Genomic DNA, 72,089 nt, shown 5'->3' with positions numbered 1-72,089 from the left:
TGCATGAAGGCACTTCAAGGAGATGATGTACTCTTTTGGTGGGAAGAGAATAATGGAATCTTGGCCCTGATATTGACAGAATCTGTTTCTATTTTGTAGGGCTAGCATTCCAACATCTATTTCAGTATCTTTCACTATGAAAAAAATTAGTGGAAGTTTGAGACAATTATAATTTTTACCATGAAAATATAAATTCTCAGTGTCAATGATGTTCTTGGTTTTGTAGATTATTTGTGAAGGAGATGGGTGTGAATTGACCCAATTTTGCCACAATTTCTTAGATTAAATATTTGTCCTTTAAAAGTTATTTGTGTGAACAAAACTGATCTTTTTCTTCTTTAATGTGTACTGTCCTGCTAAGAGTTTTATATGATGCCCTGACAAAAGATTTACCTGAAATGCCTATCTCAATACATTTTATTACTGATGTGTATTAATTGTACAAAGGATATCACTGTGATAGTTCTATAAATTCATATAATGTACTTTGATCAAATCCACTCCTTCTGTTTCTATTTCTTATCTACCTTCCTCCTTTTAAAAATTTTTTAACAAACTTCAATTTTCAAACATGTGTATACAGTACTTGAATCATTTTCATTCCCCTTTCACCCTCCCTACTTCTACTGGTTCCCACTCTCAAGCAGTCCCTTTGTTTAATATTCAAGTAATTCAAATTTTTTTTAGGTAGAGATTCCACATATGAGAGAGAACATGTGATATTTGCCTTTCTCAGTGTGGTTTATTTCATAAAACATGATGATCTCCAGTTTCCTGCAAATGGCATGATTTCATTCTTTATGGCTGAATAATACTTCAATAATCATATTTTATGTATCAATTCATTGGTCTATGGGCACCTAGTCTGATTCTATAGATTGGCTATTGTGAACAGTGTTGCTGTATGCATGAGTGTTCAGGTATCCCTATTGAATACTGATTTACATTCCTTTTGATAGATGCCCAGGAGTGGTATAGCAGGGTCATATGATAGTTCTGTTTTTAGTTTCTTGAGGAATCTCAACACTGATGTTGATAGTGGCCACACTAATTTATATTCCCACAATAGTGTATAAACATTCCCTTTTCTGAATAAGCAAGGATGCATTTCACAGTAAAGAAATCACAGAATCAATTTGGAGAGATGGAAGAGAGCCTGGAAATTGTGCGTTTTTTTCCTTCTTTGTTCAGGGTAGAGAAGATAAAACACTCAACCAATACCTGATAGTGGCATAAACATGCTATTTTGGGATCACAAAAATACCAGATTGGTGAAATTCTCATCCATTATAATGGGAGACCTTAAAATTGTGTTAAATTTTTAGCATGTTAAAGTGATACTATCCACTTAAGATTTTAAATAGTAGTGATGAGAAGCACTTTGTCACTTACCCCTACACTCCCTTTAATAATAGAGAGAAATCAACCTGAGCTTCTGCTGCCTCATCAGTGATTTCTTGATCAAAGGAACTTTTATCAAGGAGATATTTAATTTTTTAAATGACTAACATGGACTGTGTAGCTAAAAGTGAAAAACAGAGCAAGCATCATTTCTTCTTTGAATTTTCTTAGCAAATGGAAGGGAATGTGGTATCTCTTTTCTACTTTCATTTATGTCAACTAATTCCAAATGTCACACATTCCAAAGTGGCTGGACCCTGACAAGGGCCACTGAGCACAATGCTATTTGAAGGATTGTAGATCCCTTATCTTCTCTCCATGTTTAGAAACACTACTCTAGGAAACATCTCTACAACACTTTCCAAACAGAGAATTATAGTGGTAATGTGATTCTTTCAATTATGTTTAAGAAAACAGTTTTATGTTAGCCCATGTTATTCTTCATATCGTCCATTTTTAATGAATAAAAATATTTTATACAGATAGTAAGTAGTTGCATCCCCATAAACAAAGTGAGTAATTTTTAGTAAATAATCACAAATATGTGTAAAGACACAATTATAATTCCAGAATGGTAAGTTAATTTTGTTAGTGTGGAAACTCTCCACTACTTATTAGTCTAATAAAACATAATTCTTATAATTTTTTTGCAGTGCTGGGGCTTGAATTCAGGGCCTACACCTTGAGCCACTCGACCAGCCCTTTATTGTGACGGTTTTCTTTTTTCTCGAGATGTGGTCTCACGAATTATTTGCCTGGGCTGGCTTTGAATTATGATCCTCTGCTTCCTGAGTAGCTAGGATTGCAGGTGTGAGCCACTGGTACTTGGATTAACACTTATAATTTTAAAGTAATCAGATGGTGAATAAATTTAGACTAAAAGATATTTATACAATAAGTTTAAAAACATTTCAAACAATAGGTATCATCTTTTTATGCCATCTTTTAAGTTTTAGATGCATTTAGATTCTTCTCTATCATATGTTTATATAAATATCTACATATGCTAATTTATAAGAACCATATATATGTACACATATATATGAACATACATAGGAAAATGACAAAAGTCAACCTCTAATTTTATATATAAGTTAATCACTGGTGTATTAATTATATATAAATTATATACAATAAATTTAATGCATACTTATATTACAAATATAATTAGTTGTGTGGACATATATGTGAAAGTGCATGTACAAATAAGTATGTACATACGTGTGCATATATGTAATTATTTGCATAATTTATGCAAAGATAAAATTATATATATATATATATGTATAATTGGTAGTGGGCTTTTGTTTTACTGATATACTCGGTTGGTAAGAAATGTTAGCAATACTTCTTCATCCCCTTGTCATTTTGCACATTCCTTAAGCATGATACACTTCACATTACTCTGCTCAGATCTCTCATATCCAATCAGCACAGAATATTTTCAGGTCCAAATGCTGTTGACAACCCAATCACTGTGTAAAACAGGGCACTTTATTCAACATTTTGCAAACAAAGTTTTAATACTCTAATATGAAATACATCTTGGACTCCTTAATCTAATTACCACCTACCCTTCCTACCCTGTATCTCTGTACAATGTTTCTCATCCTAGTACTAAATTGCCCAGCTTTCACCTAGTATTGCTTTGTGGAAACAACAGGTCGGGGAAACATGCATTTCTGTTTTAATGTCTGCCATGAGAAGTGCTTATTTCTACAGTTCATAAATGTTATGCAGCTCTGCTTGGTAAACATGATCACTTCCGGGTACAGCGTATACTCTTTAATAAAATAAAAAACATCAACTTTTATCTATTCTTCAAAAAACCTACTATGAAGTTGTAGTCTTTTGTGGCCATTATGTTCTGTTAGTGATAACATTTTACCAAGCTGTTAACAGATGCTATAATCACAGCAGCAAAAATCCACCTCTTTTTTTTAAATTCATTTATTCACATGTGCATGCATTGTTTGGGCCATTTCTCCCCTCCCCCACCCCCACCTCCTTCTTTCCCCCTCCCCCCTCACTTCCAGGCAGAATCTGTTCTGCCTTTATCTCTAATTTTGTTGAAGGAAAAACATAAGCAATAATAAGAAAGACAAAGAGTTTTTGCTAGTTGAGTTAAGGATAGCTTTACAGAGAGATTCCTAGCATTGCTTCCATGCACAAATATGTTACATTCCAAGTTGACTCATCTCTAACTGACCTTTTCTCTAGTTTCTGAGGTCTCATATTGACCTCTGTTGCCTTAAGGTTTCTGTATTAGTTCCTCTGCAGTGGGGACATCAAATACTTTTGGGTTTCTTACTTATCCCAATACCTCCCCGTATGTGCTCTCCTCTTGTCATGTGACCCAAGTCCAACCACATGGCTGTGTTTTCCCTAGATCTAAAGTCCGCATATGAGGGAGAACATACGATTTTTGGTCTTTTGAGCCTGGCTAACCTCACTCAGAATGATGTTCTCCAGTTCCATCCATTTACTTGCGAAAGATAACATTTCATTCTTCTTCATGGCTGCATAAAATTCCATTGTGTATAAGTACCATATTTTCTGAATCCATTTGTCAGTAGTGGAGCATCTTGGCTGTTTCCATAACTTGGCTATTGTGAATAGTGCTGCAATAAACATGGATGTGCAGGTGCCTCTGGAGTAACCTGTGTCACGTTCCTTTGTGTATATCCCTAGGAGTGGGATTGCAGTATCTTCTGGCAGATCTATGTTTAGATTTTTAAGAAGCCTCCATATTGTTTTCCAGAGTGGTTACACTAGCTAGCATTCCCACCAGTGGTGTACTAGGGTTCTTTTTCCCCACATCCTCCCCAATACCTGTTGTTAGTGGTGTTTTTGATGATGGCTATTCTAACAGGGGTGAGGTGGTTTTGATTTGCATTTCTTTTATGCCTAGAGATGGTGAGCATTTTTTCATGTGTTTTTTGGCCATTTGAATTTCTTCTTTTGAGAAAGTTCTGTTTAGTTTACTTGCCCATTTCTTTATTGGTTCATTGATTTTGGGAGAGTTTACTTTTTAAGTTTCCTGTATATTCTGGCTATCAGTCCTTTGTCTGATGTATAGCAGGCAAATATTTTCTCCCACTCTGTGGGTGGTCTCTTCAGTTTAGAGATTATTGCTTTTGTTGTGCAGAAGCTTTTTAGTTTTATGAACTGCCATTTGTCCATCCTTTCTCTTAGTTGCTGAGCTGCTGGGATTCTATTAAAGAAGTCCTTGCCTATACCTATTACTTCCAAAATGTTTCCTGCTCTTTCCTGTATCAACTTGAGTTTCGTGTCTGATATTAAGGTCCTTGATCCATTTTGAGTTGATACTAGTACAGGGTGATAAACATGGATATAGTTTCAGTTTTTTGCAGATGGATAACCACTTTTATCAACAACAGTTGTTGAAGAGGCTGTCTTTTCTCCATCGTATATTTTTAGTGCCTTTGTCAAAAATGAGGCAGGTATAGTTGTATGGATTCATATCTGGTTCCACTGGTCTTGTCTGTTTTTGTGCCAGAAAAAAATCCACTTCTGAAGAATGTTAATTTCTAATTTGAATACATTTAAACAGTGTCCACAGGCCAGGCATATTATGCTAGGCATGAAATCAGTGCAATAATCTTATACTATGTATGCACTTTGTCCTTTTTGTTTTTCAGTATTGCATTGGAAACTTTTAGGAATGTGAGATTATGTTTCTGTACCTTTAACGAATGCCCACTGAGATAAGGGGTTGAGCAATTAATCATGAAGGTAATAAGAAGTGAAAGACTCAGTGTGGTGTCTGCAGCCAGGATACCTGGATCCTGGGATCATGTCTGTCACTTAAACCTGTGTTTAAGTGACCCCAGGATGCTAATTGTCTTTCATATAAAAAAATGAATTTGTCTCTTTCTGCTGAATATTGTATAAAGTAGCTCAGAAGTTTCCAAACTTAGTATGTGGACCTGAAGAGACAGTAATCACCTTTTAAGGCGGGGAATTCAAGGTCATAAACTACATTTATAGCAATATGTAAATTGTATAATGTTTTCATTGAAGGTGCAAAAGCAATGGAGTGTAAAATGGATGATCACCTTGTCCTGAATCAAGGCAGTGGCACCAACCAAATCTCATCGTCACTGGATTCTTCAGGGCCACACATTCATAGTATTGCATTTTAAATGCTAATTTCACTTGAGAATGTCTTTGATGAAGCAGAAAAATGATCATTTTGTTAAATCTCTACTCTTGGCTTCCGTATATTTTTTTAACAGGGTCTTCCTATGTAGCCTAGGGTGGCCTCTAACTCCCTACCCTCCTGCTTCAGCTTCCTGAATGCTGGGATTACAGGCATTAACCACCATACTTGGCTAGCTCACCGTCTATTAATGTTCTAGTGATGATGCATGATAGTTTCTCCAGGAAAAAAAAATACGTGCATGTTTTTGAGTTGTGAAATGGACTGGTTGATTTTTCATTCTAATTTGAAGCATGATTGGCAGGTGAACTATGGTTTTCAGAACTACGTTTGACACGGACTTTTGTCAAAAGCGATTTGGAGCTGAGGGGGAGAGAAATGGGGACAAAGTAACTAGTGCACAATGTAAGTCTAATCGGAATTGTCACTTTGAACCCCCAGTCATGAATGTATACTAGTAAAATTTTACTTTAAAAAAACGTGAATTACGTGAGCTTGTCACCTTAAGGAAAACAAAGAACAGTGTTTTTGTCCAATGATAAGACTGGAAAAGTCAAGTGAAAATAATTGTCTTCACCCTCTACCAATAAGATGGCGATATTAGTGAATGCGACTTTTGATAATGCATACTAAAATAATTCAAAATTTGAAAGATCTGTATTTACTGCAGTATTTAAGAAGTATCAATCATCTGAAACAGCCAATAAGACATTCCATTCCTTTCCACATACACATCTGTGTGAAGCTCGTTGTGCCCTTTTTAAAATAGTTTTTAACCAAAGCAATGTACTGCAACAGATTGAATGCATAACTGTATGCAAATATGTCTTCTATTAAGTCAGACAATAAAGAGACTTACAAAAATGCACAAAACACTCTTCACTATAATTTTGCTTTGTAAAATATAATTATTTGCCACAATTTTCATCTTATTATATAATGGCATCATCATTATTATTCTTAAAGAATTTTATAAAACATTTAAAATATTTTTCAATTTCAGTTTCTGTGGTAAATATAACCCATAGAAGCAGAAGCTCTTTGACACCTTTAATCACTCTTAAGAATAGGAAGGAGTTCCAGGGTCTGTACATTTGAGAACTGCTGCACCAGCCGATGCTGGTAAGTTCACCTCCTCACTGACCTTGCACTCTGACCCCTTAGAGTCACTTGGGCTACACCTCATAGTGACCACTGCTGCCAGGATGAGCCTGAGTCCAGCATAAGAATTCAGCTCCTTGGGTGTCAAGGACGAGGTATGAGGCTTGGTTTAGTGATGTCCTTCCAAACGTTTGTATATAAAGGAAGACTGGCTCCCCTCATCCTCAGGTGGGTGACACCTGTGCAGAAGCACTGCATCTCAGGCAGCCATTGTGAAAACCACTCATGTGCTGTCAGACAGGAGCCTAGACAACTGAGCCTGGAACAGTTCTGGATTTTATACTCATCTTCTCAAGTTGGCTCCAAACAAAACCCAAACCAACAGAAGATAATAACACTCATCACGATGCTGGCTCCTTCGCCCATGGTTTAGCACATAAGCCCACTCTGTGTGAACAGCAGTTAAAGTTCAAACTGGTTGCCTTGACATTATAACCCTTTTAATGGTTGGATGTTACTATACAAAGAGAAACAAACTTTACCTTTTCTGCTATTAAAGTTGCAAGCCTAGACTGTGGGATAGATAGTTCTTTTCTTTCCCTTGGATGAGCTCTCAGGATTGCCTCAGAATTTTGTTCATTTATACTTAGATAATAAAGAGGTCAAAAGAACTCCAGAGAATGATTTCATTCCCACTACTAAAACATCCAGACCACAGTAGGAATCACATCAGAGATCAGAAACTAGTGCTTCCTTCTGCTTGGCTCTGACTTGGAAGGGCTGCTGGTTCAGACTCCTTTCTGTCACATTTTCTCTCTCTCTCTCTCTCTCTCTCTCTCTTGTTCTCTCCTTTCCACTTTCTGGTATTTGCTGAGATCCACATCAGGCATCCCCTTGATTTATTTTGCTGATGTAAATCAGGTGCTAGTCAAGGTTGCTGGTCAGTGACAGGAAATTACAAGTTGCTACAATATGGAGATACTCCCTAAATTAGGCAACTGAGTTTCCATGAGTTCCCTAATCAAGCAGACCCCCTTCCCCCTTTTCCTCCACGATTCTCTCATTTCTTCCCTCCAGCAGCTAAGAGGTCATTCTGGCACCATAGTGCTTTAGGATCCTGTTGTAGCAATTGTCAAGGTCAACACAGTAGCAGTTGTTAAACACACTGTCACCAGACCCACTGGGCAAGTATTCCTGCAGTCTTTCCTGGCTGACTTCACACTTCATGCTTCACAAGAACTATACCCAAATTGTTGTTCTCACTCTCCCTGTGGGCTGTGGTGGGATTCCCAGAGTTGATAGGACAGCCTGCTCTTGGGGAACACCTTGTCGGGTGACTTGGAAATTATTTAGCAGCTTGCTTTATAAAGGGGAGGATACTTACCTTTGGTTCTGTGCTTTTGTTTTTCAGCTAAGAAAATTAATTCTCATCTTTAGCAATCAGACACAAATGATTTAGTATGAACACATCTGTCTAGAAAATTTACATCATTAGCAGCTGCGTTTTTGTTTGGAAGCTAATATTAGTTTCTGCAGTACAGGACTAACACACAGATGTCAGAGGTTTTTTTTTCTTTTATTCATATATGCATACAATGTTTGGGTCATTTCTCCCCCCTTCATCTCGCCCCCTCCCTCAATCCTCCCCCTCCCCCCCACCCCCTTGCTATCAGGCAGAAACTATTTTGCTCTTATCTCTAATTTTGTTGAAGAGAGAGTATAAGCAATAATAGGAAGGAACAAGGGTTTTTACTAGTTGAGATAAGGATAGCTATACAGGGAGTTGACTTGCATTGCTTTTCTGTGCATGTGTGTTACCTTCTAAATTAATTCTTCTCCAACTACCCTTTTCTCTAGTTCCTGGTCCCCTTATGCTACTGGCCTCAGTTGCTTTAAAGTATCTGCTTTAGTTTCTCTGCGTTGAGGGCAACAAATGCTATCTAGTTTTTTGGGTGTCTTACCTATCCTCATACCTCCCTTGTGTGCTCTCGCTTTATCATTTGATCAAAGTCCAATCCCATTGTTGTGTTTGCCCTTGATCTAATGTCCACATATGAGGGAGAACATACGATTTTTGGTCTTTTGGGTCAGGCTAACCTCACTCAGAATGATGTTCTCCAATTCCATCCATTTATGAATGATAACATTTCATTCTTCTTCATGGCTGCATAAAATTCCATTGTGCATAAATACCATATTTTCTTAACCCATTTGTCAGTAGTGGGGCATCTTGCCTGTTTCCATAACTTGGCTATTGTGAATAGTGCTGCAATAAACATGGGTGTGCAGGTGCCTCTCGAGTAACCTGTGTCATAGTGTTTTGGGTATATCCCCAAGAGTGGTATTGCTGGATCAAATGGTAGATCAATGTTTAGCTTTTTAAGTAGCCTCCAAATTTTTTTCCAGAGTGGTTGTACTAGTTTACATTCCCACCAGCAGTGTAAGAGGGTTCCTTTTTCCCCACATCCTTGCAAACACCTGTTGTTTGTGGTGTTACTAATAATGGCTATTATAACAGGGGTGAGGTGGAATCTTAGTGTGGTTTTAATTTGTATTTCCTATATTGCTAGGGATGGTGAGCATTTTTTCAAGTGTTTTTTGGCCATTTGAATTTCTTCTTTTGAGAAAATTCTGTTGAGTTCACTTGCCCATTTCTTTATTGGTTCATTAATTTTTGGAGAATTTAGTTTTTTGAGTTCCCTGTATATTCTGGTTATCAGTCCTTTGTCTGATGTATAGCTGGCAAATATTTTCTCCCACTCTGTGAGTGGTCTCTTCAGTTTAGAGACCATTTCTTTTGATGAGCAGAAGCTGTTTAGTTTTATGAAGTCCCATCTATCTATGCTATCTCTTAGTTGCTGTGCTGCTGGGGTTCCATTGAGAAAGTTCTTACCTATACCTATTAATCCCAGAGTATTTCCTACTCTTTCCTGTACCAACTTTAAAGTTTGGGATCTGATATTAAGGTCCTTGATCCATTTTGAGTTAATATTGGTATAGGGTGATAAACTTGGATCTAGTTTCAGTTTTTTTGCAGATGGCTAACCAGTTTTCCCAGCAGTTTTTGTTGAAGAGGCTGTCTTTTCTGCATCGTATATTTTTAGCTCCTTTGTCAAAGACAAGTTGGTTATAGTTGTGTGGTTTCATATCTGGGTCCTCTATTCTGTTCCACTGGTCTTCATGTCTGTTTTTGTGCCAGTACCATGCTGTTTTTTATTGTTATTGTTTTTTAATATAGTTTGAAGTTGGGTATCGTGATATCTCCAGCTTTGTTCTTTTGACTGAGTATTGCCTTGGCTATTCATTGCTGCTTGTGTTTCCATATAAATTTAATGGTAGATTTTTCAATGTCTTTGATGACTATAATTGGGATATTGATGGGAATTGCATTAAACATGTAGATTGCTTTTGGGAGTATAAACATTTTTACTATGTTGATTCTACCAATCCATAAGCATGGGAGATCTCCACTTTCTGTAGTCTTCTTCAATCGCTTTCTTCAGAAGTTTATAGTTTTCCTTGTAGAAGTCATTCACATCCTTTGTTAGGTTTACACCTAGGTATTTGATTTTTTTTTGAGGCTATATTGTAAATGGTATTGTTTACATATATTCTTTCTCAGTTTGTTCATTATTAGTGCATAGAAATGCTAATGATTTTTCTATGTTGAATTATATCCTGCTACCTTGCTGTAGCTATTGATGGTGCCTAGGAGCTTTGGAGTAGAGTTTTTTGGGTCTTTAAGGTATAGGATCTTATCGTCTGCAAATAGGGATATTTTGACAGTTTCTTTACCTATTTGTATTCCTTTTATTCCTTCTTCTTGCCTAATTGCTCTGGCTAGGATTTCCATTACTATGTTGAATAGGAGTAGAGACAGTGGGCATCCTTGTCTAGTTCCTGATTTTAGAGGGAATGGTTTCAGTTTTTCACCGTTAAGTATAATGCTGGCTGTAGGTTTGTCATATATAGCTTTTATAATGTTGAGGTACTTTCCTTCTATTCCTAGTTTTCTTAGAGCTTTTATCATGAAATGGTGTTGGATCTTGTTGAAGGCTTTTTCTGCATCTATTGAGATGATCAAGTGGTTTTTGTCTTTGCTTCTGTTAATGTGGTTTATTACATTTATTGATTTTCGTATGTTGAACCACCCCTGCATTCCTGGGATGAAGCCTCCTTGGTCATGGTGACTGATCTTTTTGATGTGTTGTTGAATTTGGTTTGCTGTTATTTTATTGAGGATTTTTGCATCGATGTTCATTAAGGAAATTGGCTATACTTCTCCTGTTTGGAGCTGTCTTTGCCTGGTTTTGGGATAAGTGTATGAAGTGGCTTCATAAAATGTGTTAGGCAGTTTTCCTTCCCTTTCTATTTCATGGAGTAGTTTAAGGAGGGTTGGTATCAGTTCTTCTTTAAAGGTCTGATAGAATTCAACAGAGAATCCATCAGGTCCTGGACTTTTCTTTTTGGGGAGACTTTTGATTGCTGCTTCAATTTCATTTTGTGTGATAGGTCTATCCTGGTGATTAATGTCCTCTTGGTTTAGTTTTGGGATGATCATAAAGTATCTAGAAATCTGTCCATTTCTTCAAGATTTTCAAATTTATTTAATATAGGTTCTCAAAGTAGTCTCTGATGATTTCCTGGACTTCCATGGTGTTTGTTGTTATCTCCTCTTTTGCATTCCTGATTTTACTGATTTGATTTTTTTCTCACCTCATATAAGTCAGGTTTGCCAGGGGTCTATAGATCTTGTTTATTTTTTCAGAGAACCAACTTTTTGTTTCATTAATTCTGTGTATGGATTTTTTGGTTTCTATTTCATTGATTTCAGCTCTTATTTTTGTTATTTCTCTCCTATTTGTTTTGGGTTTGCTTGTTCTTATTTTTCTAGGAGTTTGAGATGTATCATTAAGTCACTGATTTGAGATCTTTCAGTCTTTTTAATATATGCACTCATGGCTATAAACTGTCCTCTCAGGACTGCCTTTCCTGTGTCCCATAGGTTCTGGTAGGTTGTGTTTTCAATTTCATTGGCTTCCAGGAACCTTTTAATTTCCTCTTTTATTTCATCAATGACTCATTGTTCATTAACAATGAGTTATTCAGTTTCCAGCTGTTTGCATGTTTTTTGTCTTTATTTTTGTTGTTGAGTTCTAGTTTTATTGCATTGTGATTAGATAGAATGCATGGTATAATTTCTATTTTCTTATATTTGCTGAGGCTTGCTTTGTGCCCTAGGATATGATCTATTTTGGAGAAGGTTCTGTGAGCAGCTGAGGAGAATGTATATTGTATAGAAGTTGGATGAAATGTTCTGTAGACATCAACTAGGTCCATTTGATCTATGGTATGTTTTTGATCTTGGATTTCTTTATCGATTTTTTGTTTAGATAACCTATTTATTGATGATAGTGGGGTGTTAAAGTCTCCCACAACCACTGTGTTGTAGTTAATATATGCTTTTAGGTCTTTCAGGGTATGTTTGATGAAATTTGGTGCATTGACATTGGGTGCATATAGGTTGATAATTGTTATTTCCTTTTGGTTTATTTCCCCTTTTTTTAGTATGGAATGTCCTTCTTTATCTCATTTGATCAATGTAGGTTTGAAGTCTACTTTGTCAGAGGTAAGTATTGCTACTCCTGCCTGTTTTTGGGGGCCATTGGCTTGGTAAATTTTCTTCAAGCCTTTCATTGTAAGCCTATACTTATTTTTATTAATGAGATGGGTCTCCTGTAAGCAACAAATTGTTGGATTGTGTCCTTTTTAATCCAGTTTGTCAAACGGTGCCTTTTGATGGGGAAATTAAGTCCATTAACATTAAGTGTTATTATTGACATGTATGTGGTGATTCCTGTCATTTAGCTGTCTTATTTGTTTGAGGGTTTGATTGTGTGTAGCTAAATTGATGTTATTATCTACTTTCTTGCTCTTTCTTTTCCTGTAGTTTCATACTCTCTGCCCTTTTTATGGTTATGTTGGGTTTCACTTTCTGTGTGCAGAATCCCTTGAAGAATCTTTTGTAGTGGTGGCTTTGTGGTCATATATTGTTTTAGTTTCTGCTTATCATGGAAGACTTTTCTTGCTCCATCTTTCTTGAATAATAGTTTTGCTGGGTAGAGTTTTTAGGGTTGAAGTTATTTTCATTCAGTGCCCAGAAGACTTCACCCCAAGCTCTTTTTGCTTTTAATGTTTCTGTTGAGAAGTCTGCTGTGATTTTGATGGGTTTACCTTTGTATGTTATTTGTTTTTTCTCTCTTACAGCCTTCAATATTCTTCCTCTAGTCTTTGTACTTGTTTTAATGATAATATGCCATGTGGTAGTTCTGTTTTCGTCAGGTCTGTTTGGTGTTCTGGAGGCCTCTTGTATCTGTATGGGCATAGTTTTCTCTAGACTTGGGAAATTTTCTGTAATTATTTTGTTGAATATGTTAGGCATTCCTTTTTCTTGCACCTCTTCTCCTTTATCAATGCCCATGATTATCAGGTTTGGTCTTTTGATGGTGTCAGTGATTTCTTGCATTTTCTTTTCATAGGTCTTGAATTGTTGAACTAATAATTCTTTGGTTTTTCTTCCTTTAATTACCATTTCATCTTCGAGTTCTGAGGTTCTGTGTTCTGCTTATTGTATTCTGTTGGATTGGCCTTCCATTTTGCTTTGCATTTCTGTTTCTTTTTTTTCTTTGAGGTTTTCCATATCCTGGGTCATTTCCTCTTTAATGTTGTCTATTTTCATCCTGAGTTCATTTACCTCTTTAATTATTGTGTTCTTTGTTTCACTGTGGTGTTTATATAGTGCTTTTATGGTTTCTTTTATTTCTTCTTGTGCTTTCTCAAATTCTCTATTTTTGTTGTCTTGGAATTTCTTGAGTGTCTCCTGTACATTTTGGTTGACCATATCCAGTATCATCTCTATAAAATTCTCATTGATTACTTGCAGGATTTCTTCTTTGGGGTGTTCTTGTGGGCTTCTTTGGGTTCTTTGGCATAGTTTATCTTCATTTTGTTGGAGTCTGGATCTCGGTATCTGATTTCTTCATTTCCTTCTTGTTCCTGTACTAATTTATTATTGGGGGGAAAATGATTTCTCTTTTTTTTCCATTTTCCCATTATTGCCTTTGCTATTGTTACTGTTCCTATACTGTGTGTAATTCAGTATTGTCTAGCTTGTAATAATAACAATGGTGATATCTAAAATGAAAGGGTGAGAGGTGAGAGAAAGCAAAGAAGGTGAAGAAAAAGGGAAAAAACAAAACAAAGAAACAAACAAAACCCAACCAACCAACAAACAAACAAAAAAAACAGAGCCAAAGGAAAAAAACCCGGAGAGATAGTGTACTAATCAATAGTAAGCTAAACAGGCATTAAAGAGACAGAGAGAGGATAATGAAAATAATAAAAAAAATTTTTTTAAAGTTAAAGAAAAATAAAAAGACAAAAACCCCCACAAGTTCAAATGCAATAAAGTTTCAATCTTAATAATTTTGGTGTTAGTCCTTTAGCCTCCAGTCCTGAAGACTTCTCAGTGTCTGTGAAGTAGTTCTGTCATTTTCTCATCAAAGGGGAAAAAACCAAAAACAAATAGAACAAAAACAAAACAAACAAAATCCCAAGTTGAAATGCAATACAGTTTCAGTTAGTCCTTCAGCATCCAGTGTTGTTGTCTCATCAAAGGAAGAGAAAAAAAAAAGGGGGTCTGGAGACAGCTTTTTGAATGTCTGTCTGAGGCTATGGCTCACCTGCCTCCTACTGTCAGCCATCTGCTGCTGCAGGCTTTGTTTATTTAGAGTTCTCCTGGTTCCATGTCCCTTTTGTTTTCTCCAGTACACAGCCCTACACATGTTTTGCAATTGCTGTGGTGCTTTCCACATGACAGCCACAGTTACAAGCTTTCCCCTCTCCAAGATTGCTGGGTGGGTGCTGCTGCTCCTGCCTTCTCTGACCAGCTTGTTTATTTACAGTTCACCTGAGGGATTGCCCCTCCCTCATTCTGTGGAGCTCGGGTGCCCTGCCCCGCCCTCTTTGTTATGTGTCTTTTTTTTTTTTCAGCTGCTTATTTATTATTCAGTTTGTTTTCTTCTCTCTCTTTTTTTTCCCCCTGGGTGGGGGTCAGTCTGTCCAGGGGGCTATGCTGATCTGGTCCAGGGTTGTCTGTGGGAGTACCATGTGCCGCTTAGCTCACCTGGTGGTCTGCATCTTCCCAAGTAGCCTGGGAGCTGGTGTCTGGTGTTGCAGGTGTCCTCCTGGTTTCTCCATTTAATGTGGAGTGGGATGTTATGCATGGGCAGGGGGTGTGGAGGAGTTGGAGTTTTGCCTCTTCTTGGTGGTTTTTCCTGCAAGGCATATCTCCAGCGTCTTTCCAAGATTTTACTTTAGGAAGCACACTTTCTGCTTCCTCCCTCTAGTTGCCATCTTGAAATCTCTCTGTCAGAGGGGTTTTTGAGGGACCACGGAAGTTACTACACGTCTAAGAAACAGCTTGCCAACAGTTTAGAAATAATTTTGGAGTCTATGTGAATATCATTCCATGACTGATTATTTACACATGTATATATATAATACACACATATGCATATGTATATTGTGCACAAATGTATGCATATGTTCTAAGAACATTTGGCACTCTGTCATATTAAAGTTCTTCCATAGAGAAGCATGGTTTATACAAGTAAGAATGCAAATATTAAAAAGAAGAATCTGTGGGTGCTAGCAAGAAATGGATCATTTATTGGAAAGTCATTAGAAATAAAGAGAAAATAATAGAAATAAAGCAAAATGTAGACTTAATTTTTCAAATGCTAAAATAGATAAAGAAATTGCTCTATCTAATAGCTTTAAAATGCCATTATTCAGAAGCATCAAAATTCTCATGATTTAAAATTTTCTCTTTGTCTTTTTCCATCTCTACCCTGTCATTTTCTTACTGAAGTTGTACAACATCATGCAGTAATTTATATTCACTCATTTGAAATAAAAATCTATTGTGCCAAATGAGAGAAGGAAAATGTGTCTTTTTATGCATATGAGAGAGTGCCAAGGGCCTGATCAGCATGAAGACATGAATGGAGAAGGATCTACTTGTTATCTTACTGCATTTTGAAATATTAGCATGTCAAAGATTAAGACATAGAGATAATTCAGAGTAGAGAACCTAATAAGCTTGGTGATGTAACTTCAATGAGCACAGAGGGCTGGAATGTGTCTTAAAAATATTGGTGAGTTTTACTAAGGATCCTCCATGCCTGTGGTGCAGTCTCCATGGTCAGAGCTTCCACCTGATGGAATCTTTTATTGCTAATGCAATGGGATCTGTGTGCTAAATGTCCCACAGATTTTCACTGTCCAGTGAAAGGAAGAGCTACCTTCAGACTTCATTAAACCAGTCAGATTTTGTGTTTCAAATAAAGGGTGGTAACTTTGGAAATTTTTTGAATATGAAGCTAATAAGTTAGGAATCAAGAAATGGTGGCCAGTTTATTCAAATATATTAGGGTTAGTGCTGGGTGTGGCTCAGGTGGTAGAGTATCTGCCTAGCAAGTGTGAGTTCCTAAATTTGAACCCCATCACAGAGTTTGAACCCTACTACAACCAAACCCCCAAACATATTGGGGCTATGTCACAAAATAGGCATTATAAAAAGACTCAAATTACATTTCCCGTCCTCATATATATTTGTGTACATGGGTGATTCCAGAATAGGAATAACAAGTGAAAGCATAGTTTTAAAAGAACTCACTAATTTATCCATTAAAATGGTTGTTGTTTAATTAAGAATCATAAATTGACTTAAATTATTATTATATTGTTTCCAAAGGGGTTTTGCCACACAAGTGAATATATTGTACTTTAATCACTTCAACCTCTATTACAAATGCTTATAATATTTTAAAGCCACAATTACAAATAATCCCAATTACAGATATTTTGCAGTTAGTAATTTTACTCCACTTCAGAGGTGGAAATTGAGAATTTTGACTGCATTAAAGAGAAAGTAGCTCAAAACAAATAAACTTCCTCAGAACATTATGGGTGACTATAAGGCAAATATCTTGGATTTTAAAAATAAAAAATGCATAATCATTCATGAAATGAGCTTTCTAATTCTGCCTTTTTAGTATCAGAGCACCTTGAGAGTGCTCCTCCCAGAGATAAGATGTCAGCCAAAAGATTCTCTCATCGTATGATGAGACAGAAGCAAGCATGCTTCTGTCTGCATGTGATAACTACAGCAAGCTGAGAGCATTCAATGGTGATGCACCTCCTTACTCTATTTCCTTATATGATCCCTTGATTAATTTAGTAACCACCTAACTCAGTTACTATTCATACACGTTCCTAGAAGAAATGTCTCAGGAATACTACTAAAGTATATTTTGAACACCTCATTTCTGCGTTAAGGATTAGATTAAAAGGTAACTCTTTTGAATCCTTTTCATTTTTTATTATATTTCTAGCTTTGATAATCTGTTCCTACACATAGGGAAGAGAGTGTGGGTGGAGTGCAAGGAGAATCAGAGGGCTGTGGAATTCTTAAGCATCCCCATAAAGCACATCAGTGTAAAAAGAGGTAAAGGATCAGGTCTTTAAATATTCATTAAAGCCTCCTGTCAATCAAAGGAATTGTTATTGCTTAGAGGCTTATTACTAGGGAGGTATATCACACCCAGTCCTTATGCTCATGAGCCTGTAGTTGGTTTTCTGTCTTGATGATCTCCTGGCTCCTGTGGCCCTCATCCCACTGTTCATGTAATCGCCCTATGTGTACACATTGTGTCTCTCTCCTTTTGTACTTCTTTCCCTTCTCAGGACTACCTGAAAAAGCCTTGTCTGAATTTTCTCTACTACTCTTCTGTAGTCTGCAATTTAGCACTAAATTTAGATATGAAAACAAATACTCCCCAGTCCTTATTTCTACTTCTTCAAACATTTTACACATCTGCAACTTCACTAAAATTTATTTTCTGTTTCCACTCTCTTTTCTTGTGTTGAAACTCTTGTCTTCCATTTTTCCTCTCCCTAACAGAATCTAGTGTAGAACCTGCTGTTCTAGAGCAAATGCAGACCTCAATCTCTCCCAGTTTTCTTATGGTTTACCTGAAAGCATTTTTTGAACTGATAAGAAAATATAATATACATTATACTAAAAATATTTTCATACCTTAGTGTCTATCATTGATTCAAAATTGGTATAAAGCTAGATAGACTTGCCAGCATTTGTGCTTTTAGGTGTTCACCAGACTGACTTGAAAATCTATGTGGACACAAAAGCCTGTGTGACTGCTATTGTGGTTCTAATCACTCTAAACTGGGCAGGGGTGGGGGTCCAGCCATCAAGATGTCTGTCAAAATGTGAATGGAAAAGCAAACTTATCTACGTTCATACAAAGGAATACTGTGCAGAAATACATCGTAAAGCTGTGTGGAGACACAGATGAATCTTAAAGGAGAAACTGCTGAGACTTCCTGTGTGATTTTACTTGTATGATATCTGGAAAAGAAAAAAGAAACAAAGAAAGTGAAGGCAAATGGCTACCAGTGGTGAGAGTGATGATGGGGTAATTAGGTAAAGCACGGGTATTTTTTTAAGGCCACAGAATGGTTGTGCTTAAGGAAATATACAGAAGTACATGAATATTTCACCTCTCTCCAGTCAGAATGGTTATTATCAAAAACATGAACAACAAATGCTGGCAGGGATTCTAGGAAGGAGGCAATACCACTCCTGGCATATATCCAAAGGAATGTAAATCAGGTTACAATAGAGCCACTTGCACACACATGATTATTGCAGAACTATTTTCAATAGCCAAGCTATGGAAACAGCTCAAATGCCCCACAACTGTCAGATGAAGAACATACGGCATATACACACTATGGAGTACTATTCAGCCATAAAGAAGAATGAAATTATGTTGTTTCATAAATGAATGGAACTGGTATTGATTTTTCTTTTTATTCATTTGTTTATTGGCAGTACTGGAGTTTGAACTCAGGTCCTGGCACTTCATAGGTACTCTATCACTTGAGCCATGCTCCCAGGCATGTTTTGCTGTAGTTGTTTTTAAGATCAGGACTTGTGTTTTTACCTGGAGCCAGCCTTGGACTGAGATCCTGCTACCTATGCCTCCTGAATTGCTGGGGTTACTGATGCTTAACACCTTCCCTAGCTTATTTGTTGAGATGTGGTCTTGCTAACTCTTTTGCTTGGGCTGGCTTCTGCAATCTTCCTGATCTCTGCTTCCTGATTAACTAGGATTACAAGCATAAGACACTGTACTAGCCTGTTTTTTTTTCTTTTCATTAACTCCTCACCTTTCCTAGTTTGTGCCAGACTTTCTACTTCCTTTCTATTAATATATAATAATTGCATATATTTACGAATATGGTATGAGATTTAGGGTAATGAGTATCTCTATGTCCTTTCATTTCACCATGCTTGGAGCTCCCATTTCTAGTTTTTCATAACATAACAGGTATTGTAAACTGTATTGTGTTCTTGTGCTATAGAGTACTAGAGCTTATTACCTCTGTCTTGCTTATTTTGGTGCCTGTTATCCATCCTCCTTTTACTCCTTCCTCCACTACTGCCTTTTCTAGCATCTAACAGTCACTGTTCCACACAGAGAGACTTTCTCTTAGCTTCTACATATAAAAGACAACACGCACCATTTGTTTTTTTGGGTCTGGCTTATAATGTCCTATGGTTTCCCTGATAGTGGCTTTTAATAGCATTCTCCAATAAAGGAAATCAGGTCTTCTTGTAAAAATGGCCAATGCTAAAGCTGGTTCAGGAATACCCTTGATGAGCTTGGCACATCTTCTATTGTTAGAAACAAAAGAAGTGCTTAAAAAATGGTGGGATGTCAAAGAGATATAGATGACAGCTGAAAGAGCTTCCGATTGAAAAAGCTTTAAGTAATGTGGTACTAGATTATAACTCAAAGTATAAGCATCCCTGAATCCATACTGATGCAAATAGATAACCGAATAAAAATGAGGAAGAATAGACAAGTGTACCACACAAATCATTGTAAATAATCTGTGTAGATACTTTCTCTCAGGAGATGGAGAATTATTTACAAATCATTGTAAATAATCTGTGTAGATACTTTCTCTCAGGAGATGGAGAATAACCACTCTGCTCATGTGCATGGGAGAGGGGTCATACTTTCTCAACCTGCTTTTGAACCATGCAGAATGGGAAAGGGAAGTGGTAACTAACTTGTCACTGGAGAAGCATTGCAATCCCCACCTTAAACAAATGACAAAGATTGTTAGTATCAGTGATAAGTCAGGTTGTTAGCATGTGTTCTTAGCATGCTTATGTCGAGCATCGTATTTCACTTCTGTGATTTCTTCCTTAAAACACATAACCCCAGTGTAGCCACAAGAAAAACCTCAGCCAAACTCAAATTGGAGGAGATGGTACAAAATGCCAGCCAGTAAACCTCAAAACTGTCAAGCTCATAAAAATGTAAAGTTCAATAAAATGTCACAGCTAAGAGGAGTCTTAGGAGGTATAATTGCTAAATGTAATGTGAGATCCTGAAAGGATTCTAGACTGCAAAAGAACACTAGGGAAAATTAAGAAATCTGAAAAGCATAGGTTTTACTTAGTAATCATATGACATGGATAATGATACAGATAGTTGCTCAGAAATCATTCTGAGTTGCTTGGTGCCTGGGGACATGTGAGCAGGGGTGGAGGGTATGTAGATATCTGGGGTGAGAAGAGAAAGGATGGAGGAACTAGATAGGAGTTCCTTTATAGGAAAGAGTCTAGCTTGTGCCAGATGGGTGTTGTAAAATCACTTGGGGAATGAGTCAGCTGTAAGAATGTAAAACCGTTGCACAATTCAGACAGTCTCCATTTGTGGATGATTAAGGGACCATCATGCAAATATTTGATTCTTTGGAGTTTGGCTTTCCATCACTTTGCAATGCTGGAGAATTTTAAATTCCTACAGCTGATGATTAATGCAAAAAGCTTAAGTAAAGAGAACACCCTTTAAAACTGGGTTATGAAAGTTTGAGAGTATAAGGATTGTTGAAGTGAGAGAATACAGAATTTTTGAAAAATGAGAATTAGGGAATGATAAATTGGAAACAACAAATGGGCTTGGTTGGCTAAAATAGGCCAAGCAAGCCTGGAGTGACACTAGGGGAAGCCAATCAAATTTGAATGTTGGGGAATCAGTAGATAGAGGGGGTGGTTTGATGTGAAAATGGACATTAGTGAGGCTTTGATGTTTTAACATTGTGTTTGGAAGTGTTATATTTAATTTAATCATCACAGAAATTTTAAGTGATTTTTCCTCAGGGAATAAGTCCCTTCTTATATTTTGCTATTCTCTGTGGCACTTTCATTGCATGCAAAGTGGTAATTCTGGAGTCTATGAAGGTCAATCAATTTTGATTCATCTGTTAGGAGGTGATAGATGCAATGTCACATTTATCCTGTTAGGTTGCCAACAGGCTAAATAACTAACCAATTATGATGAATGAACACTATTTTGAGAGGTAATAAATGAACTAATTAATGCAGTATTAGATTATAATTCAAAGTATAAATAAACATTCACAAGTCCGTATGAACACAAAGAAATAATTGAGTAAGTAACCACACACATATTCTATATGTAAATTTTTCATGATCTCAAATTTTACATATAAAATATCTCACTTCAAATGAAATTTTCAGGGTTTCTGATTAGCTAAAGACCGCTTTGTCATTTTGGATGGTAGTCTCTAAAATGGTCCCAGTGATTCTACCTCTTTGTATTCATGTCTTTGAGTAATTCTCTTGCTGTAAGTGTGTTGTAACTGATGACCAACTTTTACAAACAATGTGGCAAAAGTGATGGATGGCACTTTGTAGATGGAATTATAAACTGTGACTTTCCTCTGTTTGTCTCTGTCTTTATCCCTTCCTCACCTTCACCTTTTGCTCTAGAGGAAGCTAGTTGTGCTGTTTTCAGTAGGTTTAGAGAGGCATATGGACCAGAACCTGAGGCTTGCCAACAGCTATGTAAGCGAGCTTGGAGGTGTATCTTCTCCTCACGTGATGATATGCCTGACACCATGCCTGACTTCCTGACAGCAGTCTCATGAGAGGTCATGTACCAGAGGACCCTGGCTAAGCTGTGCTAGGGGCCTGACCACAGACTGTGATATAATAAATGATTGTGTTCTAAGTTGATAAATTTTGAATAATTTGTTATTCAGTATTGTATAACTAATCCAGATATATGACATTTTAAGGAAGGTGGCATTGGGGTTTGAACTCAGGGCCTTGCTCTTGCTAAGCAGGCATTCTAGCACTTGAACCTGCCCTTTTGCTTTAGTTATTTTTTAAATAGGGTCTTGTGTTTTTCCTGAGCTGGTCTGGACCATGATTTTCCTATTTCCACCTCCCTTGTAGCTGGGATCACAAGTGTGCACCACTGTACCAGGCTTGTTAATTGAGGAGGAATCTTGCTAACTTTTTGTCCAGACTAGACTCAAGCTCTGTTCCTCCCAATCTCTGTCTCTCAAGTGGCTAGAATTTCAGGTGTGAGCCACTGAGCCCAACAATCATTTCTATATATGACTCTTTTATTACATTAAGGTCAAGTTGCCAGAAGTGTTTTTGCTTTTAACATTGAAATTTTGTGAAAACACCTTTGTCTTGGTTGAATGCAATTTTTTCTGTTAGTAGTAGTTTTGAAATAGATACAGCAGTGCTATTTCTCTCACTTTTTCAGAATACCAAACAGTATGTACTATATTTCAAAGAAAATTCCTTAACAGCTTCTCAAACAAAAACATTTTCACTTAATCCACCCTTCAGCACACTTGCCAATCATTAATAGTAAAAAAGTGTTACTTTAAAGACAAAATAGGACAAAAATGTTTGATCTTATCTTTGGGTTACTCTTAGGTGTATCAACATCTTAACTCTACAAGAAGAACCAGATTTTTCCACATTTTTTGCTAATGGAACAGAAAAGAAGAAATAAATAGTTCCAGAGAAAGAAGAATGTGACCATTATCAAAACTCAGAAGGGGAAATAAAAATCCAATAGATTCTAAGATAGTTTGTCCACGTGGAATTTGTCTGGTTCCTCATTCATATCATGTTCATAACTGCTTCCTCTTTGGGACTCTCTTTCCTATACAAATGTGGCCCGTTTGCTGTACGGATTCTTTTTATTCCCTGTGCTAATGTTCCCCATATGCACAATGAGACTTCACACATCTTCACACTCGGGTTGCCTCTTTTGGCATGTGCTCTGTTTGCCTGCCATATGTAACTATACTTTTAACATTTCCAAACCCAATTTAAAGTTTGAAACGTATCCTTCCTTGCACTTTGTATTTTTATACCTCTGGAACTTGGCAAAAGTTTTCTCTATCAAAATCTGAGAGATCTCTCTCTCTTTCTCTCTCTCTCTAGCAGTCTTGTCTTTAATTATTATTTTTTATTGTTGTTCTGGGTGGGGGTAAAATGTGGCATTTACAAAGGTTCTTATACTGTATCAAATGTATGATACTTGAATTCACCCCCTCCACTGTTCATCCCTCCTCCCCTAATTCTTGGAACAGTTTCAACAGACATCATTTTTGCATTTACATACATGTGTATGCATTGTTTGCACCAGTAATCATCTTCATACCTCTTTCCCACCATCTCTCCCTTCCCAAAGGTGGCACTCCCCTCTAACCTGTTCTTCCCTCATGTTCTGTTCTTTGATTTTGTAGAAGAAAAAACATATAAGATAAAAAGAGAAGCATGGAGCTTTTCCTATTTTTTTCTGTCTAGTTAATTTCAAAGAAACATTGCCTTCTACTTTTTATGACATTTGGCCCAAATCTGGGTTCAGAGAAGCAAAAATATAGCAGCATATCAGAAAAATTCCTCTGTTGTTCTATGGTGGTAATTCTAATAGACAGGTGGGTGTCTTTGTGGGTGACTGGGTTAGATCAGAAAGTTCTCTATTAAGCTTTTTGTGTGGGCAGCCTCCCTGGGCTGAAGAAAGATACATCAACAAGTGACTAATGTAGGAACAGCCACCATGGTGATGAAGGTGTGTCACAGGTGAGCTCTGATTTAATTTATAAGTTATAAAACTACTTGGAGTGTTTACTCCAAAAGTAAAATTGTGTTTCCTAATTTATCTGTTGTCCCTTTATGCATATAAGCATACTGCCCTTCAAAACTTGTATTATTCATATGTCACAGGCCAGGGCAAATTCTTATGCAATTATTTCAGACTGACTCTTCTGCCCCTCCTCCATGACTTCTTCATTTTGTAAGATTTAGGTCAAGTTTCACTCCCTTCACAGATCCCTCACTGATTACAGCCAGTTTGATCTCAGCTTCTCTAATCTCTCAAAGTATTAATTGACTTTCTCATTTTAGCTCTTAATTATATACTTTTATGCAGCCTGGAATACTCTTACTTCTCTCCAATGCCTGAAAACCACAAACTTGTTATTAAGGACTCCTGGTAGCCATCGTGGCCTCACTGAAATGATCCCTGATCGTTCCCATCCTCTGCCATAGAAGGACCACCAAGAGAGTAGGTGTCCCTTCCCTTGACCATGCTCTCATAGCATCACCTGTGTGCAAGAAAAGAGCATCTATCCCTCTGTTTGGTGACATATCCACCTTCTCTGCCTCCCCATTGCAGAGCAAGCTCCTTTCCAGCTCATCATGTCCACCTCTGCCTCATTGACACCTAGTTCTGCAAAATATCAGGAAAATTAAAGCAGCTCAACACATATTTGATGAAATAGTAAATGAATGAACACAAAAGAATGAATGAGCAAATGAATTTAAAAGAATTATTTTGCAATTATGTGCATCAAATGATTACTAATGCATATAAATCAATGATTATATGGATCAAAAATTATATATGAATGAATTAATTAATCACTATGTTTGTCAATTTAGGGACATCAAGTTAAACATATTAGCTTAATGGTTTGTGCACATTTATTCCTTGATTAATAAATAAAGAAAAAAATGAACGCATTAGATATCTTGAGACCTCTTATTTAACTGCAAGGAGAGCTTTTATTCAAATCTTACATATTTTTAACAAAATGCTTTCTATTAGAAAGAAGTTAGAATTAGAAGAAATTACTGGGAAGTAAAAACACCAATAAATTTAGTATTTCCAGGGCACTTGGAATTTTTTTGCATGTTTTTCATGTAGGCATTAAAATGTTTTCCTCTTTTGTATGCTATCACTAGAATGGCTGCAAAATATTCAACAAAATAGACTGTCCCAGTACAAACTAGTGAAATCCACCAGCCAAAGACTGAAAACACATCTGACTGAAGTGAAATGAGGTTTATTTAGCTTGTTGCAGTGTAGGAAGAATATTAGCAGTGGAGGCCTTGCTAGGAGGATTTGGGGCAATGCTTTTGAAAGGAGTTGGTTAGTGCTGGGTTGTTCTTGTATGGCTTAAACAGGGGAGGGTGTCATTTCTGAATTGGATGCTGTCAGAAGGCAAGGGTAAGGGAGGTGGTGGGGGGAAGGGGGGAGAAATGACCCAAACAATGTATGCACATATGAATAAAATAAAAATTAAAAAAAAAAAGGAAGGCAAGGCCAGTTTGTGGACTTTCCCTTTTGGAATTGTTCTCTAGGAGTGAACGGGTCAGAGCAGTGTGGCATGATCTCTGGTAAGGAAGCACCAGTTCCTTGGGTTCCACTGAAGAGGGCACTGTTCCTTTGTTTGGTGGTTCCCGAGTGACCTTGACTCTGTCTTGCTCCAGACATGGTCACAGGTACACATCACTTGATTTTGTTAGTACTTTCTGTGTGTCTTTATCACAGCCTATATCAGACTGCCAGCTGCCAAGACCATTTTTTTACCTTCTGAATTATCTATTTTGTTGCATCACTTTTTTCATTCTTTTCAGTTCTGTGATATAATATGTTGAGCACTATTGTAAATATACTTTTTTCTTTTAAAAAAAGTAGCAACCAACCTAGAGATGGCTATTTTTATCAAATATGTGATCATTTCTCTTTTTCTCTCCCACTGCCATGTTTTCCTGCCAAATCACCATATACCAGTTTAAACTATCACCAATAATATATGAGCACATTTATTATGATTGTGAATTGCATATTTGAAAATTTATTATTTAATAAATGAAAATGAAATCTAGTTTTTAACTTAATTAACATATGCTTATTTGGAAGGGTATTTTTAACGTGTTTTTTGGGTTGAAATGTATTCATTTTAATGTATTTGCTCAGGTTCTTAATCAACTGAGGCCTTGTGTTTCTTATTGAGTCCATATTAGCTCTTCAAGTAATAAGTGTAAAATACTTTTTATATCTTACTCTAAAAATAGCTTTTAGTTTTTTATACATGAATGGAAGCTAAAAATGCATAGTAAAGATTAGAACAGTGCCCAGAGAGTAGGGCAGAATGGTGGAGGATTACAGAAGTTGGAGAAATGGTACCAAAATGCAGTTAAATAGGATGAAGTGCCTGTAGCATAGCAGTCTATCAATTTTTTAAAGTATGCATCAATTTATTAGAAACTTCAAAATAACTAGAAGAAAGATTTTTGAAGCTTCCCAACACAAAGAAAGTCTGTGTTTGAGGAGGTGAGACTGCTAACTACCCTGACTTGGTCATTACACATTGTACACCTGTGCCAATGATCATACTCTATACTCCATATATATAAACGTCATCTGTCAACTAAAAAGGAAAAAGTTTTATTTAGCACATTAAATGTTTATATAGTTCAGAAGGTTGATGTTTTCCCTTTGTGTCTACTATGCCCTTCTTATTTTCATACATCCTGAATCAAGCTGAGGCTTAATTCTACTATGAATTTTCACTACTTAATCTATCTGAAATTCTTTTGGGGTGTGGTGAGAAACACAACTCTAAAATATCACTATTTTAGATATTATTATTCTACTCAATTTCTCAAGAGATATCTTGTTCACTTTTTAGATTGCTACATCTTTGGGTAGACTTGAGTATAGCTATTCATATGAAAAGTGAATATTTGATTTTTTAGAAATGGTATTTTACTGGACAAGAATCTTAATTTCTTCAGTGAAAACTATCAGCTGTTCACAAAAATCACAATGCATATTGTGAATAGATAAGCACAAAATAAATTACGATGAACATATAGCAAAACGGTAAGGTGAAATTTTTGAGTTGCATGATTCTCTATAAAATTAGTACAGTTAAATTTCCAAAATGCGACATCTCTGATTTGCTTTAAAGAGCAAAGTTTGTGTTAATTTGTAACTCAACAATAGTCATATGTTATTCTTCTATTTTCCCAAATATTTTTGGTTGAGAATTCATTTGATGAACAAAGGCATCTTACTGAAAGATAATTCAATAATGTTTGTAACTGGATTTTGTTTAATGTAATCTTGCTTCAAGTCGCAGTGATTAAGCTGTAATTACTAAGTTTATTCTCATAAAAATCTATTTGATGACATAATCCATATGTAAATTAGTCTGTAAGTATAAATACAGGTTTATACATTAAGCATATATATTTAAAATCTATAATGTTTTCATAAATATAAACAACTGAGTCACCTCTGATTTTGAATGCTAAACTGCACCACGATTCCCACCTTTGAATGTGACGTGCTTTATTCATTTGTGACAGTCTTGTTACATCATTCAGTGCTGCAGCTAGCAATGCAACCATTATGACTCAATATTTTCCATGTGATTATTTCTGAAGTCTCTTAAAGAGCATTTTCTAAGGCAATTTTAATATGATTGTATGGTAAAAAATATAAATTAACTCAATTTCAAGGACTTTTAAGAAATGTAGCTTTGAATTGCAGATAATTTTTATTGCCACTTTTATCAGAGGCATAAAATATAATTTCCTTTTTTAATTAAAGATAAAGTTTTTAATGTTGCAATCTAGGAAAAAATTATACTGCAACAGGGTAGTGTTTTTTCTTCCTTGTTGTCTTCTATTTTTTGGCATAAAGAAGGGAGGAAAGCAATCAACACTCCCTCTCCCATATGCTTCAACTTTTATATCTGTTTTGTCATTATCCATTCTGTTAAGATTATGATTAATAAAAGCTTTCCAGAATTTCAAATATCTTGAAAAGTAGCCAATGTCTGCTCTTTGGAGGCTACACTGAAAACAACAATAAAAACAAGATGATGCAGGCGTTTGAAGTCTTTAGAGAACCATCACTGTGATCTTTGTACCACTGCTTGGGAAAGAAGACAACATTTCACATTTCTGGCATCGTTAATGACAACACAGCAACTGAAAGAAAGCATGAATTTCTGGGAGTAGCATTAGGATGCAGGACTCCTGCTGGGCGCACCAGTTCCTTGCTCTGCACAGCTGCCTTCTCAGCTGGGGGTTTGAAATCAGCACTGTGAGAAAAGACAGAAATGACCATGATGCATGTTTCTCCATTGAAGAAAAAGGTAATGTTCAATTAATGCTTCAGCCTTCTGGTTTCTAACTGACTTATTCTTATCTGTTGTTTGCTGTCTGTTTTGCTTTTGATTTCTGTTTTTTTTTTAATGATTCCTTTTCATTGAATGGAATAAAATGCCCGAACTAAAAATGTCTTTGTGTTTGCACTTATGGGAGAAGGAGATTGCACTTCTCGTGGCTTTACTGAAATCAATAAGCTGTATATAGATGCAATATTCACAGGATATTAACAAGGCTCACACTCACCTAGATAAGCTTGAATGTAACATAATAAAAATACCAAAATTGAAAGAGTAGAACCTATGTTAAAAGTGTTTTTGCTATAAATACAGTAAATGACTTGTTAAAAATTCATATATCTACCTTATCTGCTGTTCTGTTGTAAAATTCTGCCTACCACGTTCTTAATGGTGAGCTGTACTTTAAAGATGACTTTAATAATAAAAACTGTTATTTTCAATATAGAAATTTAAAATTTTTCCAGCCATAAAAGTCACATTATCTTTATTTTGATTGTTAAAATTTTACTTGAATTGTATAGATAAGGTATTTAAAAGAATGATTTTATAGACTTTTTCTTCATAGGGTTATTTGATTCTGCTTCTTACAGAAAACCTACTAGGGTTCAAAAGAATATCTTTTTATTCTCTTTAGGAATAATTCATTTTATTTACCTAGAATGCTCTGAAAAAAAATACTTCATGATGTCTGTGTGAATGTGTGTTTGTGTGAGTATGTGTTCAACTCTGACTTGGGTCTTATGAATTTTCTCTGAGATTTTCTCTAGCCTTCTGATTGGAAAACTGGACGAATACTCTTGAACTTGAATACCAGTCTTAGGAATGAAGGTTCATGTTCATGGGGAACCTGCCAATTTAGTTGTATTTTAATAGTTTGAATTAAATATTGATGGCCATCACATTTATTATGTGTTGGGTTCTGGGCTTGGCACGTAGCCAAAACCTAAGCACGTGGTTCTTACTTTCAGGATATTCAGAGTCTAATTTTTTTTGATCAATGAGCTCTTTTCTGAAGAATGATCTGATGTTTAATTCTTTTGGAGTACAAACCCATGTTGCAGTAGAGTTTTGCAGAATTCATTGATTTCTACTTCAAAGTGCAATAATCTTTGGCTAATAGACCCTTGGTATATGACAGATTAATGTTACTTACTCAGGCAGTAATTATTTGTTGAATGACTCTTTCATGAGTGCCTATTGTAAACACTAGGAATATAGCAGTAAGCAAGACACTCAGAGCCTCTGCCCTCATACATCTTATATTCTAGCAGCAAACCAGATAAAAAGAGGTAGTATACCATTTAATACTTGTTTTCTGGAGGACAATGGACAAAGATACCCTAGACAATGAAGCTGCTGACTGATACTATTGTAATTCATATTGGCTTCCATATTGTGTGACACTGACCTGAAGGAAATGAAAAAATCTTCTACAAATATTTGTAGGCACTATCAGAATAGTTGGAAGTGATTTTAAAGTCAAACAACAAATAGCTTAACTGTATAGTCCTTTCAACTTCTGTTGTAAGAAAAGTATGCATAAATTATTTACATTATTCATACTGCACAGAGATTTTGAATTTTGAACATTCAAAAATGGTTTAGACTGTCTTAGCAATAGTTTACTTGATGCTTTGCCTTGACTTGTAGATTGGTAAAACCTACTGGTTCTTAATGTTTGCCCAAAGTGCAACACATTCGCTGTTGGTCTGTCTTGACTACTAGTGACACTGTCTACTAAGCAAGCATGCTTCTGATATTCCACCACGGAATAACTGGGAAATAGTTATATGTGGTTTCATGTAATCTCTCTCATTTAAAATACTTTATTTTCCTATTTTAAGAATGCAGTGAAATAAATTTCCCTAGTTTAACTCTTTAACCTTTTCATGGTTTCTGTCTTGAGTTCTATTTTCTCTCTTTCTCCTTCTTTCTCTCTCTTCCTCTCTCTCTCTATATATATAATCATCTATTATCTTTCTATTTATATCTATCTTGTATCTTCCCTCTACCATCTGTCTATATACCATTGATATATCTGTCTATCATCTGTCTTCAAATAGACATATAATCATTTTAGTTCTTTCTCAGGTTTTTCAAATACATTTCTTCATTATAGCTCTGCTATAACAGTTTTTTTTTTAAAGAAAAACCTGAGTTCTCATGTTCCGTTGTAGTAAAAGTAGCATATGCTTAGTTATGGACAATGATACATGAGTGTCAACTTGCTAAAAGCTCTTTAAGGATTTGTCTTCACCTGCTACATGAGCCTGGCATAAGACACTACTTGATTTCAGGACTGGCGTGACGCTCCCTTCTTTCTTGAAGGTACATTGGGATGTTGAGAATGACTGCACCCATCTTGTAAGTACGATGAGGGATACATGAGAGATTCCAAGAGGATTTCAGAAATCTAAGCAGCCCCAATGTGATCAAGCCATTGAATTGATGCTTGTTGCCTCTAACAAGAATAATCCTTTAAAGATTAATTAAAATTGTGCATATTTATGAGATACAATATGATATTTTCATGCATGTAAGTCATAAAAATGATTCAATATTCATGAAGCTACTCAATGCTATATTCTGTTATTTTTGGTTAACTGCATTCTTTTTAAAAATTTTTTTAACAGTACTGGGGCTTGAACTCAGGGCCTACACCTTAGATCCACTCTGGCATCACTCCTTTTTGTGAAGGATTTTTTCAAGATAGAGTCTTGCATACTATTTCCCCAGGCTGGCTTCGAACTGCAATCCTCCTGATCTCTGCCTTCTGAGTAGCTAGGGTTTCAGGCGTGAGCCACTGGTACTCGGCTTGAGAGCATCCTTGATTGGTGCTGTGTATCTAAATGCACAAACAATTTGTTAGAGATTGATGAGAGTTGAACATTATGCTATAATACAAAACACTTAATAATGAAGGTAAAATGCAAACCTTATGTCAAAGAAACTTAGGATGAACATTGTGTGTGGCAAACAAAGAAGAATCAATAAATTTTCTGATATTAGTCCAAGGTTTATAACTAACTGGCATACATGTGTTTCTTACTCTTTCTTGGTGTTTATTTTCTTATATAAAGTAAGGAATTCCAGTCTTAGGTTCATTCTGTACCTAAATTTCCAAATTTATTAGAAATGTGTTTTGCATCCATGGATTTATACTACCTGTTGAATGATATTTCAACATTTGTAGTCCATGGATACTTTGAATATGAAGGAAGTCATTGTGCTTTTCCTGTTCATGCTTGGATTCTGCTTGCTCTACACTGAAAAAGCAAGGCTGTGAGTTTGAGCTTTTTGATATACCATTCTCTGGCTTAAAACATAATTTATTTATTTACTTATATAAACATAATATTGGGAGGCATTCTCTCAGGAAGAATCCATCCAAAACTCCCTGTAAAAAATTTCAAAAAATTTAAAGAAAATTATGTAGAAGCTATATAGAGAAAAAAAGTCCATGAATACAGATGTTTGACTGATGCACTAAGTTTTCTAGGCCTTTTGTGACTTGACTGTTGTCATGAAATTGTATAAAATTGTTATTAAGAAGTTTCATCAATAGCAAGAAAATAATAATTTCAAACTGTTCTTGGGAGGCAAAAATCCCAACAAAATGTTATATTTTAAAAAGAATATAAACACATGTGAATTAAAGGGAGATTTGATTATAAAAACATTAATTTCAAGGTCTATTGCGTTTTTCCATTTCATCTTGCAATTATATACAGCTATGTGTGCTATCTTCTTTTGGTTGATTCAACAAGCCTATTTTTTTGCCATGATATATTCCTTAATTTCCATCTGTAATGTGGGTAATGTTCGAAACTGAGATGTGCAAAGAAGCCATCACTGTAAATAGAAAATAAGTAAAACAGAGACGATATAGAAAGCAGATAGATGATAGAATACACGAAATTCATAACAGAAAGTAAAAGGGTGTGTGTGTGTGTGTGTGTACATGGGTACATGTATGGGGTAATTAGGGAGGGAGAATAAAAAAGGTGTGAACACACAGATTGTGTGTCCTCTTCCTGAGATGAGGAAAGTCTTTGCTTATACTTGCCATTACCTCTTCTTTTCCAGAGTAATGTGTGGTCCACGATCTGGAGAGCCAATTAGTACTTTAAAATGAGAGGTCCTTGCTTCTTTTGAAGCCACAGAGCATCTCTGGGTGATAGCTGAGTGCAAAATAAATACAGATACATTTTTTCTACTGCTGGAAGCAGTCCTCCCGGTTGCCAAGGAAACATCTTCACTCTGTAAGGGTCACCTTTGGAAACAATTGTAAGATTTCAAGAGCAGATCAATAGAGAAAAGCCAAGACCTCAACTTTCTAACTAATGTCTCCTACTTTAAATGTCATTTTCAACAAACACTTGCTTATGTAATTACTATGTAGCAGGGAGTAGCAAAGCAAAATGAATGTGTAATAAATTGAGCCAAGTATTTTCCAAGCTCTGTTCTTGGAAGCCTGTGAATTTTAGTGGAGATGGATTGAGTGGGGGAATATTGTAGGATAAGTAGCTGGAGGGACTGACATCTAGGTTTAAAAAAAGAAGCTGCATTTGTGACTCCATTTGAAAGAGTTCAACTAATCTTTCATTGCACTTTGTCTAAATTTTGGAGATTCTTATTATAATATCTGAAAATAAATTTTCCTATATTAATATTGTGCAGATTTTGTCAATAAGGCAAAATTTCATTCATTAATCTGTTAATTTATTCTTTTTTACTGAATGTGAACTCTATTTAAAAAATTTTTTTTCCTTTGTTATCGTGCTGGGGGTGGGTACTGTTGTGGCATTTACAAATGTTCTTACAATGTATCAAATACATCATACTTGGATTCACTCCCTGCACCATTCTCCTTTATTCCCCCTCCCCCGATTCCTGGAAGTTTCAACAGCTGTCATTTTTGCATTTATATACATGTGTACACAGTATTTGTACCATATTCACCTCCCTACACCCTTTCCCCAACACCCCCTCCCCACTGATGCCGCTCCCCCAGGACCTGTTGCACCCTCCTGTTCTCCGATTTTGTAGAAGAAAAAAGAGAAAAGAAAAAAAAGAGAGAGAAAACTGGCATTTTTGCTTGTTTGAGATAAGCTACACAGGGAGTTTCCTTGTGATATTACCATATATATATGTATTATAACCCCAACTGGTTTTCATACTATGTGCCTGGCAGTACTATGGGGATGAAAAGTAAATAGAACACAGTCCTTATTATTAAAGCCAGGGAGACTCAATCTGAAGAAAAAAAAGCAGATATGGAAACAAATAGTGACACTTTGCGAGGACACCAAGTGGTCTCCTTGTCATCTAAAGCAACAAGTCTTTCTGGAGAGGAGAGAAAAGGCTTTCTTGGGGAAAATATGTCTGGTCTTAGCCTTGCAAGATGGACTAGCATTGAGCATAGAGTCCACTCCTGGGAGGGTGTCCTAAGACAGAGACAACAGCAAATGTTAGGGGTAAATGTGAAGAGCAGATTACATTGGGATTCTACTGTCTGAGGCTCAAGATGTGTTGACGAATATGTGTGGAGATGAAAGTCCTTATGTCTTATGAAATCAACATGCTGCTGGTTTTCCAGACTTCTATATTTATAATTAATGGAATTATTTAGTGCTAGAATAAGTAGAGATTTAACTAGATTGATATTATTTCACATTCTTTTTTCTTTGCGATTCCCAAATTAGCCACGAATACCTTTGTGCTTTCAGATGGCTCACAGAATTGGGATTTCTATGATTGTTGTCACCTATGATTGCAAAATCTAGCAACAAACTTTAAAACCCAGGTGATCTTTGACTTATTGAAAGATCAACGATGAGATTTTATAACAGAGTTTAGGGTGATCTGCATTTTATTTTTTTCCTTTAGTGCTGAGCTGGGTGGGGTAAAATTGTGGCATTGACAAAGGCCTTACGATATATCAAATATATCACATGTGAGTGCACCCACCCGCCACTCTTCTTTGTATCTCCCTTCCCTGATTCCTGGAATAGTTTCAACAGATATTATTTTTGTATTTACATACATGAGCACACATTTTTTGCATTTTCAAAGTAACCAGTAGAATTAAATTGTTGGTATCAAATCATTTCATGATGTGGCATACACAATTTTTTTTTTGAATCAGGAAATTCAGAAGTGACAAATGCAGACAGCTTCCTGTTTACAAAAATGTTATGAGATGCTCTGAAATATATCTTGCTAATTCTTCCTCTATAAGGGACAAGAATGATACTTTGTATACAAGAAAGTGTTCCAGAGCTAAGGCTTTTTGGCATCATCTAGGTTAGCCACCTGTTCTAGCCTGCATTCGCTGAATAAATTAGATGCTCTTGGGAGAGTGTATGCAACTGACTGGTCTGCCTTGTTACCAAGGCAACCATTTTTCTCTGCTTCATGACTCTAAAAGGGTTCATAACCCAGTAGTGCTCCTCTGGGCCAGAATAGGAGAGCATTTTTTCTTTCTTTCTATTTCTTGGTCAAGATGATGAGTTAATAGATATTGATCATATTTGTTTATTCATATAGCACATTTTACAAGTGTTTGAGAAATTTAAGTGCAAATCTTAAAGGCACCTAATAGCTAAATGGAGGGATATGAATAATAATGAATAAAAATGGAAATAATATTTTCAATATCAAATATTTCCAAAAAGTGAAAATATTTTCAAAGAGGAGTTTATTTGAGACATGTAAAAACACAGATTCTCTGAATTCAGTGCAAAAGACAGTGAATGAAGAGCTATTTTCACAAATTAATCCAGCTATTATCTCTATCAGGCTTTTCTCACTCTGCAGAGACAATGGGACAAGAAAGGGCAATGATTTAGCTTTATTAGATATATCAAACCATGAATTCAGGACTAAGTGATAATTTTCTGAATTGCCAAAGGGCAAATGGAGTTGTAAAGAGGTGGCTGACCCCAACTATGACAACACTATCAGAAATCCATGCACATTTTCATCCTCAAATGACGTTTGGACACCAGCATAATATTTGTCTTCTACTTTGTAATACATAGTTGTATTTCCTTCCCTCTTCTGTATGATGTCCTTTTAAATAAAATCTTCTTGTTATTAAAAGAATTAAAAGGCCTCTCAAATGGGTAAATTTCTCAGTTACCTTATGCCAGAAATTTTACATGTTTCTACTTGTTTATGTCAACTCGATGAGGAGGGTATCATTTATCCTGTTTTACAATTGACTAGAATGAGGCCAAGGGTAGTAGGGTTGGTATTCAGGTTGTGTTCTTGTTCCTTCCAAAACAAATTTTCTTCCCAATGCTATGGAAAGTTCTGTAACAATGTTAATGACATATGTCCTTTCTATGCATTAAAATATCAGGGAGAAAAAATAGACAAATGAAATCTTGAAATATTGAAAATAAGCTTCTAAGAGGGATCTTGTTCTATTATTTTTTTTACAGGTAGAAAGCAACTCCAAGTTTTTCTAAATTCACTGTAGTACGCAGCTTTTACATATTCATTATGATGAATGACTTCATCATACAAGGCAATAGCTTTGACACATTTGATTATCTTTCTATAAATACTAGAGAAATTTATTTAAATTATACTTTTTACTCTCATTTGTTCTTGTTTGTAACCGAGGAAGAGCATTTAATCTGCAGATGCACATAGGATATCTGGGAGAGATTAGGCTCATGTGTTGCAGTGGACAAACCTTAGTGCAATTGGATTTACCCTGATTTTCTACTGATTTCACTTGGATTTTCTAATTTTCTATGGATTTTAATTCTGCATTCTGAGTTTTCAAAGGTGGAGTGGTATTTTCTTTTGTTTTTGGTACTGGGGTCTGAACTCAGGGCAGGTGCTATACCACTTGAGTCACTTTGCGAGCCATTTTTGTGTCAGTTATTTTTGAGATATGGTTTCAATTCACTATCCTCCTCTTTGTGCTTTCCTGTGTAGCTAAGATGAAAGACAGTGCCACTGTTCCTAGCTTTTTATTGTTTGAGATGGGGTCTTGTAAACTTTTTGGCCAGTCACAGTCTTCCTAATCTCTACCTCCTGCGTATCTAGGATTTCAGGTTTGAGCCACTGTGTGCAATTGGAATTGGTATTTTCAAATAAACAGTTCTTTGATAGGTAGGAGAAATTTTTAACATATGACCATGCCTTGAACAGCCAGTTTTTTTTTTAAGTATGGCTTTTAGTGTCTAAAAGCACAAATCTTACTTCATGTGAAAGAAAAGGGATCTCATTTCTTAGCTGAGCACATTGTGATTGATTCTGGCTTTGGTTAAAGATTAACAGGACACTAGATGATCATAAATATGCAGAGAAACACGGACATATTATTTTCCCAGAACACAGAGATTTGGCAGAAGGAGAAAATGCATATTTTATTTTTACAAGGAAGATGAATTTGCCTTTCTGTCCCTGTTTCCAGCATCAGTTTAATGTTTGAAAGTTACTCAGAAGAACATGGCAATTATTTGCAATCCAAAAAATAATGTTATACAAGGAAATCTATTTGCATTTATAGAAGCACTTTTACTTCAACAGATTTTCTTTTGCACTTCTGTTCCACAGTTATTCAGATTAGATTAAAATACTACATTTGTGCTAAAAAGAATGTTCTATATCCCTCGTTCATTTTGTGTGCTTTCAGTAAACATTTCTGGTTTTCCCTGTGCCAGGTACTCTGCCAAGTGCTGGGCACTCAGAGGTGACCAGGAAGTCCCTCTTCTCCATGAGCTCAGCTTAAGGGGAAGGTTTACAAGGCAGTCAGCAGAATGTAACTTCCCTGTTACTATCTCATTTCATCTTCTCTTCTCAGTTCTGCTTTTCTTCTCTGACTATGCTGTTAATTTGAACATGACCTTTCCCTGGATGATTTTGATTTGTTTTGATTTTTAAACTACTTAACAACTAGTCTCACTAAGATTGATTCATTTCTTCTAATACTGTTTTTTGTTTTTGTTCTTTTTTTCTTTGTAGTGCTGGGTATTGAACCAAGAGCCTTACAAAGGTTCGGCATGTGCTCTATCACTCAGTTACACATTCAGTCCTAGCACTACATTTTAATTACTGCTGGAAACCAAACTTTTGAATTTTGACCTATTTATTAACTCCATGTGGCAGGGTGTATAGGAAACATTTCTTTCCAAGAGTTTCACAGGGCAGGAATTTGCAGGTTTTCTTGAAACACACTTGCTCTCAATCAAATGCTACTGCTTACAGGTGTCAATCTATCTCTGTTGAATATTCTGTAATACCTATAATTGAGTTACATGTTGCCAACTAGAGGTCAAAAACACTGAGCTGGAGAGTAGTTAGTGTGCAGTCATGAAAGTCAGCAGGTACCTTCATCCAAATTTGGAAGTCAATACATTTCAGGGGTGAGGATTTATTTTAAATCTAAATCTTAAGCTCCACTCTTCACAGAAAAGGCATTGTTTTGAACATGTTGATTTGCAACCTGCTTTGTTTCATCTAAATAATTTGGACACCTTTCAATGTACTTAAGTCACAAAGGATATTTAATGATGGATGATGAACGAATTCAGACCAAGAAGGAAAGCAACCAATAATGTCTGGACAGGTGAGAAGCAGCCACTCACCAGGACATGTATGATGCACTCAGCTCTTATTACATTTGCCTCTGATTACCGCTGTCTATTAATGCTTAAGGGAGAAGGTGGGTCTAGGTTGGGTTACATGTCTCTACACTTGATTTAATCAATCACGGCCAAAGAGACTGGTGGAATTGGCCACCAGGAGAATCATTACCAGTGTTCCAGCCACCCAGCTGTGTCCTGCAGATACTGTGATCTTATCTCATTTCCTCAAGGGATCCAGTTCCCAGATAATTGTGGCTGGCTGGCACACCATCTTCATTTCTTGTCTCAAGTCTGAGATCTCTCATAGAACATCATTTTCTCTTTTTAAAAATTATACTGGCCATAAATTAACTCACTAATTTCTTTCCTTCTCTTTCTTTTTACATATAGGTAATATCTTAACTTCCTTAAGTTTTCATTGATCTTTATTTTTCTTGAAACTTATTCTTACACATAACCTGATTATTTGTCCTGTGAAGAGCTCCTGGTTAATTTCCAGTGGCTATCAAGTGAGTCCTTGACAAAATGAATCACAAAAGCAGAAGGAAAAAAAAATTATGGTGAAATAAGGAGTATAGTACTTTTGGACAACTTTTTAAAATTGTTGTGCTGGGTGGGGGTACATTATGGCATTTGCAAAAGATCTTACAATATACCAAATATATCAGACTTGAACTCACTCCGCCACTATTCTTCATCCCCCTCTCCCTCCATTCCTGGAATACTTTCAACAGGTCTCATTTTTCCATTTACATACATGTGTACACAGTATTTGCATATTCACCCTCCTTCCCCATTTCCCCACCTCCTCCCATTCTCATTGGTATCAACCCCCAAGGCAGGACAAAGAGAAATATGTTTATGTGGATAGCTGAACATGGAAAGGGAAAAAGACTCATGGAGAATTTGAAATAAGGAAGATCCTATGAAGAATTTTAAATAGAGGAATGGCATTAGTAGCTGTATACATCAGGGAAAAAGTTAACTTGGCATAAGAACTGGAGATTATTTAAAGATTATTAAAACTATAATAATGAGACCATTAAAATTATTAAAAAGGGTAAGAAAGAGTAATAGGGGGTGAATATGATCAAAGTACTTTATATGCACTATGGAAATATCACAATAAAACCCTTTTGTGCAATTAACATAGGCTAATGAAATAATCTAAAGAATAATCTAAATAATAATCTAAAGAATAGGTCAAAATCAAGTAGTGGCAGTGGAGGTAGAGAGTGGAGCATAGATAAGTGAAATGTTTAGTAATCCCATTTTATAGGACTCTGTGGAGTGGTGGGTGGAAGTTGGGGTTGACTCTGAAAGCTGTTGTATTATGAGATATTGAAGATTCATTGTCAAAAAAAAAATGAAGACTATTGTATTTCATGATTCCTGCCTTCTTCCACTGGCAGACACCTGGAAACCTGCAGTTTCACTTCTGTATTGAAGATTCAATCATACTACACTTTTTATGCCATTCCTCCTTACTTTTTCACTAGCATGTGAGTTATTTAAGGACACAGAATCTTTGTAAATAATCTTAGTATTCACCACACTTTCATCCTGCCAGAGGATTTATTTAGGATTCAAAAGGTATCAAATGAATTAACTTTTGAATATGACTCATGCTTCCCAGGAGGAATGCAGACATGGCAAAGGTATAATAAATTTCTAAGCTTTTTTCCATTTTATTGCCACCAAACTTATTCAGACCAATTCTATTTTCATGCATCTCAAAACTTTCCTAAGCAATGCAGGAAGACTAAAGTGCTAGTCTTGTTTGTGAGTCCTCATGCCATAAATTTGTTTCCTGTCCAAAGAGTTCAACACTATTTAGACCGCATCTCTGTTCAATAGTGTCATTCTGTCTTTTATCTTGGGAATGTTCTGATTCTCTGGTCCTGGTCATGTCATATTCTAATGTTGACACATTCCTTTGTTTAGAAGATTTTGTTTCTTTCTCCATTTGAGACAGCCTTACTCAGGGCACTACTTGGTAGTATGCTGTTTGGAATGTTGTCTGGGAATGTCATCAAAAAGTGTGGTTCACACCCAGACCCTCCTGTGCAATCAAAGTTTTGGGTCATTTTCAAAACAAGAAGGTCAGGATGAGCTCTATCCTTCTGATTATGTCATCGCCTTTGGACTAGATCTATTCCAATTTGAGCTAAGGATAGATTCATATTGGGATCCACAGCTGTGAGGAGTTGGTTTACTTTTCTCTTTATGCATCTGATGGTACAAACTCCAAGAAATATTTATACTTAAGGTAATTTCCTTGTCTTGAGTCAAATAACAGTTATGGACTGTTAGATGTTCTTTTTTTTTGTTGTGAACTTCCTGAGTCTTGGCAGTGACTGAAGGTGACAATTCATGAAATTTGATCTATAGGAAGCCTATTATTTTGGGAGGATGAAAGAAAATAAGATAAATATGAGGAAGAGTTTCTGGACCAAATGTGACATTTTGAATATACAATCTGGCCTTTGGTGCATGTCTGTGGTACTGAAACCTTACTGCATATGGAACCCCCTTGAAGTGTTTGGATGATGGTGATGAAGACAATGACAAACAGTAAAGGTCAAGGTCTCATTCCAAATACTGTGATTCAAAAGAGAGGTTTCTGTCTGGATGTTTCAGTTTTTATAACTCTAAAGTGATTCTATTGTAGCATGATTAAAAACTACTGGTCTATGCACCACCACCACTCTATGTTCCCTTTCTACTCCATTAATAATTCCTTAACAATTTTATCATAGGTCTGTTAGTTTCTTGCAGCATTTGTTATATTCTCTGGCATCTCTCAAATACTCTTTATATTAAAATTAAAACACACTTTTTTAAAATAAGAAAATTAATTGTTGAAATTGTTTTATATTTTCTCTCAAAATGGGTTTTCCCAAGGTGCAATGACTTCACTCCTACGTTGAGATTGGAGTGGTTTCCTTGGCTTTGGCTTCTCTGGCAGTAGCAGAAGTTAATACAAGGACCTTCAGACATTGTGGAAACTGTCTTACATTTGTAAATCAGCACACATTGTTTTGGACCAAAAATGCTGAGTGATGTGTTTTCAGTCAGTTAGAGATGACTTTTGTCCATCACCAAGATCAATTCTTCCAAACCCCATGCTCTTCAGTGCAAGTCAGTGCTGTGTCACCAGGTCCCTATTTGTTTCTTGGTCACATTTGGCCTGTGAGTCTAAAGGAAAGCCACATGCTACTCTTGCTGTGTAGTAATGAATGTGACAAATGATAAGGCATTTATAAGATTTTAAATTCAATAAATTACGATCAAAATAAACACTTTAGTGGACTACTACAAACCATTTAGATGAAGTAGGAAGAGCAATAGCTTTGTTTTCTTCTGATTTTTTATTTATTATAGTTAATTATAGCTGATTCAAACCATTATGAAGGTCCATGGATTCCTTGCAACTGCACATACATATAATATTTCATTAAAAATAAAATAATGAACAAAACCAACATACAAAAACCAGTGGCTATTCTAGATACCAAAAAACTTATAGGCTGAGAAAGAAATAAGGACAAAAGTCACTTTAATAGTAAAATAAAAAATACTGAGGAATAAACTAAGGAAGTGAAAGACCTGTACAATCAAAAACTGAAGAAATAAATTGAAGAAGACACTATTTTTTTAAAAGATGTAAAGACCTCCCATGTTGATGGATATGCAGAATTAATATTATGGAAAGCACTGAAAGTAATCTACAGATTCAATGCAGTCCCCATCAAAATCCCAATGTCATGCTTCACAGGAATTGAAAAAAATCAGTCTTAAAATTCATATGAAAGTCTACAAGATCCCAAATAGCCAAATTAATCCTGAGCAAAAAAAGCAACACTGGAGGTATCACAGTACCAGACTTCAAATTATACCACAGAGCCATGGTAACAAAAATGGCATGGCACTGGCACAAAAACAGACATGTAGACCAATGGAGTAGACTAGAAGACTCAGAAATATATTCACACAGTCATTCCCATCTAATTTTTGACAAAAGAACAAAAATTATATTAGAGAGCAATAGTGTCTTCAACAAACAGTGTTGGCAAAACCAAACATCTATATGGAGAGGACTGAAAGTAGTCCCTGTCTCACCCCATACAAAAATCAAAGTGAACCAAAGTCCTTAATGTAAGACTGGGAGTTCTGAAACTACTACATGAAAACATAGGGAAAATACCTGAAGATATAGGCATACATGACTTTCTGAATGGCCTTCCAATTGTTCAGAAAATAAAAGCAGGACTTAGGGATTGCTTCAAATTAAGAAGTTTGACTGGAATCAGGATGGCTATCTATCATCAAGAAAACAAAACCAAATACTGGTGAGGATTCAGGAGAAAAGGAACACTTATACATTGTTGGTGGGAATGTAAATTAGTGCAACCACTATAGAAATCAGTACAGAGTTTCCCTAAAAAACTAAAAAAATAACTACCATATGATCCTGCTGTACCATTTGGATATATGTAGGTGTATATCCAAATGAATGAAAATTAACACATAATAGAAAGCCTGTACATCCATGTTTATTGCACCAGCATTCACAATAGCCAAGTTATGAAATCAAACCAACAACTGATTAGTGGACAAAGGAAATGTGGTATATATGTATAATGGAATATTACTCAGCCATAAAGAAGGATGAAATGATGTCATTTGCAGGAAAATGGATGGAACTAGAGATCATAATGTTGAGTGAGATAAGCCAAGTTCAGAAAGACAAACATTGCATGTTTTGCACATATGCAGAATCCAGACCTAAAAAATTAGTAGTAGTATGACATGATTGTGAAAGGGACACTATTTATGAGAGGATCAGAGGGAAGGAGGGAAAAGAGAGGGTAAAGAAGGTGAATATCACAGAATTAGATTATATATATACAGATAAGTTGCACAATGAAATCCACTACTGTGTTAAAGGGGGATGAGGACAGGTGACTTAAGAAAGAACAATGAAGGGGAAAACTTGATGAAAGTGTATTATTTGCATGTATGACAACATCAAAATTAAACCTTTTGAATAATTATTTTATGCTAAGAAAAAATAAAAATCAACTGACTGCTGTTAGAGGGCTACATATTTTTATCAAACACAATTCTTGGTCTGAAATTTGCTGAATTTAACATTGTCAGGGAGATAATTGGGTACATAGAGACAGAGTAAAAGTAACAAGGGCTGTAAGATCTGTGTCCCTAAGTCCTGGCATTTAGAGGGTCTCTTTTGTACCACTGCCGTATGTGGAGAAGACCATTTTTGAATGAGATCCTAGACATAATCACAAGGGTGAGGTAGCTGTGTTTTGAGACATGGTAGTAACTCACAATTATCCCTCTCTCACTCGGACTTCAAAATTTCTAAATCCGATTAATTTTCCCAAAGTCAAGTCTGAATTTATAGATTTGTCTTCTTGTCTTCTGCCCCCTGGTCTAAGTTATCAGTTTTCCACTGAAAAACTGAAAATCTCCTAGTATACATTCTTGAGAGAGGGAGGAAAAGAGGAAGGTTGGGAGGAAGGGAGGGAAGAAGAGAGCAAAAGAGAGAAAGAGAGAAAGGGAGAGTGAGAGACAGAAACAGAGACAGATAGACAGAGAGATTCAGAGAGAGAGAGAGAGAGAGAGAGATGGTGGGGGGAGGGCAGAAAGCAACCATGTTGAGAAAGGCCCTCTGACAAGGAATTGCAGAAGGTCTCTATGAATTGCAGGTGGTTCCTAGGCTTGTAAGCAGCCTCCAGTTGACAGACAGAAAAAAAAGGAGGTATGGTTCTCACTTAGACAGCCATGAGGAAATGAAATCTGGCACAAACTTGATGCAGATTCTTCACCAGTAGAGTTTCCAGTTGAAAATGGAGTCCAGTCAAAACTTGATTGCAGACATGTGAGATTCTGAGCAGAGACCAGTTCAGCCATGTTCAGACCATTGACCCATAGAAACTGTGAGATAATAAATGTGTGTCTGAAGCCAATGCATTTTTGGAATTTGTTATGAGGCAATCAAAATGGATACACCAGCTTCCCAGATAATCAGTGTGGCCACAAGTTCTAATCAAGGTCATGAGTGCAGAAGTGATTATACACCACCACCAGGCTTTGCGCATAGCACTTTCTGCACGTTCCTCCCCAGAGTTTTCCCCAGTTGGTTAGCTGAATTGTAAGTGCTGCTCACTTAGGGCTTGTGGAACCAGAGGGTGCAAGGGATCTGGGCTCTTAATCGTTGCCTGGGAGGTTGACCATCGAATGCCTACAAAAACAGTTGTTTGTTTATAATATTATGTCATACAAATGTGGTGATTTCTTGGTTATCATCCAATATTATTTAGTTTAGCCAAAGAACTATGGTCTTGAGGTATGTAAGTAACATCTGACAACAGTATCAGGGCTTAAAACTTGTTTCAAAAACAAGTTGAAAATAAATCACATGTTAGAAGGGCAAGAAACCACAATATCTTTTATCATTTTTCTAACACCTAAGGGAATGGAATTTTGGCTATTCTTATTTTGTTACTGTGTCATTTATCAATAATTCATACAAAAGTTGCCGTTTGAAACATTGTCCTTTAGAAATCACTTCTGACTACATAGATAGGTTTACCTGATATTCACAATGCCCTGTATGGAACTTTCTTGGTATTCCTGCCACATTTATACAAATAACAAGAAGATTAACTAGTCAAAAGATTAGTGTATTTCAAATTCTCAAATCACTAAGTAGAACAAGAGCTGCTTTTGTAGCCCCAGCAGGGCTCCTCATCACAAAACCTCTCATTCTTATGTGTGGTAAAGACAGCATCTTTTTTCCCCAGGAATTTGTTTCCCCATTGCCCTAGATAGGATATTTCCATGCTATCCAAAACACTATCATACTAGAACTGAAAGAGAAAAAAACAAACCTATAAAGACAAATTAGGCAATGATTTCTTTTTTTGTAGGCGATATACTTTAGTTGTAATAAAATTCTTTAATGTATCAGTAAAATATCAGTGGAATTGGTTGTAGGCAACCAAATTAGAGTTAATATAAATTCTTTCCCCATCTCATCCAGTTCGTAATTCCTATATTCTTCATGTCAAACCCAGTTCTCTTAAAACTTAATCATCTTTTTCATAACAGAGTTCCTGACACCCCTGTCCCTATGGGTTCAGTCCTCCCTCACCTTCACCATTGCAGCACCTCATGGAACTACGTGTTCTAGCAAGTCACCTCTCTAGGAGGGCAGTGTATACTGTTGACTTAATCTGAATTCGTGGTCAAATATATTGGTGGATCTATTCTATTTCCATTAAAAAAAAGGAGTTTTTTAAATACAATTTGATAATTCATGACTATGTAGACATTAAAGTAATGGAGTTAATGCTGAAATGATGGATTGTTTTTATAACAAATACATGTGTCTAGTTTGAGATCAGAACCAATAGAGCAAAATATAAAATTAGGAAATAAAGATAAGATTTGTTATTTTTAACAAGGCCTCTAAATTTGGTTTTATTAACGACACTGAACTCAATCAATGCCAAAGTCATAGAGGCCAAAATATAAACAAATAAATGCATACATAATAAATAAATGTAAGTACATAAATAAATACATGCATAAATAAAGAAGAGACCTGTGATGTTTGTCTAAATCAATTATCTTGGACATTGTTTTCTTCATATCCACTTGACTGTCAGATCATACAACCAGTATTGAATAGGACAAAAATTTATCATTTAAGAAACAACTAATTTGAAAGCTTTTCTCCTACAGCTTCACATTTCAGCATTTCTTCTTTTTTCGTTGGCTGTCATGCACAAAGTTCTACTCTAGGAATTAAGTCTGTTTCATAGGATTTCTCTCCATCTTTCACTGTTTTCAATATGAAGCCACTTCATTTTGCTCATAATTCAGCATTTGTTCTTTTCAACTTGTATAGCTTGTCTATTATTCTTCCTGAATTTTGCATTAAGAAGCACTTAGAACAAGTCATTGCAATGTTCTTTTCACTCCAGAAATTAGGTAAAGAGCCTCTGAATTATGGGTAAATGGAAAAAGCTAGACAAAAAATGTGTTTGACTTTCACTTATGACCTGCAAACAGATATAATGGAACAAAAGTTCACATATAAGAAATTTTATAAAAGAGCTTACTGTGAGAATTCTTTGTCTTGGCTACTGAATTAAAAAATTTACATTCTTTTCATGGGATTCAGAGTTTTAAAGGAAATAAAACATCCTGTGGCATTAAAATGACCAAAGGTAGGGTTTCTAATTATTATTTTATGGTGCACGAGACCTTTAAATAAAGAAACATCATTAAGTCTACCAAAGGACAACAAGAAAGAAGAGAAAATTCATCTGTAAGCAATAGACAACTTATGCTGTATGTATAGTCACGTTTTCTGCACATTAATATATAAAATGATAATCTCATTTATATGTATTGCTGAATTTCCAAAGCACCAACACTGGACTGTTAAATGAACAAGAAATTATGTACCCATAAAATTGATCTGTAACTTAGTAATCCTAATACACACACAGAAGTAAAGATTTCTTTTTGTCAACAGAGGTATTCAGTTCTGAGTATTTACATCCTTTGAAATAACATTAAATTCTTCCCATTTTCATAAGTTCCCTTCTTTACTCATTTAACCAATATTTATTAGTACTTATCATGCACCTGTGTCCTGGTAGGTACATAGATGCATGAATGGGCACGAAGCAGATGGTGTTTCAAGTAGAGTCTGAGAGGAGAGTCAGACACTCAAATACTGTGATAAAGAAGGACACATTCATGGCCCTGTGTGTGTTGTGACAATGGAACTGGAAGAGGAAGGGTCCAGCAATCTTTCTTGAGGAAGTGAGGCTTTTGTTAGACCTGAAGAGTTAACTGGAGCTAAGGGGGATATGTGAATGGACAGAGGTGAGAGGCCAGTCAAGAAGGAAACCCAGCAAACAAAAACATTAAGAGATACAGCATCCTGGCACAGAGAGGGGCACCAAACTGCTGCAGAGTGAATCCACCCTTGGGGAGGCAGCAGGACAGACCTACCCAGGTCATGGGGAAGGTTCCGGTGTGTGGCTCTATTCCGTATCTTGGGCTGGGTGATGCTTACACAGGTGCACAGTTATCAAAACTCATCGAACTGTGCTCTTAAATACGGGGATCTTATTGCAGGAAAATTAGACTTCAATAAAGCTGCTTTTTAAAAACCATGAAAAAAAAAAAAGAAGGAAACCCAGGCAGAGGAATATCATGTGTAAAATCCAGATTAGGAGGAAAAGGAATACATCAGACATGAAATACAAAAGAAGGCAACTATATATTTGAAATGTCAAAGCATAATGGAAAGTCCTATGAGTTGGAGGTAGAAATGTATTCAGGAATAGGACCATTATAAACCATTTCAATAACTGTCAAAAAATCCATCTCCCTTATTGTGAATAAGTATCAGCATTGTACATGAGTACAGACAGTTAATTTTGGAACAAAAGATATAAAATTAAATATAAAAATTTGTGGGAGAGGACACTAAATATAATATGAAATACCACATGGAATAAATGAGAATCATTTGAGCAATTATGTTTCCAACATTGTGTCCATGAGTGTTTCTCCAACGAATGAGAAATCGGTGCTTTGGAAGAGGAAATATAATCCTTATATCAGAAATGGTTCTGGCTGTAAGAAGCTGAACCTACAATAACAAAAGCTTAACGTATATGGATGCTTAGTGTTTATGGAAGAAGAAATTTAGAAACAAAATCTGTAAGTCACTAAGGACACAAGCTCTTTTTAGCTTTCTTCTCTAGCATATTTAATGTCTTTGCTCCTCATAAGTAGACATCTGTTATACCTCAAAAGATTAAATACAATAAAAACTATGTTCAAGGTAGAAAAAAATCACTTTTCCAGAAAATATAAAGCAGTCTATTTATTTCTCACTGGCCTTAATAAGATCATATTGTTACTCCTCTTAGCTGGAAGAGATGTTGCCAAAATAAGAATTTAGTTTCTCTCAATCTTTACTTGGAGGCAGAAAAGACAGAAAGCAGAGGAAATGCTGTTCGGTTGTTCAATCAATAGTGAGATTGTCTGAAGATTGGGTTTTGAGAACCCTTGCTTTGGAGAACAAAAGAGGCCCAATTAATTTTGGACACAATTACCCACTAGGCTTCTGTTTCTACATTTAGGATCTTGTGAGTATTTTACAGTGATATTTTGGTTTTCTGCTTTTATTTTTATGAGCACAGAGAAAAACTTGATACTGTCTCAGATGGTCATATGATGGGTCACATGGATAACCGCAATTGAGCCAATTCCCTTATTTACTTGGTGTTTAAATTACACTGACATCAATAGTGCACCTTTGATGGTAATCAGTTAGGGAAAAGAGAATGGAAGATGATTAAAGAAGTATATAATACTTTACCAGAAGAGAAGGACAAATGTCATCATGAAGAACTGTGCAAAATGTTTCCACGCGGCCTTGAGGAGGGAAAAGAGGTAGGTGAATTGAGTTAGCAGATGGCACACAATAGCATAGAAATGCCAAATGCTTTTGAAAGCGTGATGTGACAGTATGGTATTCGAATTGCAAACAGATTAAGTTTCAGCATATTAACATGACTCATCACATTGAATTAACAACATTGATTTTAATTTTATTGACTTTATTGCAACTTTGTTTCAATAGCCTACTAAGTCCTCTAATCACAAGATGCTTAGAACTGGTGTTGTATTCATGAATGTATGGGAGTTTAGTAAAAGTAATAAAGTCAAACCCAACACTGGGTAAAGGTATTAATATATTTTCCTTTATAAAGATTCTGTGCAAATGTTAGCAGCATTGTATTAAGGAGGCCTTCAAGTTTTAATCAGGGAAACATCTCTAACTAACTTCACTTTTCTCCATGTCAAAGATAGCTAAATATTTTGTGCCACCCAACTTCTTGCTAGTACCCATGTTAAAGAAACAATCAATATACTCTACCTATGTGTTTTTTACATTTGTCCCAGGGATTTCACACTTTTATCCAGGGACTGTCTGATTAAAAGACATCAAAAGATCTTAGAGTAGTGTCTATTGGGGTCTTTCACCCACTGTATACCATTAACTTTTACCTAGAGTTTTAAGACTTGTAGAAATTAATTTGTTTAGGACAATCAGGAGGAGTTAGGTAGAGAAAACTGGTAAAGAAAAGTCAAGAAAGAAGCTCTAATAGAAATCTAATGAGTAGTCTCAATAGAACCTTTGCTTTCTGCTTATAGGAGGCGGTGACCCATTTTCATAAAACAGCACAGTCAAGAAAAAGTCTTAGAGGTCATTTGCATTATGTTGTCTCTTGGAGACAGACTCAGGGAGGTTAGACACCTCACTAAATTTATTTCATGACCTGATAGAGACATGAAGATTAGACTCAGAATGTCTGAAAATGGCATGGGAATTTTCCTTGCATCATACACTTTTTTTTTTTTTGAAAATGGAATTGGTTATTGGGAATACAAATGAGGTGTGAAAACATATGTATTAAAAACTGGTTCATTAGCCAGTGATTTATTCCCCTTTCTTGTGTTTTTTATTGTACATATTGGAATAACTCAACAGTATACTCACAAATTACAGAAAAAGCCAATAAATAGCTCAATCTATCCATAGCTATAAATAGATCAATCTAGGGTGTATTTAGGCAAACTGACCCTCCAGCCTGCACCCATCCTTTGTAAACAGTGACACAGTGTTAACAATCACGGCAGATTTTAAAGTCTCTTATCAAAATCTCAGGTTAGTTCCATGATAAAATATTTCACCAAGGAATATTCAATTAAATAAAAAGGCAGTCAGAACACACAGGATGTTGAGAAATGCTTAGTCTTTTAAAAAATTGGATGGCAATGTAAATTACAAATAATTAGGCAAAATAAAATAAGGATAGCTCTGAGTAGTTTGAATATTTCATATGAAAGTCATAGCTCTGCACAAGAAACTGGGATATGATTAAAGAATCTGATTAAAGATTTAGGTAGGGAATAGATGATTACTTTCAGCAAATCTTTCATGAAAAATCATCTTTCAATTTAGCTGGTGTATCCTGACTATAGTTTGTGGTGTTTAGATTGAAGGCATATTCACACTCAGCAATTACTACATAATGTCAATTTGTGAACTACATCGATTATGACCTGAACAAATACTACTTAGAAAATTTCCACAGTCATAATTAGATAATTGAAGTCTAAAACTTGAGATTTATTAAACGACTCCTTAACATTGAGCATAGAAGCAGCTGAGAAGCTGTTTCCTCTTTCTGGAGAGCCTGTGTGTGTACCTGTCCACCATATTTTCTGCTATCAGATACTGTTGCTAGGGCAACCACCTCCTTTGCACAGGCTCAGGGTAGCTGCTTCCTTTTGGAAACGGACTCTGGGATGGTTGCCAGAATTTCAGCTCTTAAATTTAGTACTGTAGCCTACTTAACCCTTTCGTTGGGCTAAAAAACATAGAATGAAAAACATTTTTAATTTTTTATCCTCAAAGGGAAGCAGAAGCTATCATGAGACAAGATTAAAATACAAGTTTTTGCCATGACATATGTTGTGTTGATAGGGAAAGTAAAGTTTTTTTAATAATTAAAGGGAAGAAAAAAGTTATTGATGAATTTCAGAATAATCCGGAAGGGTTATGATTTAAGTCCTGTTCTCTGATTCTAATACAACACAAGGGAACATTAATTCCACTAATACATTCATTACTGTTCCCTACTAAAACACAGAATGTACCATTCTTTAAAAAAAGGAAAAACAAAAGCTTTCTAACCCAGACTCATTACACTGATTCAAACAACCCCTATCCTTAATTGTTTGATTTTCCTTTCCTTGCTTCTTTTGGTCCTAGTCTCATTAAACTTCAAGATTGAGAAGGGACATCCTACATCTTCCAGTCTACCTTTTGACTTTTTAAATCTCCTTAGTTTGTTAAACCATTCCTTTTGTTTCTCAACTTTTATCATTAGAAATTCTTCTAATTTTGGTGAGGTAGGGTGTAATCAATTTCTGGTTCTACTTCTATCCCTTGAAGTTATATAGATGAAATCTAGAACTCTTGTCTATATTAGAGCTCTTCAGTGAAACTAAAAAAACACTGTCATACCTCTCATGCATAGTGGCCATGGGCTTATGCTTTCAAAAACCCACTGGGAGAATGTACTTGACTGATAGCTCTTACTGACTATCTCCAGATCTACATTGACCAGGTGTCAGGACATCCTTTCTCTGGGGTGTTTCCAAATGGTAACTAAATGAAACTGCAGTACTAGGAGCCAGTGCTGTCACATAGGAGACAGTCTGCTTTGGATTGAGGACTTTCAATAGGTCTGACCAAGACTATTTTTTTTAGAACTGTGTTATGATCTGAGACTCCTCCTATACAATTTTTCCTTTCTTTTTTTCAACAGGTGTCACAGTTTTCCAACCTGTTCCTACTCTCTCCCCCTTTACCCATCTAAATACAAAAGGTAATTTTCCAGTGAATCTCATGTACATCCAATTGCATTTTGGTATCTTCTTTCTGGGCACTCAAAGTGACTCACCAAGTGTCCTCTTTTTCAGACTGAATATTCTCAGTTCACCAGTGTTTCTTTCTTTTTTTATTTCTTTTATTCATATGTGCATACAATGTTTGGGTCATTTCTCCCCCCTTCCGCCTGCCCCCTTCCTTATCCTCCCCCCACTCCCTCCCATCCCCTCGCTACCAAGCAGAAACTATTTTGCCCTTATCTCTAATTTTGTTGAAGAGAGAGTATTAGCAATAATAGGAAGGACCAAGGGTTTTTGCTAGTTGAGATAAGGATAGCTATACAGGGAGTTGACTTGCATTGCTTTCCTGTACTTGTGTGTTACATTCTAAATTAGTTCTTCTCCAACTAACCTTTTCTCTAGTTCCTGGTCCCCTTCTCCTATTGGCCTCTGTCGCTTTAAAGTTTCTGCATTATTTCCTTTGCATTGAGGACATCAAATGCTATCTTGTTTTTTTTTTTTTTTTTGGGTTTCTTGCCTATCCTCATACCTCCCTTGTGTGTTCTCACCTCATCATATGATCAAAGTCCAATCCCCTTGTGTTTGCCCTTGATCTAAAGTACGCATATGAGGGAGAACATACGATTTTTGGTCTTCTGGGCCTGACTAACCTCGCTCAGGATGATGTTCTCCATTTCTATCCATTTACCTGCAAATGATAGTATTTCATTCTTCTTCAAGGTTGAGTAAATTTCCATTGTGTATAGATACCACATTTTCTCAATCAGTTCGTCAGTGCTGGGGCATCTTGGCTGTTTCCATAACTTGGCTATTGTGAATAGTGCTGCAATAAACATGGGTGTGCAAGTGCCTTTGTAGTAACTGGAGTCACATTCCTTTGGGTATATCCCCAAGAGTGGTATTGCTGGATCATATGGTAGATCTATGTTTAGATTTTTAAGAAGCCTCCAAATTTTTTTCCAGAGTGGTTGTACTAGTTTGCATTCCCACCAGCCATGTATAAGGGTTCCTTTTCCCCTACATCCTCACCAACACATGTTGTTGTTGTTGTTTCTAATGATGGCTGTTCTAACAAGGGTGAGGTGGAATCTTAGTGTGGTTTTAATTTGTATTTCCTTAATGGCTAGAGATGGTGAGCATTTTTTCATATGTTTTTTGGCCATTTGAATTTTTTCTTTTGAGAAAGTTCTGTTTAGTTCACTTGCCCATTTTTTTATTGGTTCATTAATTTTGGGAGAGTTTAGTTTTTTGAGTTCCCTATATATTCTGGTTATCAGTCCTTTATGTTTCAGCTACATTTCAGCTTTATGTTCCTCTTGACACCCATGTACAGCAAACATTTTCCAAGACTCTGAATAATGCAGAAGAGGACTTGTCCTCAGTTTTTGTATTCTGAGCACAACATTCCTTCAATGCATATTAGGTTGACATTCACATTTTGGGTAGCCTTTTTAAAAAAATTTTTATTTTATTCATATGCGCATACAGTGTTTGGGGCATTTCTCCCCCCTTCTCCCCACCCCCTCTCTTGTCCCTCCTTACCCCTCGCTAACAGCAGAAACTATTCTGCCCTTATCTCTAATTTTGTTGAAGAGAGTGTAAGCAATAATAGGAAGGACCAAGGGTTTTTGCTAGTTGAGATAAAAATAGCTTACTGAGCATGCAAGAAACCAAATGAAAAATTTGAATTCAAACAAAAGTCAAGGATTCTTTTAGGCATGTTACTTAAGCCCTTTGGAATTTGGATCCATTTAGGTTTTTTTCACATGAACTATCTGTAATAAAATTTCTCTTCTTCTATTCTACAGAATTAAAAATCTAGGCATTGTTATTCACATCTGTTTTAAGTTTACTTTGCTTGATAAATTCAAGCCATCTACACATCCATTATATTAGCTATTCCTTATACTTCTTGCTGCTTTTGAATTCCACAAGTATGACAGCAGTAGTTATATTAGATCTATTGATGAAAATGAATGGTTACAGCTGAGGAGAAATAACAATCCCTCTCTAGGTCAAATCAATCATTACCTCCCATAGTATGCTTCTCTATGTTTTCTATAAGAGACATTCAAGTGTATTATAGAATACAGACAGAACCCACCTGGGAGAATTTTCTTTGTCTATCAATAGAGTGACTAAAACAAAACCATTTCATGTTTTAAACTTGTGAGTATTAAATATTTATTAATCTCTTCTCTCCTTAGCACATAAAACCCATATTTGATGATAGTCTATAAATGCAAAAGGAATTGGGTATTTTATGAATGTGACTAAGTAGAATTAACAGAATTTACCTTGATACTATTAGCCTTGAATAAAGGTTAGTAATATTATAGCTCATTATGCACAAAAACTTAGTTTTCAGTTTTAACTTGTGCTACCTTCTTCAAAATGAGGATTTAAAAAAAAGTGCTTCATTAGAGAATCCTGATTAAAAAAACACATTTAGAAGTGATAAATAATTCTAACTGCAAAGAAGATTTGAACTCCTTTGAGTTTATAAAATCTTTTTGGGTCTCTCATTTATCATTGCTAACAAAATTTGGAGATTTATAATACAAGATTACTTAATTATCAGTAATATTGTGTCTATTTGATAATCACACAGGAAGCTGATTTGGGCCCTCTTACTCTACCTCCTTCTCCTCTCTTATTTATTTCTTTTTTAACAGTGAAAAATTTGTACTAAAATTTTATTTTAAGAAAATTATAAATGCAATAAATTTTAATACATTTATATTTAACGTATTACATATGTTTACACTTAATGCATTAAAATAACCATTTCCAAAACAAAAATATTGTGAAAAGAATGGCGTTGCTTTACAGATTTGCATTTTTCTTTAATGTCTGGATATGTTGCTTTGGTTGAAGTGTATGAAGAAAATCTACTTCCAAATGTACAAATTAGAAAAGAGAGATGAATTTTAATTGCTTTTTCAGATAATTATGGTTGTTTTTTCATATCACATGCATTCAATAGGAAGAAATTACTTAAAAATAAGTTGTGGTGTGGTATCTGAAATCATAGTTCAAGCAATGAGTTTTTCATTCTTTGTTAGATTAAAATCAATTGGTCTATTTGAGTTTTTGGAAGACCTTGATAATACTTGGATTTGAAACACCATGCATTGGTTATTTGGAAAATATTGGTTCCATGGGTAGTATAGACCTTCCAAATGCTGATGCATCTTGTGATATTTCCATGCATGTATATAATATAGTTTGGTTAAATTCACCCCCTCTATTTCTTTTTCTTATGCTGCCTTCTCCTTTCCCTTTTTCACAGTTCTAATGTGTTTCATTATGCTCTTTTTATACATATATAATGTAATTTGATCATATTCACCTCATTACACCATCTCTTACCCATGCCTTCCCCTTTAAGAATTTCAATCAAATAGAGAATGCTAGAAAACAGACACAAAAAATTTAGAGCTAGAAGGTATCATACATATTATCTAGTAGACTTAGACACTCAGTTTAGATATAGCCTACAAAATACCCTAAAGTGACATTTTTGGGCAGGGAGAAATGGTTTAAATTTATTGAGCTAGTATTGAGAACCATTGAAATGTCCCATTTTAAGTGCACAGTTTGATGCATTTGGAGAAACATAGGTACCCATGTAGCCATAATTACAATAAAGATGTATATTTTTACCATCATAAAAAATCCCTTCATATTGTCCACAGCTCCAGGCAAATGCTGATGTGCTTTCTCTCAGAATACATTGTTTTCTCTCTTCTGAACTTGCATGTGAATGCAACCGTCATATGCCTGCTCTTTTGTTCTGTCTTCTACTCAGTGTGCTATTGATATACATCCACTTTTTTTGTGTGAACTGGAATTTTGTTATGTTTTACTTTTGAGAATTCTTTGAATAAATAGCACATTAAAATCCATTTAAATATCTTTGAGCACTTGAATTATTTCCAGTTTTGGCAAACATGAAAAGAATTTGTATATGATTTGGTGACACATTTTCCTTTCTCTTCAGTAAATATCTAGCAATAAGAATAAAGTATAGGATTGTGTTTATAAAGTATATAAAATTATTTCCCAAATTTGATGAATCATTTTCATTCCTACTAATAATATATGAGCAACCCAGCTATTCTGTGTCCACATCAGGAATTGGTATGGCTGCTGTTTTTTATTTAGCTATTATATGGAATGCCTAGAGGTAAATCATTAAGGTTTTAATTTTCATTTCCCTGATCACTAAGAAAACACTGTCTTTTCTTGAGAATATTGACAGTTTTAAAAATATATTCTTTTATTTATTTATTTGTTTATTTATTTTGCACTCTTTTTAAAATTTATTTTTATTGTTATTCTGGGTGGGGGTATATCAAGGCATTTACAAAAATTCTTACAATATAGCTAATATATCAAAATTGAATTCACTCTCTCCACCATTCTTCTTTATCTCTCCTCCCCCCATTCCTGGCACAGTTTCAGCAGGTCTCAATTTTTCCCTTTACATACCTGTGTTCACAGTATTTGTACCATATTCACCATCTTACACTGTTTCCCTACCTATTCCCCCTCTCACTGGTACCAAATCCCCCAGGCAGGACCTGTTATGGTCTCCTGTTCTTTGATTTTGTAAAACAAAAAAAATGACATTTTTTGTTTGTTTGTTTAAGATAGCTACACAGGGAATTTCCTTGTGACATTTCCATGTATACATGTATTATAATACAAATTAGTTCATCTCCTCTATTTTTCTTCTTTCTGCCTTTGTCCTCTTCTTATGCTGGTTTCAACAGGTTTAAGAAATCTACATTCATTCCTGTATTGAAAGTACATCAAGCATATTCATCTTCTTAACTTCCTTCTTTTACCCTCGCCCTCTCTTGTGTGACCACACCTTGGCGTGACCTGTTTATCATAATATTGCTACATTTGTATTAGGTCTATATTCCACATATGAGAAAAAACATACATCTTTTGGCCTTCTGAATCTGGCTAACTTCACTTAAGATGACGTTCTCCAGTTCCATCCATTTACCTGGAAATGACAAAATTTCATTCTTCTTTGTGGCCAAATAAAATTCCATTTATATAAATACCACATTTTCTTAATCTATTCATCAGTAGTAGGGCATCTTGGCTGTTTCCACAGCTTAGCTATTATGAATAATGTTGCAATAAACACAGGGTTTGCAGGTGCCTTTATTGTAACCTGATTTATAATCCTTTGGGTAGATCCCTAGGAGTGGAATTGCTGGATCATATGGCAGATTTTTTTCTAGTTTTTTGAGGAGCCTCCATTCTGTTGCTGTAGTGATTGTACTAATTTACATTCACACCAGCAGCATATGAGGTTCATTTTCCCCCACATCCTTGCCAACATTTGTTGTTTTTTGTGTTTTTGATGATAGACATTCTAACCAAAGTGAAATGGAAACTTAATGTGATTTAAATCAAAATGTAAATCAGCATTTCCTTTATGGCCAGGGATGTTGAACATTTTTTATCCATTTGCATTTCTTCTTTTGCGAAAGCTCTGTTCAGTTCTTTTGCCCATTTCTTCATTGGGTCATTGAATTTTGGGGAGTTTAGTTTTTTGAGTTCCCTATATTTTCTGGTTATCAGTCTTTTATCAGATGTATAACTACCAAAGATTTTCTCACATTCTGTGGATGGTGTCTTCAGTTTAGAGACCATTTCTTTTGTTGAGCAGAAGCATTTTAATTTAATGCAGGCCCATTTGTCCATCCTTTCTCTTAGTTGCTGAGATGCTGGGGTTCTATTGAAAAAGTCCTTGCTTATTTCTATTACTTCCAGAGTATTCCCTGCTCTTTCCTGTACTAACTTCAGAGTTTTGGGTCTGATATTAAAGTCTTTGATCCATTTTGAGTGATACTAGTATAGGGTGACAAATATGGGTTTAATTTCAGTTTCTTGCAGATAGATAACCACTTTTCCCAACAACTTTTGTTGAAGAGGCTATCTTTTCTCAATCGTATGTTTTTGGTACCTTTGTGAAAAATAAGGTGGGCATAGTTGTGTAGATTCATATCTGGGTCCTCTATTCTGTTCCACTGGTCTTCATATCTGTTTTTGTGCCAGTACTATGCTATTTTTATTGCTATTGCTTTGTAATATAGTTTGAAGTCAGGTATTGTGATACCTCCAGCATTCCTCTTTTTGCTGAGTATTGTCTTGGCTATTCACAGTCTCTTGTTTTTCCAAATGAACTCTAGGGGAGATTTTTCAATCTCTGTGATGAATGTCACTGGGATTTTGATGAGAATTGCATTAAACATATAAATTGCTTTTGGTAGTATTGCCATTTTTACTATGTTCATTCTACCAATCCATGAGCACAGGAGATTTTTCCACCTTCTCTAGTCTTCCTTGATCTCTTTCTTTGGGGGTTTGTAATTGTCCTTATAGAGGTCATTCACATCCTTTGTTAAGTTTACTCCTAGGTATTTGAATTTTTTGAGAAACAAATTGTTTCTCAATTTGTTTGTTGTTGGTGTATAGAAAAGCTATTGATTTTTGTAACTTGATTTTGTATCCTGCCACCTTGATGTAGCTGTTTATGGTGTCTTGGAGTTTTTGGGTAGAGTTTTTTGGGTCTTTAAGATATAGGATCATGTCATCAGCAAATAGGAATATTTTGATGGTTTCTTTACCTATTTGTATTCCTTTTATTTCTTCTGCTTGCCTAATTGCTATGGCTAGGATTTCCAGGACTATGTTGAATAGGAGTGATGATAGTAGGCACCCTTCTCTCATTCCTGATTTTAGGGGAAATGGAAACCTTATAAAAAAGAATGAAACAGAAATACAAAACACTATGGAAGGCCACTCCAGTAGAGTAGAATGATCAGCAGACAGAGTCTCAGAACTCGAAGATGAAATGAAAATTAAAGGAAATACTGAAGTGCTACTAGTCAAACAACTTAAAACATGTGAAAGGAATATGTAAGAACTCACCGACTCCATCAAAAGTCCAAACCTGAGAATCATGGGTCTTGAAGAAGAAGAAGAGATACAAGCAAAAGGAATTCATAATATACTCAATAAAATAGTAACAGAAATTTTTCCAAATCTAGAGAAAGCTATGCCCATGCAGGTACAGGAAACCTCCAAGACACTAAACAGATTTGACTAAAATAGAACTACCCTGTGACATATCATCATTAAAACAAGCACAGAGAATAGAGAAAGAATATTGAAGGCCTTAAGAGAGAAAAAACAACTAATATACAAAGGTAAACCCATCAAAATCACAGCAGATTTCTCAATGGAAACCTTAAAAGCAAGAAGAGCATGGAGTAAGGTCTTCCAAGCACTGAATGAAAATAACTTCAACATTAGGATGTTCTACCCAGCAAAACTATCATTCAAAATAGATGGAGCAGTAAAAGTCTTCCATAATAAGCAGAAACTAAAACAATATATGACCACCAAGTCACCACTACAAAAGATTCTTCAAGGTATTCTGAACGCAGAAAATGAAAGCAAACAAAACCATGAAAGGACAGGCAGTACCAAATTACAGGAGAAGAAAAGACAAGGAATCAGAGAATAACATTGATTCAGCTGCACACAATCAAACCCTTAAAAAACAAAAACAACTAAATGACAGGAATTACCACATAGCTATCAATACTAACACTGAATGTTAATGGACTTAACTTCCCTATTAAAAGACATTGTTTGGCAAACTGGATTAAAAAGGAAGATTCAACAATCTGTTGCTTAGAGGAGACCCATCTCATTAACAGAAACAAGCACTGGCTTGGGGTGAAAGGCTGGAAGAAGATTTACCAAGCCAATGGTCCTGTAAAACAGGCAGGGGTAGCAATACTTATAATGGACAAAGTAGACTTCAAACTTACATTGATCAAAGGAGATAAAGAAGGACACTCCATACTAATAAAAGGGGAAATACACCAAAAGGAAGTTACAATTACCAACCTATATGCACCCAACGTCAATGCACCCAATTTCATCAAACATACTCTGAATGACATAAACGTATATATAGACTCCAACACAGAGGTAGGAGGAGACTTTAATACTCCCCTATCACAGATAGGTCATCCAAACAAAAAATCAGTAAAGAAATTCTAGAACTAAATTACACCATAGATCAAATGGACCTAGCTGATGTCTACAGAATATTTCATCCAAGTGCTGCACGATATACATTCTTCTTAGCAGCCCATGGTTCCTTCTTCAAAATTGATCATATCCTAGGACACAAAGTAAGTCTCAGCAAATATAAGAAAATAGAAATAATCCCATGCATTCTCTCTGACCATATGCATTAAAACTAGAAATCAACAACAAAAACAACAGTAGAAAACATGCAAACAATTGGAAGCTGAATAACACATTGCTCAGTGATCAATGGGTCACTGAGGAAATAAAAGAGGAAATCAAAAGGTTCCTGGAAGTTAATGAAAATGGAAACATGACCTGCCAGAACCCGTGGGACATAGCAAAGGAAGTCCTAAGAGGAGGAAAGTTTAGAGCCATGAGTGCATATATTAAAAAGACAGAAAGATCTCAAATCAATGACCTAATGATACATCTCAATATCTTAGAAAAATAAGAACAAAATCCCAACACAAGCAGAAGGAGAGAAATAATAAAAATAAGGGCCAAAATTAATGAAATAGAAACAAACAAAAAAAAATACAAAGAATCAATGAAACAAAAAGCTGGTTCTTTGAAAAAATAGACAAGATTGACAGACCCCTGGCAAACCTGACTAAAATGAAGAGAGAAAAAACTCAAATCAGTAAAATCTTAAATGCAAAAGGGGAGATAACAACAAATACTGTGGAAGTCCAGGAAATCATCAGAGACTACTTTGAGAACCTATATTCTAATAAATTTGAAAATCTAAAAGAAATGGACAGATTTCTAGATACTTATGACCATCATGTTCATAAGGTGTTTAATCCACTTTGAGTTGACATTGTACAGGGTGAAAGTCATGAATCTAGTTTCAGTTTTCTTCAGGCAGGTGTCCAGTTTTCCCACCAACATTTGTTGAAGAGGCTGTCTTTTCTCCATCATATGTTTTTGACACATTTGTCAAATCTCAGGTAGGTGTAACTGCCTGGAATCATATCCAGGTCTTCTATTCTTTTATACTTGTCTTCATATCTGTTTTTGTGCCACTACCATGTTGCTTTTATTGCTATGGATCTGTAGTGTAGTTGGAAGTTGGGTTAAAATGCCTATTTTAGTAGGTTTATTTGCCATATTAAATTATGGGATAGTTTAAACATCATGGATACAAATATTTGATATAAATGTATATGAGTTTTCTTCCATTGTGTAGCTTGTCTCTTTTTTGTTTTCCTTAAGACAGAGTCCTGATGTGCAGCCCAGGCTGGACTTAAACTTGCAATCCTCCCACCCCAGTCTCTCCAGGGCTGGAATTACAGGTGTAGCTCACCATGCCTGAATCTTCTTATTCTCAAAGGAGTTTTTGGATCTATCTTCCACATATGAGAGAAAACATCTGAACTTTGTTTAAAAGTTTTGAATATTGGAAGTTTTAATTTTCATAAGGTTTAATTTGTCAGTTGTTTCACTCATGGCTTTTTATGTTAAACAACCTTTGCCCTGCTCAATATTTTTTCTTGTGTTTTATTCCAGAAATTCTGTGATTTTAGTTTATTTATTTATTGGCAGTACTGCAGTTTGAATTCAAGTTTTCACCATTACTGGACAGGTACTCTGCTAACTTTTGATTCATTCTTTGAGCCATTTTTGCTTTGATTAATTTTGAGATAGGGTTTCATTTGCCTGGACCAGCCTGGACTCTGATCCTCCCATTTTACACTTCTTACCATAGCAGGGATGACAGGTATGCTCCATCATCCCAGCTTTTTCTGTTAAGACATTGTCACTTTAACTTACCACAACCCTCCTAATCTCAGCTTCCCACAAGCTGGGATGTCAGTCTTGTGCTACCATGCCCAGCTATTGAGATGGGGTCTTATGAACTTTTTTTTTGTTTGTTTGAGCTGACCTCAAGCCACAAGTGTTCCTATCTCAGCCTCCCAAGTAGGTAGGATGAGCCACTGTATCTGGCCACTATTTTAGCTTTTATGCTTAGGTCTCTGATTTATTTTGTGTTGAACTTTGCACAGGTAGCATAAGGGTTTAAGTTGTTTTTTTCTCCATCTGAATTTGTCTTGTTCCAGCGGAACATATTCAAAAAGGCTGTTCTTTACCCACTGAACTAACTTGATAAAAATTACTTGGCTTTATTTGTGTATTTCTGTACTCTGCTACTACATTATGAGTAAGTTCATTTTGACATGAATTCAGCACACTTCAGCTACATGTAGTTGGGTAGTGAAAATGTCCAGTTTTTTTCAAAATTTTTGGACAATTTTTGTTTTTTTGCTTTCTCATAGAGATTTTAGGGTCATTTTCATTTCTACAGAATATTTTGGAATTTTGGCAAATTCACTATCCTCTGTTGAGAATAACTGTCATGTTGATAACATTGAGATTTTATCAATGAACATGGTATGTTTCTTCACTCATTTAGATCTTTAATATCTATCATCAATAATTAGAAGTTTTCACTTGGCCTATAGTGGCCATGTTTTTATTTGTTAGACTAAAATTTTTCTTTGAATTTTATTTCTGAAATAGAATTAATTTTTAAAATATTTACACAGTATAATGGACACTTGCTAAATTCTCTTATTAACTGTAGTAATGTCTTTATAGAGTTTTCTCAGGACTTTCTGTGTATAAAACCAGGCTATATTTGAATTAATGCACATTTATGTTTTCCTTTCCAAGTTGTTCATGAGCTTTTTTCTTTTTCTTATCTTATTCCGTGAGGCTATAATCCCAAATAAAAAAAAGTGATGAAAGCAAGAATTTTGCTTTGTTTCCATTCTTAGAGAAAAAGCACTTTTATCCGTAAGTACTATGTTAACTGTAAGGTTATTGTAGATACTTATCTTCATTCATTTTCTGTTACTGTAACAAAATATTTGAAACTGGCTAATTCACAAATAATAAAAATTTATCTAACAGTTCCAGGGACTTGGAAGGCCAAACTGGCACCTGGCAAAGGCCTTTTCTCTCCATCATGGCCTGATGGAAAGCATAGCATGGGGAGACAGAGAAAGTGTGCTACCTCAGGTGTCCTTTCTTCTTATAAAGTTGTTAATGCTATCATGACCGTCCCCCTTCTGATCTCATCTAATCCTAACCACCTCCCAAATGTCTCACATAAAATTGGGGGTTTAGTTACCAATATGTGAACTTTTGAGCAGACATTAAAACCATATCAATTTCCTTTTGACATTTTTTAATCAATAGTTTTGTCTAATTTTTAAAAAGACATCAACTCATGCAAGAATGAATTGGGAACTATGAAGGTGTCATTTGGAGTAACTATAGCAGGCCATTTGGGGCTTCACTGCATGTGTCTGTGTAGATGAGTTGCATGACTTTAATGGAGTAGAAGAATGAAAACTACATCAAGATTCCACCTCACTCTAGTCAGAATGGTTACCATCAAAAACAAATAGCAATAAGTGCTGGTGAGGGATGCAGGGAAATAAAAACCCTCATACACTGTTTGTGGGGATATAAATTAATACAACCACTATGGAAAGTAGTATGGAGGTGCCTCAAAAAAACTAAAAATAGAACTAACTAGCATGTAAGCCGGTGATACCATTCCTGGATATGTGCAAAGGAATGTAAGTCAGGATACAATAGAGACAGCTGCACACTCATGTTTATTTGCAGCATTATTCACAAAAGCTAAGCTTTGGAAATAGCCCAGATATGCTATAACTGATGAATGGATTAAGAAAATGTGACATATATACACAATACAGCATTATTCAGTCATAAAGAAGAATGAAATTGTATTGTTTTCAGATAAATGGATAGAGATCATCATGTTAAGTGAAGTATATCAGATTCAGACAGACAAAGGTAGCATGTTTTCTCTCATATATGGAAGATACAACCAAAAGACAAATATACACACAAACACACACACACACACACACACACACACACACACTGTTTACAATAGTGGGACTGTTTGATAGGACTAGGGGGAGGAGGGAAGGGAAAAGAGAATGATAGAGAGTGAATAATATCAAAATACATTGCATCTGTGTAGGAAGATGATGTAATGAAATGCACTGAAAGCTGTTGAATAATAGGGGATGGGGGAAAGAGTGAGTAATAGAAGGGGTTAATTCACAGATGAAATACCCTTGTGAAACCCCTTTTAACAATGAATATACACATGAAGAAATGAAGGATAGATGTATAAAACAAGTCCTGTTAGTGGGTGAATATGAGTAAGGGGTAGTGAATGGAGAGAGAAAAAGAGAGTGAATATGGCCAATGTATTTTATATACTTGTATGAAAAGAGAACAGTGAAATCCATTGAAACTGTTGTAAGTAGCAGGAGAGGGGGAAGAGGGAGAATGATGGTGAGGGTGAATCTAACCAAGATACTTTTTAAGCATATGTAGAAATGTCATAATGAAATCCCCCTGTTCAAGTAATATGCTAATAAAAATGTTAAATAAAAATAAAATAAAGTAGACAAAAAAGTCACAAGTAAGTTTTTATAATCTATTGACATGACCATATAACATTCTTCCTTATCACGAAAATGGCATGAATTATATGCCAATCTTACATCCCTGGGATAAACTTCCTTTGTCATGCTGCATTTTCTTAATGATGCTGGATGCTCTTAATATTTTATTAAGAATTTTACTTTCCCATGTGCGGTAGGCAGAAGTATAGATTTGTCCCGCCACCAGGCTGCTCACATACTAATCCCCTAGACTGGTGAATGTACTGCATCACAAAACAAAAAGAATCTTTAATGTGATTCAGGTTAAGAGCTCTGAAATGGGGGATTATTTTTGGAGTTTCTGGGTGAGTCCAATCTAATACTAGAAAACATTCAAAGCAGAGAAACCTTGCTAGCTTTAGAAATGGGGAAAGAAGCTGTCAAACCATGGGAATGATGAAAATGGCAGCTGCTAGAAGAGGAAAAGCCGAGGAAAGAGATGTCCTATTCTCCAGTGCCTAAAAAGAAATACAGCCATGCCAACTCTTTACTTTAGCCCAGTGTGGAAATTATGACTTACACAGCTGTAAGATACAAATTTGTATTGTTTGTGTTTCTATATTTATAGACATTTGTTTCAGCACCATCATCATCACCATCAACAACAATACAATTGTTCATGAAGGATATTTCTGTGCTGTTTTCTTGGATTTCTCCCCCTTGTTTATTATCAAAGTAAATATTGGTTTCATAAAGTGAACTAAGTGTAAGTTCTTGTTAATTTTATAAGACAAACTGTGTAATTTTGCATTATTTCTTCCATACATGTTTAACAGATTTTAAGCTATCTTAACTTGTATTTTTCTTTGAGTACAGGTTATATACTAAAATTAAATTCCCTTTATGACTATAAGGCTATTCAAAATCTCTAACTTCTGTCCATTTTTATAATCTGAATTCATTTGTTTATTTTATTTACAATTTTGAGTTACCTTCTCCATTTATCCTCCCTCTTCATACCAACCCCCCAGCAATCCCCCTGTTACATTGATGTCATTCTTTTTATGTCTGGATTCTACATATGAGAGAAAACATGTGATATTTGTCTATCCAAGTTTGGCATAGCAGGAGATATCTGTGAGAGGGTGTAAATATGATTGAAGTACTTTATATGCATATATGAAGACAGAATGATGAAACTCATTAAAATTGTTTAAAGAAGAATACAGGAGGATACTAAAGAGTAATAGAGGGTGAATTTGATCAAAGTACATTATGTGCATGTATGGACATATCACAATGAAATCCTTTTGTACAATTAATTTATGCTAATTTTTAAAAAGAAGCAAGTGGCAGAGAAGGAGTAGGCTGGTGTCATGGTATTGTGGTATTATGGAAGACAGGGTTTCAAAATAGGAGGAATGATCCCAGGTATATAGTCAAAAGAAAAGAAAGTACTTGTTCAACTAAAGACCTGTACACAAATGTTCACAGTTTTATTCATAATTGCCACAAACTGGAAATAACCCAAGTAACCATCAACTGGTACATGAATAGAATTTTAGAACATTTGTACAATGGAATACTTGGCAATGCAAAGGAACTACCTACTTATATAAATAACGTGGATGTGTCTCAAGGACATCTTCAAAGTGAAAGGAGTCAAATACAAAAGGCTATGTCCTGTTTGATGCCATTTATTTAAAATTCTGGAAAAAAACAAACTCAGAGGGACAGAAATCATATCAGTGGTTGGTAGGTGATGGAGGTGGGAAGAGTGAATTGATGGCCAAGAGTCCTGAGAAACTGTCTCGGTGATGGTCCTATAATATCTTCACTGTGGTGGTGGTGGTTACAGGACAGCTCAATGTAACACCTAAAAGGGTAAATTCTACCATATGTAAATTACACCTCAGTAACCCTGACTTCAACTAAAAAGGAAAGGAAGAAATAATTTAAAAAAACCCTTTGAGTTAATTGGAATAATGATATTGAAGTATGTTTATATCATTTTAAGTTCTGGAGGATTTATAGCAATATCCCTTCTTTTATTCTTAAATTGTTGATTTGTATCTTCTCACTTTCTTCTTTCCTATTATAGCTGGCTTATCTATTTAATAGAAAAAAAGTACCATCCTGTTTATTTTTACCTTACTGCCCTCTTTGTCAGATGTCTGATATCTTATATTTTTATATTTCCTTCTATTCTTCTTTTATATGCTTTAGACTTAACTTGTCTGTTTTTCTAAACTGGAACCTTATATCATTGATTTTAGACTTCTCTAGTATAAGCTACAAATTTTTCTGTACTTACTATTTTACCTCAATCATCACATTTTAGTTATAATTTTATATTTTTAGTTTAAAACTATGTGTGTTTTCTTCTTTCATTCATGAAGTATTTAGAAAAAGGATGATTAATTCCCAAATATATGGCAATTTTCCCAGACATATTGTATGCTTATTTCTAGCTTGTTTTTACTATAGTCAGAGAACATGCTCTGTACAATTTCAATTCTTTAAAATTTTGTGAGAATTGTTTTAAGGTCTATCTTGTGCTGTGGTATGGCATTTTCCTTTGCATTTGAACAGACTGCATTTCATGGTTAGATAATAGAGCATTTTAAAATTATGAATTATGTCATGTCAATAGTGTTTAAATTTCCTATACACATAATGATTTTTATACACTTGTAATTATTGGAAAATGATTATTAAAATCTCTATAATGTGAGTATGCCTACTTTTCCTTTTGGGTTTCTTTATTTTGCATTATAAGTTTTGCAGACTTATTATTAGATGCACATATATTTAAAATTGCTATTTTTTGATGAATTGAACAGTGTTTTTTATGGAGTTCCCATCTTTCCTCTGGTGATACTTCTCATGAAGTATACTTTCTTGAGAATTGCTGTGGACATTACAGTTTTCTTTTTTTTTTTTTTTTGTGGTACTGGGGCTTGAACTCAGGGCCTACATCTTGAGCCACTCCACCAGTCCTTTTTTGTGATGGGTGTTTTTTGAGATCGGTTTTTTAAAACTACTTGCCCAGGCTGGTTTCTAACCTAGATCCTCTTGATCTCTGCTTTTGAGTAGCTAGGATTACAGACGTGAGCCACTGTTATTCCAGTTTTCTTATTATTGATTATTGCATGATATAAACTTTCCCATTCTTTATTATTTTGCTTTTTTTGATACAGGATCTCCCTATGTAGCCCAGGCTGACCCAGAACTTGTGATGCGACTGCCTCAGCCTCTTGAGTGCTGGAATTACAGGCTCAATGGCACTATGGCTGGTTTCCATCCTTTGTTAATTAACCTATTGGTCATATTATATTGAAGTGACCTACAGAAAATACATATGCTTACAGATAGCATATAAGTCATAACTACTTTTCATTCACTCTGAAATCTCTGATATTTAATTGGAATGTTTAAGACCTTTAACTTTGTTGTGGTTATCAATATAGCTGGTCTTAATGAGCTTAAATCTAAGTTTGGTGTCTGGTTTCTATTTGTTGCATTTCTTTATCTCCTTTATTTTTCACAGTAAGATTTTTTTCATGTAATATTTATTCTCTATTACTAATTCTGTTGTTAGTGGTTGCTATGAAGTTTGTAACATGCATCTTGAAATTATCTTACATATATCTTTACAGTGTTAAGGAATTTAGATGATAATGTATAATGTATAAAGCTTTCAACATTATACTGTCACTTTTGCCTGCTGGCCACTATGTTATTGTTGTCATACACTTCTTTCTATGTGTGTTTTAAATTCCAAAAACTTTGCTACTGTTTCTTCTTTAAGCAATTATCTGGTAAATAAATTTTTAAAGGACCTTATATATTCATATATTTCCATTCACTTAACTTTCTCACAATTTTCATTGCATCCTACATATTTGAGTTTTTCTAAGGTATTATTGTTCTTCTAACCAAAGAGCCTTTGTTTAACATTTCCTACAGTGCTGTTCAGCTGGTAATAAATTCTTTCAACTTTATTTACATTTTTCTTGGACACACATAAAGATAATAGGCCATTTTTTTAATCAATGTTTTACAACTGACTTGAATTGCTACTGAAAGAAACCCCACCTTTTTTTCTTCCCTGTATTTTCTTCCCTTTCTCAATTGACTAATTGTAAGATTTTTCTCTTTATCAGTGTTATTCAGAAATTTGATATTCTGAGCCTTGTTGTGATTTTATTTATCATGGTTGGGGTTAGTTAAGTTGTTGAATAAGTGGTTTTATATTTTTCTTCCTTTTTAGAGATGTGTTGATTATTATTTTTTAAATTGCCCTTTGTTCTCGCCCCATCTTTTCCTTCTAAGATTCTATTTTCAACTTTTACTTGTCTACCAAGTCATCAAGGCTATGCTAATTTTTAGATTTTTTTCTCTGTGTACCAATTTCGTAGATTCTCCTGCTGTTTCTTTAGTTCACTGATTTTATTTTCTCTGCCATATTCTTATAATTATAATAAGCCTATTCTTATAATTCCTGTTTTAGATGCCACATTTTTTTGCTCTCTAACATTGCTTTTCTCTATTTTATTTCTTCCACCTGACTTCTAATTAAACTACAGATTCATAGCAATAAAAACAGCGTGATATTGGCACTAAAACAGATATGAAGAGCAGACAGAACAGAGGACAAGAATATGAATACACATAGCTCAGTTATGCCTACCTTATTTTTGACAAAGTCTCCAAAAACACATGATGGAGAAAAGACAGCCTCTTCAACAAATGTTGCTGGCAAAAGTGGTTATCTACCTGCAGAAAATTGAAATTAGATACCTGCCTTTCACCTTGTACTGGTATCAACTCAAAGTGGATTAAGGACCTTAATATCAGACATGAAACCTTGCAGTTAGTACACAAAAGAGCAGCGAACACCTTGGAAACAATAGGTATAGGCAAAGACTTCCTCAGTAGAACTCCAGCATCCCAGCAACTAAGAGAATGGATGGACAAATGGGACAACATGAAATTGAAAAGCTTCTTCACAACAAAAAAAATGATCTCTCAACTGAAGAGACCACCCACAAAGTGGGAGAAAATATTGGCTAAGTATACATCAGACAAAGACTGGTAACCAGAGTATACAGGGTGCTCAAAAAACTAAACTCCCCCAAAATCAATGAACCTATAAAGAAGTAGGCAACTGAACTAAACAGACCTTCCTCAAAGAAAGAAGTCCAAATAGCCAAAAAACACATGAGAAAATGCTCACCATCCCTGGCCATAAATGAATTCGACTCAAGTTATTACAAAGGCACCTGCACACCTATGTTTATTACAGCACTATTCACTATGACAAAGCTATGGAAACAGCCACGATGCCCCACTACTGACGAATGGATTAAGAAAATGTGGTATTTATACACAATGGAATTTTACTCAGCCACAAAGAAGAATGAAATTTTGTCTTTTGCAAGTAAATGGATGGAACTGGAGAACATCATCTTAAGCGAAGTTAGTCAGGCTTAGAAGGCAAAAAATCTCATGTTCTCCCTCATATGTGGACTTTAGACTTAACACAAATGCAATAATTTTATTGGACTTGGGTCACACACTAATGGAAGAATGAGCATGGGAGGAAAAGGAAAGGGAAGGAAACCTAAAACTTGAATGTGGTTGATGTTCTCACTATAGAGGTGCAAATAAAGTAATCTTAAACTGGCAGAGGCCCCTATGGGGAGGGGACCAGGAAGTAGTGAAGAGGTCTGACAGAGACGAACCAATGTGGGTTTCAATACACAAGTGCAATGGAAGCAATGCTAGGTATCTCCCTGTATAACTATCTTTATCTCAAGCTAGCAAAAATGCTATGTCTTTCTTATTATGCTACTTTTTGATACAGGATCCTTTTATCTTTGTTGTAATTTATGAGCTAATATTTAGGATATTAATAAATTGTTATTTGTGTTGGTGACATTGGTCTATTATAATTTCTCTGCAATCTGTGTTTATTGGATATTATAGTAGCTTTATGAAAAACATTTCAAGAGTCTCATATTTTCCTATGTTCTAAAAACAAAACAGAAAACCCACCTGATCCTTTGCTAAGAGTGAAATGTAAAGTCTTATTCTTCTGATGCTTTTGTTATTGACCTGTTTAGGATCTCTAAATATTTTGTACAGCAAAGTAGGTAATTTATTATTTCCAATAAAATACTTTTACAATTTCATTTGTATAATGCTATACTGTATAGCTTTCTTTCATCAGTTATACTTAAATGTTAATAGCTTTTTCACTTGTATTATTGCTGCCATCTAACTTTCTTTTGAAGACGACTGACTACAGAGAACATGTGGATGGATAGTTTTCATAGAATGAGAAACTCATATTCTACTGATGGAGAAAGAAAATAAAACATCTGTATTCATTATGAATTTCATTCCTTAGAATGCTTTAAAGTTTTTGTACTTTTAAGTTCTTTTGATTACTTTCTGATTTGTCATAATATCTTCTCCTTGCATTATGGAACCCATATCTTATCAATTTCTGAGGCATGCTAGGTTAGATATAGTCTGGAATTGCTCCCCTTCTTGGTTCAAGGGCTCCTCCCCCTATCCCACTGGTGAGAGGAGCCAGGTGATGATATTTTGTGTCCCCACCTCCAAGTTCAAGATGTTATAAAAATGACCTACCAAGAGACCCAGGTCCTTCTTCTTCCCTCCCCTCCCCTAACAGACCAGTGACTCCCCATCCCTCAATGTAGCTATTCTACCCCATCCCATCCATGTGTTCTGCTTGAATTCCTCCATTTGGGGCACAAGGACTAAGATCTTCTGAGAATAACAATTGCGGATAACATTTGTGGTGTTCCAGCCAGGAGCAACCAAGGGGTGAGATCCCAATATGCTATGTCTGATAATCCTTTTTATTTCAATCCATCTTTCTTTGTCCTCTGCCCATGAATCAACACCTCATGTTTCAGAACCAAACACCACTCACAGCTTGGTGGTATGGGACCCTCACATTGGGAAATTCACGTGATGCTTGGGACTTGTTCAGAGCCTTGGTTCAGGTGGATGGCTCCCTGATTGGCAGGATGCAGCATTTGCCCATAGGACTGTTCCTGTGAGTACCCCAAGAGACAGGGTTCAGGTCTGAGTTCTCTGGTCCTGCCCCATGTGATGGACCACATTAAAGCTAGTTTCCCTCCTGTAACCTTACCCTCCCTGTCCTTAATCCCCTCACCTGTCCTTTCATTCACTGCAGGAGATAGTACTCCAAGTTCTCTAACCCCCCATGTGCCCAGGAATGACCCCTGATGTTCAGGCTGGGTTTCTCTGCCCCCTCATCTTTCTTTTCTTTTCTTCTTCTCTCTCTCCCCTAACCAGCAGTTTTAAGACAAAAGATGGGAGGTACACATTACTCAGCCCATCTGGCCATATGCTTTTTAAAAAAAAAAAACACAAGAAAAACACTGCTCCAGAGGGGCTAGCTTTCCACTTGGGAAAGCATGGCTGCTCAGAAAAATAAGGGCCTAAACTGACAGGGAGCAAATAATCTGCTAACTGCAGGTTGCAATCACCCCCAGCAGACCTAAAACTACAGATGTTTACACCTGTCAGGCGATGCACTAATGGTAAAGGTAATGAAGCCTCACTGCTCCATCCTGAACACTGTGTCCCTAAGGTCACTAACACCTGGGGATGGGGATACACACACAGCTGTTGCCACTTGGGGCAACAGCACATGCACACGTTTTTCCCAGAGCCCTCATTGTGTTTCCTGGCTCACCCTTTGGGGTGGACAGATGTTTCACCTCTGGAGGACTGTAAGTTCCACCTTTGGAGGACAGATGTTCTGGCCCAGAAGACTGGAGCAGGCCATATGTGCATGGGACCTCTAGAACTCTGGCTGCTGCTGGTGCAGGACCTCTGGGATGTCTGGTGCCATCCAGTGGGACCTCTGGTCCCACCTCATGGACCAAAGGTCCTGCCTTGTGAACAGCCACTCCATGTAGTCCTCCAGCCCCTCCCCTTGGGCTTCCCTCAGCACAAGCCCCAACCCCACTTCTCATCATGGGCTGTAAGCCCCACACTAGCCAGCCATTCTGCACTGATGTGTGGCAGGAAAGTACCATGGAGGCAACAGCGGCAGGGGCAGCAGTGTGTGTACTGCAATAGGTTCAGCTGTGGCAGTAGCATGCAGAAGGGGCTACAGCACCTGTGTGCACA

At 35.8% G+C, this 72,089-nt stretch overlaps 1 long non-coding RNA gene across 1 annotated transcript; it reads left to right on the top strand.

Moving 5' to 3' along the window:
* The first annotated feature begins 27,597 nt into the window (after nucleotides 1–27,597).
* On the top strand, nucleotides 27,598–70,297 carry LOC141424226 (uncharacterized). Its single transcript, XR_012449211.1, has 2 exons — nucleotides 27,598–28,138; nucleotides 68,480–70,297. It is a non-coding gene; the product is annotated as an uncharacterized lncRNA (long non-coding RNA).
* The last annotated feature ends 1,792 nt before the right edge of the window (nucleotides 70,298–72,089 follow it).

This window comes from Castor canadensis, chromosome 6, assembly GCF_047511655.1.
Source record: "Castor canadensis chromosome 6, mCasCan1.hap1v2, whole genome shotgun sequence".
In the NCBI taxonomy this organism is placed as follows: domain Eukaryota; kingdom Metazoa; phylum Chordata; class Mammalia; order Rodentia; family Castoridae; genus Castor; species Castor canadensis.
Note: the sequence above shows the minus strand (reverse complement) of the source record. Positions and strands in the feature narration are given on the sequence as shown.